The sequence below is a fragment of the Lygodium microphyllum genome, chromosome 6, assembly GCF_053477565.2.
Source record: "Lygodium microphyllum isolate KBCC chromosome 6, Lygodium_microphyllum_v1.1.10, whole genome shotgun sequence".
NCBI lineage: Eukaryota > Viridiplantae > Streptophyta > Polypodiopsida > Schizaeales > Lygodiaceae > Lygodium > Lygodium microphyllum.
Genome location: NC_141140.1, coordinates 16,829,434 through 16,901,522, shown reverse-complemented (window position 1 = coordinate 16,901,522; position 72,089 = coordinate 16,829,434). Strand labels below are relative to the sequence as shown.

Below are 72,089 nucleotides of genomic sequence, written 5' to 3'. Positions count from 1 at the left end.
CAATCCCAAAAACATTGCAACCGAGGATTGGGATAAATTGGATGGGCTATGCAAGTCCATGATCATTTTATCACTCTTTGTTCATTACAATGTTGTAACTAGAAATGAAAATGCATATGAGCTTTGGACATAGATTAAGAATCTTTATAACAAGCAGAATCCTACATCTCAAATGTATTGGCTAAAATAGTTGATGGACCTTCACATGAAGGAAGGGACTTCTATGTCTACAAACTTGAATGAGTTTCACTCCATTATCAACCATTTAGCTTTGCAAGGGATTGAGTTCAAGGATACTTTGCATCCTTTATTTTTGCTTAATACTCTACCTAAGTCATGGGATACTTTTCGTATGGCTCTGTGTGCTAAGGATGGGTTGAAATTGCATTATGTTGAGAGTGCCCTCTTGATAGAAGAGGTGAAAAAAAAGAATATGGATGATTCCCTATGTCACATGCATTAAGTATGAGAGGCCAGCAGGATGGAAATGGCAATGATATAGACTCTAATAGGACTAAGTCTAGGACACTTGGATAGTCTCATAGTTAGTCCCATAGCTGTAAGTTTGATCTTACTTATCATTATTGTAAAAAAGAAGCTCATATTCGACCACGGTGCTATAAAATGTGTGAACACAAGGAAAAGGAAAAGGGTAAAGTGTAGGCAAGAGTAATGATCGCAACATTGTGCCTAGCAAGTCTAGTGTCAAGATTGGGAAGATTAAGGTGGTGCAATCTCATGTATCTAATGTTCTTATCTTGAAATCTTTTTCCTTGGATGCTTCATAGCTAATGGATGCTTTTTCATTATATATTCAATGTTGGTTGATAAATTCATGGGCTTCCTTTCATGTGACCCCTCATAGAGAGTGGTTTCACTCCTATCTTAGTATGACTAGATCTATCCATTTGGATTATGACCTAGGGTAATGACCTAGCATTGGAGATCATTGGTATTATTGATGTCTAGTTGCATTTTGGTTCAAGTAATATGTTCACTCTTCATGATGTACATCATGTACGAGCTCTCACAAAGAGCCTTATCTCTGCTTGGCACCATGGATGATAGAGAATATGTTCTCTTTTTGTGATCCCTCATGGAAGATTTCTCATGGGAATCTTGTTATTTCATGTGATGCTAAGTTTACTACCCTCTATCCTTTGCTTATATTTGGGCCAATTGACTATGCTTTGGATGTGCCTACAGTGGCTACAGTTCCACATGTATCTCTTTGGCATCATCGACTTGGGCACATGTCTTTGAAAGAAATGAAAATGCGTACGAGTTTGCAGTATCTTTTTTCCCTAGACTATAAGTGTTTTGATCTTGTGATCATTGTTTATATGGTAGGCAAACACGTGATACACATAAGAAGCTTTGGGTCTTGTTCATTCAAATGTATGTGGTCCCATGCCCTATCAGTCCACTAGGTGGTGTAAAGTAATTTTCCACATTCATCGATGATTACTCACATAAGCTCTAGGCTTACTCTATTAAGTAGAAATCAAATGTCTTGTCTACCTTTCAGCATTGGCTTGCTCTTGTTGAGAACTAGTCTGGATATAGGCTGAAATTCTTAAGGTCAAATAATGGGAGTGAGTATGTCTCAAAAGCTATTGAGCAGTTTTGCAATGAGCGGGGTACTAAGCGTCTACTATAGGCTTGAAGCTCCATCACACTTGGACTCTCATTTGAAATGGAGGTTACAAGCATCCAGCTAAATAGTTTCCTTGTTGTCAATGTAAATTATTAGTTTTGAGTCATATTATATTCTAATTGGCAATGAGCACTTCTTCACAGGTCATTGATTTGACTATTTGATTGTCCTATTGAGAAGGGGTCTCCATTTCCATGTATGATTATAAGGAGGGAGAGAAAGCTAGGCACCCTATGACATGAAGCTTCCTCCTAGAGGCAAATAAATTTGAGCATACAGGGGTGGATGGAGTCCTTTGTAGGGGTTAGGTAGAATGGGAGTAGAGCATGCACTAGATTTCTTTAAGTGTCTTGCCTAAATTTTTTTGAGTGAATGTATTCTATCATTTTACAAATGGCTCCTTAGACCAATCCCAAAAGCACAATAGTGCTACTTAATTTTTATTAAATAGCTTATTTTTTGCAAAAGGTCAAATATCAAAACCTCTACAAATAGAAGTCTATGTGAATGCATCCACAATATATTTTTCTATCCAACCATCTGTTGAGAGTAGAAAAAGACTGAATTTTTGACTGATTTTTTGTTGTTTTTGAGGTCTGAATGATTGATTTTGGATGGATTTAGAGTGATGTATGGTTGTTAATGGAAGTTTTTGAGAGTGTTTTGGATGATATTGGTTATGTTTTGGAAGCTCATGATGATTTTTAGTAGAAATATGAAGCTGTGTGATGTTCTGATAGGTTCTGTTGAGGTTCTGATTGCTTCTGATACCTTCTGTATAGCCTTTGTTTTGTTCTGATTTTCTTCTATATGAAGCATGGATTGATGATTGACGAATGTTGAAATCTTTTGGAAGCTTAATGAATAGTTTTTGATAATTTGGAATGGTTTTAGTATGAGTTATGAGGATTTGATGTTCTCTTATGACCTTCTGTAGAGCCTCTGTCTCTGTTCTGTTCATGTTCTGTTCTGTTCTGTAGATCTTCTATAAGTGTTCTGTAGAAAGTATGTGTAATTTTGGAAAAGTTTTCTAACTTTTGGAAAGGATGAATCTAAGTTCAAAAGAGCTTAAACAAATGGAAGAAGCAATTGTTGAAGACTGAAGTGAAGACTAAAGAGAAGACTGAAGTGACAATGACAGTAGTGAGCTATGAAGAGACACTGTAGTGGCTCTGGTGCCTCTTCACATCATACATACCTCTTGGGAGGTACATCCACGACCTAAGAAGGATTATTGAGAGTCATTATTGAGTATTGTAGTGAGAAGATGATGTACTATTGAGAGAGAGAGAGAGATAGCCAATTCTATCAAAACAATGTAACTGTATACGAGAGATTTGAAAGATGAGAAGGATCGAAGCTTGCACTCGAGAGCTATGGTGGGAGAGCAAGAGCAAGAAAGAGAGAGACAAGAAATGGGAACTCCAACAGTCACAATGTGTGACCGGGCCTTCCTTTATTCAAATTGTCACTAAAAGAATAAAGAATAAAGTGACGGTGATGCTGACGGTGACGAGCGCCCATCGCCACCTGCAGTGTGCAATGGCGGTGATTGTCAGAGCACTCATAGAATCCGAATGCAGTGTAGGGGTAGCATCAATACCAAGGTCAGCAACCAAACAACCCAACCAAATGGCCTCCTTGAGCCTCATTGGCTGCAACATATTCAGCCTCTGTAGTAGAAAGTGTCGTGCATTTCTGCACCCTGGACATCCAAGAAACAGCACCTCCCGCATAGGTCAATACATAGCTAGAAGTGGACTTCCTACTATCTCCATGTCTTGTTGCATAATCAGAGTCACTGTACCCCATGACTCCTGTATCCTGGCTGCCATAGCATATGCACATATCTACAGTGTCCTTCAGGTACCTCATGATACCCTTCACGTCATCCCAATTCTTCTTGCCAGGTGTAGCCATATAGCGTGCCACAACACCAACTACAAAGGCAATATCTGGATGAGTGGCGATCATGGCATACATAAGACTTCCCACTACGGATGCATAGGGAATCTTGACCATCTCGGCCCTCTGCTCATCTGTTTGCGGGCAAATGACCATAGATAACAATGAATGACAACCAATTTCAAGATTCAAAGCTCCAATCTCAGCTCAAGAGCATGTAAAGATCATAACCAAGCATGTAATATCAATGGTATACCCTAGTGTAGTATCCAAAGTACTCAAGAAGCATCCAATTACAATAGGCATACAAGATCCCTGATAAAATAGTATTCAACCTTGCTTATTACAATTGTAAAAAACCTCTATAAAATTGAGAAAATGAGTGCTCTAATCAATCCAATAGCATCTCACATCAATGCCATATCATCCCCCAAGTATCTAGTATCAATACATAAGCATATGGGCATCCCAATAAGCATATACAAGCCCCAATGTCTAAGAAAACTCTATTAAAACCTATATAACAATAGGTTTGATGTACATCATAGCAAGGAGTGGAGGTTGGGAGCTCCAAAACTCAAGTGACCAATGCCGAGGAGTGTTAAAGATGTTTGCCCAAGTGTCCAATGACCATACGAGAGCTAGAGGAGTGATGGATTGAGCAGATATTTAGGCCAACAAACTGGAAAAATCATGCTTATTTGCTAGTATTATTGGTTGCCTTACTACCTGCAGTAAGGCCCCAAAACAATTTTGAATATGTCCAAGAGAAGGCTTGGAACAAGCCTCAGCAATCCTTTGATTATCAAGTTTAAATAATTAAGAAATGACTTGTTACACAAGTGCTCATTACTATCGGTTGAACCTTCATTTAAAAGAAAACGTAAAATCATCTTCATCTTATATCTCTCCTTCCCCATTGTCATTAAAGGTGCACCCCATCTCAACATCTACCATGATGCGCACACACACAGGAAGTCTGCTCTAGGAAGCTCACTATCCCCAAGGTGGGTCGGCGGACTGAGTGTGAGGACGATGATGTTGTAGAAGTTCGAGGGAGAGGAGTAGCGGAGACAGTTCAGAGAGGAGGAATCAACTCCCAAAAGCTCTAGTATCATCATAAGTGCATTAGTTTTGGTAACACCCCTCTCTAATTCTCAGCTTTCTCTTGATGTCAATGAGCCCACAACTCCGCCATGGTTGTTGCATGTCAGATTGTTTGATTATACCATGCTACAATGGGATCAATGGTCGTCAAATGTACATGCCACAGTGTAGCTTAGCATTATGAGGCAATGAAACCCATGTATTTTGATTTCCATTAAATGAGAGCTCTATAATATGGAAATGATCGAAGGGTCAGATGCAAGCCGCCGCATTTGGAGACCCTTGTGGATTGAGAAATGTATATGTTTTGAACCAACTAGACTCAAACAAGAAAATGCATTTGAGATGGTTTATGGAGATTTATGCTTTTAATCAAGATGCATAGTATTGGCATGGACACCTGTAGAATTATGTGGTTTATTGAGAACATTTGAGTGTCAAATTGGACCGATTTATTGCTTGAAAGGTTAATGGTTGAGATTCGGGTTGCTAATGCTCATAAGTTGTTCTGAAAATCATGACTTGGACATTTATTGGCAGCCCTTTATGATTTTGTACAAGTACTTCACCCTGAGATTACTATGGAGTACCTATTGAAGGCTAATTACAAGGATATGCAAGCTAAATTACAACTTGGTTTTCTCCACTAAAAGTCAAGGAGAAGTCAGATCCAACCATGCATGATGATGAGGTCTTATTTGGGGGAGATGAAAAAAATGGCTATTTATGGAGATTTAGCGTAGCTTAGATATGATGATGATTATGCAAAACATGTGACTAATGAATCATCTTTGAATAAGGTCATATCTTCTTTGAAGGAATGTAAAGTGGAAATGTGCAAGTCTAATGAAGATAGTGTGCATGTTAAGAAGATGATGAAGATAGGGAAGCTTTGCTTGAATGCAAGTAGCATGTATTCTAATGGACAATAGTCCTCTCTTGGAGAGGTAAACAGTGATGTCATGGAGTCAAAGCTGGAGAATGTGACTTCGCCTTCTACTAAGCATACCATAAAATGCTCTTGGGAAGACTCCAACCACTACTACAAGTGGAGGAGCAGATTTTGCAAATTTGGAAATGGATGTTGATGCAATAGTAGTGATGCAACTTGAATTTGATAATATGAGAGATGCTTTAGTCAAGGAAGTGCATGCAACATGGGAGCTCATATCTTCAAGGATGGATGCAATGATTACAAAACCCCATGCAGTACTTGAGGGGTCATTCATGTCACATGCTCAAGACTCAATTTTACAAGAAAATAATGTGCTCACTTAAAGATTTGAAGAGCTTGAGGATCAATATCATTCTTTCACTGGGATTGGAGAGTTCCATAGAGGATAAAAGACATAATGAAGAGTATGTGATGTGGTTACTTAAGGAAAGAGATTGTGGTAAAGATGGTGGAAAAGAGGATGTAGTGAAAGAAGTTCTTATGGCTATTGATGAGAATGAATTTTTTTATACAAGGGGTGAAGATTGTGGTATGGCAAAGCTTTCAAGTGATCTGTGCTTTTGACCAAGAGCTTAGAGATCATCTCTATTAAGTGTGCAACAACAAACAATTGATTGTCATGGTTCTTTTTTATCTACTATAGATCAATTGTAGTCTACTTCAATTTCCTACATGGCCATAGTTGCATATGCACCATTTCAACTTATGTGATCATCAAATTCTCTCTTATACTTTTTTATTTCACTTCATGCATAGCATCATAGTTTTGGTTACTTGATCTTTTTCATGTACATTGACTTATAGAGCTTATTATGCAACTACGTCAAAAGGTCACAAACATCCTAGATGAAATTTTGTTTATGATTGCTTAGTGTGCCTTGTCATGGGATGCAAGGCCTCTAGCAAGGTATAATAGTGTTCTTAACTTAGTTCGTATCAAGTCATGTTTAGCTAGCTGTATCTTGTGGAGTCGAGTATTGACTATCCCAATAATCCATTGGGATGTGCCAAGTGTTGAGTCTTTAATTACACACTTTAGGACCTTAGTATTTTTTCTTATGTATGATCTCATGTAAAATATCCCTTTACATTTAGCAAAAAGGTGGTTTCCCAATTGTAACCCATCATGATTCATGCCTTTTGAGTTCTCACATTATGAAATATTCAAGACAATGCCTTATTTTGAGCTATGGATGCTATGACCTAAAATCCTATGCCAATTTCCTAAAATTTCATTGTTGTTTTTTGTTGCTTTCTAACTCTGAAAGTATATAGGCTAAAATGTAGATATTCATATATATTCAAGTTGTGGATCTATTTTGGTATATTTCTGATCTAAGATGTTTGATAAGTTAGGCTATTACAAGGAGTTAACCTTGTCTTGCCTTGTCATGTCCATTATCATAGTGTGTTGTTGATGGGGAATAATGAAGATGTTGCTACTTTTCCTTACCTTATTCTTGGTTTCCATTTTTAGTGTATTTCTTATTCTTTTATCCTTGTAATACTATCCAAATTTAGGAATAACAAAATTTAAAAGAGCTTTCTCTCATTGAAATTATAGCCCTAGGGAAAAGTACACTTTTAAATGCTTGTTAATTCAAAAATGGCAAAGGTTGCAAGATCAAAGAAAAGGAAGTTGGTCAAGGTCAAAGGAGTAAACACTAAAAAGAGCCTATCTAGTCAAGAAAAGCAAACTTGAAGCTACAGAAATCAAATTGGAAGTCTAGCAAGGTGTCAAAAAATGCTACAACAAGTTTTTGGAGGCTTTGGAATTTACTTTAGGAATTGGAATCCTAAAGCAAGACGCCTCCATTACACTTTATCATATCTAGCTACATTAACTTTTGTGAAATAGTAAGAGGCGATCTTACTTCCTTCCAAATTGTAGTATCTCTTGGCATCACATTCTATTAGTTCTATTCATGTACGCATAAAGGACCTACAAGCAATGGAGATCTGCAAGGAAGTAAATTAGCCTATGTAAAGGTTCATGCCATGACACTTGTCTATCATGGGCAATTACAAAGGCCAAAGGGCATGTAATAGCCTAGATGATTTGACTTGGGAGAGAAGAAAGGTTGAGGCCACCTACTTGTTAAACCCTATGTATGCAATATGTAAATGAATCGAACCTCTCTTGAGTCCTTTTCCTAAGATCCTTTTTATTCCCCTAGGCTGGACTGATCTGGATGGTTTGGCAAAAGTAAGTGATGGAAGGACCAGTCTTATGCCTCTAGGCATGACTGATCTAGATAGTTTGGCAGCTAGAGTTCTTGTGCTTTTGTAAGAGAGAGGTCAGGGCTCTCCTTGGATCTGAAAATATATATGAGAGGTATTCTAGGGTTTTGGCATATCTCCATCATTTGGAAAGAAAATCAATTAAAACCATATCTATATCCTAAATAATTATTGGCTTAATGAGAGGTGTCTCATGAACATTTTATATTGTAGAATTAGACATAACATAAGGATCAATATGCTTCTCTTTCCCTATGCATTGCTAGCCTTGAAACATTAGAAACTTTTTACATTCCCACACTCGAAGCATTTGAGGAAAGCTTTTAGGTTCTTGCAATCTTGAACTCTACCATCTTGGAAATTCACACAATCCCACTCTCAAAATATTCATGAATCTAAAAACTGTTAGATATTTTTAAGGTTTATCACACACACCCTAGGATAGTGTTTGGGATGCTAAAAGTATGATTATCTTGAAAATTTTCAACCATTTTGACTACAACTTGAATTTTAGGGATATGCACTCATTGCACTTGTATAGTTCCATTTGCTACAATTGCAACATATGTGCTGAACAAATACATCAAAAACTTAATCATTTGAAGCATATAAGCCTTCAAGAATAGCATCTTGACTGAGATCATGAGAGAATGCTCACGTATATCCAAAGTTCTATAGAAAATTTGGCTTGAGAAGTAAGAAATTTCCTAATCACTGAAAACAACAATACGATTAGAAATCCTAATGAGCGAATGATAAACTATCTACCTAGAAGATTTCAACCAATGTTGTTGTTAGAAGATGCGGGATCTAGAGCATGGCTATGGCGGATGGAACACAAAGAGAATGTTCATGATGGCATAGACTGAAGAGACCAACTGTTACTCAAGTGAATTAGTTTCCAAGATGGAAACTTGGACTCATAAACACAATCTTGAGTATGATACTGACAATGACCAAGACACTAACTGAAATGGTAAATCATCATGATATTGTATTCATCATATATGAAAGTGACATCCAAGTAAAATGTTATATAGAGATGGGTAGGTGCCAATCTTCCTCTCTATGCATATGGGATCCTTGCAGCCTACATGTCTTCAGCCCATTTGCTCTTACAAAGAGGCTACATGGATGTGATTGCAAATCTCAACACCCCTCCTCAATCACAACCAAAAGTACCAAGTGTGTAGAGGCTTTAGTGAAAGCAACACCTGCAAAGTGTGGGCACACCATAAACATGGCAAAACACTAGAGGTTGTCGAACCATCATGATATTGCATTCATCATATATGAAAGTGGCATCCAAGTACAATGTTATATAGAGATGGGTAGGTGCTAGTCTTTCTCTCTATGTATATGGGATTCCTGCAGCCTGCATGTCTTCACCCCATCTGCTTGTGAAGAATCGCGTGATGGGGGGATTTGCTTGAGCTGCTGCACCAAACACACACTGTATACACAAGAGGAAGGTCACTCAAGAACACAAGAAGAGAGATGGAGGCCAAACGTTTTCTTGCTGATTTTTCTTATTCTTCCACACACTATACAATGTACACAAAGTATAGATAAGATACAACATAATGGAAAGTGGCCTACTAAGTCAAACAGTGCATAACCGACTACACTAATTGACTAGCACTATATCTTTGCCAGTTGTAGGTAGGTGTAACAAACTAAATATAATAAGTGATAAGTTAGTGGCCATGTGAGTATCATAATGACCACCAACATGCTAAGTGTAGATGTGCAAACTCATCTAGCCAGGCGGTCCATCATCAATGTCTACACGTGTTGAGCTTGCCACCTCAATACTCCCCCTCAAGCTCAACTCTATCTCTACAACTCCAAGTAAGCTTGAGAACTTTCAAAGCTTCTCTGCACCCAATGCCTTTGTGAAAATGTCAGCTATCTGATCCTATGTGTTGATATATACCAAGTCCATCTCTCCTACAAGTACCTTCTCTCTGACAAAGTGATAGTGCACCTCAATATGTTTTGTCCTAGCATGGAACACTGGATTCCTAGCTAGCTATATGCTGCTCATGTTGTCACAATGAATGACAACTGGACCATCTCCCTGCATGTTCAAATCACCTAATAACGTTTGCAGTCATACCACCTCACATGCTGCCATAGCAGCACCTCTGTACTCAGCCTCTATACTCGATAAAGCAACGGTAGGTTGCTTTTTGCTGCTCCATGTAACTGCTACACTACTAGGGGAAAATGTGAATCCACTTCTAGATCTTCTGTCTGACATGCTACTAGCCCAATCTGCATCTGTATATCCAAAGACCTGTACGTCCTTACATGCCTCATACAAAAGTTCATAATGTAAAGTGGACTTCACATACCTCAATATACGTCTAACTGCATCCAAATGAGGCTTTCTAGGCATCTACATAAACTGACTAACAAGACCAACAACATAGCTCAAGGTCTGGCCTTGTGATAGTCATGTAAATCAAACTCCCTACTATCCTCCTAAACATAGTAGGGTCTTCTATCTCATCTCCAACATCAGCACTCAGCTTCACATTTTGCTCCAATGGTACTGAAAGAGGCTTACATGTTGTCATACCATACTTGGATAACATATCCAAGCCATATTGCCTTTGGGATAGCCATATACCATCATCGCATCTGATCACCTCAATACTAGGAAAGTATCTTAGCTCACCCAAATCCTTCATCTCAAACTTCTTCTTCAAGAAGTCCTTAACTTCAGCAATCCCATTGTCACTATCACCTGTAATAATCAATTCATTCACATAGATGACTATGATGGCCAACCCTACATCTCCCTTTCTCACATAAAGTGAGTGATCAGCATCAAAAATACAAATTCCAATATTAACAAGATACTCTCCAATCTTGTCAGGCCATGCTCTAGGTGCTTGCTTCAGCCCATAGAGCACCCTCTTTACCCTCCATACATATGTGGGATGCTCTAAATCCTCATAACCTACTAGCTGCTCCATATACACTTCTTCTTGCAATTCACCATGCAAGAAGGCATTCTTAACATCCATTTGCTACAAACTCCAACCTTTGGCTGCTGCCAAGGTAATCACACATCTAACAATTGCCATCCTAGCAACTTGACTAAATGTCTCTTCATAATCTATGCCATATGTTTGAGCATAGCCTTTTGCAACCAGCCTAGCTTTATACCTGCTAACTCATCATCCAAACTCTTTGAACCACTAGAATCTCCATCAAATCCCAAATGACTGGTAGATGCATCATTACCATCCAGTTCTTTCTTCTTTTATTTGTCCTTCCCTGCAACACTTATAGATCCACTTGAAGATGTGGGGCTACTCCTTAGTCTCCTAGACCAAGGGCTCACTGTAGGTATAGTACCAAATGATGTTTCTGATCCACTAAGACTCCATGATTCTTGTTTTTCTTTTTGCACATAGTTTTCATGATCATTATCATCATCTAATACATCACCATCAATGTATACCAGCTGCCCATCTCATCAAAGATAACATCCCTGCTCACTCTGAACTCACCTGTGACGACAGGGTTAGTGATACCCTTTCTTCTCTAAAGAGTATCCAATAAACTGCAACCCCTACTCTTCCATTTGGCCAACAGACACTAGATTCTTTGTGATTAATGGCACATGTAATACATCTGTCAGCCTCTTTGTCTGGCCATCATACAAGGACAAGGGAACCTTTTCAATGTGTGAAATTGGGTGGCATGAATCATCACCCGTTTGCACATAACCTAAATTTTGTAAGTCTTGCATCTCTCCAAACCATTCAACATGATTGGTCATATGATTAGATGCACCTGAATCAACATACCATGCATCATCATGTGTCCCCTTTCCTATAAGTGCATTCATTATATATTGCATAACAAACAAACGCTCATTTTTGTCTTCATTCTGTTGTGAAGACGATGCATAGTTTCCTTGCTGCAATTTACCACTACGAATATCATACTTCTTAGCATAGCAATGGGTTGTAATATCGCATGTTTTGCCACAATAATGGCAAACAATAGCAGAATTTCCAAAACCTTTATTCTACCATCCACCTCTTTCTCTAGAGCACTCTCTGCCTCTAAATTTTCCTCGGCCTCTTGAAACCTGCATTTCACCAAATTGCTGATTGAACTTGTTTTGCTGGTTATTGCCAGCACGTCCCATACCACGCCCTCTCGAAGAGGATCTACCACATCCCCTTCCTAAACTTGAGTAAAATGCTTGAACATGTTCACCATTTTTTTCAGATGAGTCACCCTGCATATTGATCTCTTCGGTAATCATGAGAGAGATCAACTCATCAAAATCTGGAAATGACTTCCGTACATATACTGAAGTAACAAATGATTTCCATGCCTTCTCATTGTTAAGGCCACTCAAAGTGGATGAAACCAAATCATCATCATCAGGCATTGCATCAATCGTTGCTAAAGCATCTGCAATGCTCCTCACCTTCAACACATACTTATTGACAGACATTTTCCCTTTCTTCAAGGCATTCAACTCTTGCTTGAGTTGAATTTTTCATGCCTTTGTATTTACTGAAAACATATTCTCAAAATTTGTCCAAGCTGCATGTGAAGTTTCTGCATTCCTGATATGTCCCAACATCGTATTATCAATGACTACAGATAACCAGTACATCACCTTTTTGACTTTTGCATTCCATTCTTTCCGTGCTTTTAATTCATCTGCAGTCAGAGGGATACCCAGCTTTGGCTCCTTTTCTTCACCTGAAACAAACTCATAAAGGCCCTTTCCAATGAGGAAGTTCGTCACACGAAACTTCCATAAAGGATAGTTGTTCTTGTCAAGCTTCTCAATAATGGGATTTCCGCTCTTCCCACCCATTATCACAAACAAGGATACAACACAGCAAGCTAGTCTTTTGCAATCTTTCACAACACGTGCACAATAATACACCAAGCAATCTTTTTCACTAATTGCTCAATAGTACATGTAATCTACAACCTGTTTGCAGTTAAACCTCATGTTTTCTTTCTGCAAACACCTCAAAAATTACAAATTCGAAATCTGTAACCTGTGCATCCACTTTCGGTCAATACAGTCGAAATCACAGTGTATCCTGAAACTATTGTTCGCAACCTTGCGGCTCTAAAACGGGGCCTAAAACGGCCTTAGACGCCCAAAATTTGTAGTCCATGCTCTCAATCACCACAATTTGTAATCCCTCTTTTAGTTACTTTTTTCATTTTTAAACATAAAACAAGGCCAAAGATTGGCTACACTCCCACTATAAATTAGAGAAATAAGGATATATGAATCCCATGTAGAGATGAATACCATGTGGAGGAGCTATGATCTTAGCTTACCAAGAACGATCTTAAGTTGCTTCGTTGTTAGGTTTCAGACCTTTATGATTCAAACTTTTAAAAAAAGTTAAAAATTGGAATCACTTACACTTACCATTTCTTCATCACATAAAGTCAAGTGATGTGGTAATGCAAAAAGGATACCATATTTGGTAAGTTTTTGTTTTTGTTGGGGGTAAAGGCGCCTCTGCCTAGCCGCCCGTGTATTACTACACTGACAGTCACCGCCACTGCACATTACAGGTGGCGGGCGCCCGTCAGCATCACTTTATTCTTTATTCTTTTAGTAAAAGTTTAAATAAAGGAAGGCCCGGTCACACATTCTAACTATTGGAGTTCCCATTTCTAGTCTCTCCCTTTCTTGCTCTTGCTCTCTCGTCATAACTCTCGAGTCCAACCTTCGATCCGTCGCTCCCTTTCAACTGGTATTAGAGCTTTGGTTTCCAACTCTTGAGCTTGGTTCCTGGTATTCTCAGCATCCCATCGACTCCCTACTTGCATTGGGTCTCCTTCCCGACAGCCATATCCAACTCCTTCGAGCTCCTGTCACTCCCTGGCTTCCCGAGCACCTTCCCGGCATTATTGGGCACCTTCAGGGCATTACATCAGAGGTATTTGATCATTTTCTTCAGGGTTTACTTCAGTTCTCAGGTCTCACAGGCTGTAAACAAGATTGGGGCAACCACCATTGAAGCTTCCTTGCTTCATATCTTACTTGCCTTTGAACAAGACTTGCTAGAGCTTGTTTGAGGCCTTCCTTGGCTTTAACCGAACCCCTCCAAAGCTTGGCCCCCATTTTTTGCAGCCCTAGGACCAGCATTTACAGTTGGCGGAATCACGCAGCCCTCCCATATGTATCTTCAGCATTGACAATCACAACAATAGCTCTCCCCCTCCATTGCCACTTGGAAAGGCTCGATTTCGGGCATATGAACATGCTTTGATGCTTGGTTTTGATGATTGATGTGTTGGCATAGCATTTGAACTGATTTAACACTATTTTGAGACTGTCATAATAGTCCATATGCAGTTTATGACAGTGTTACACTGACATTTGATGCTACAACTTGTTTGGCATTGTCATTCGATGCCCGGTTGGTCCCGTTTGATGCCCGGATGTTAGGGGAATGTATGCCTATTGTTTGGCAACCTTTTGGAGTTGATTTTTGTGCTAAAATTCTTAGTTTTAAATAGTAAATCACCACTATACACAATTGGGCTGAAGTCATTTTACTCATGTATACTTATGCCTATGCTTTTCGAGCTATGTTTCGGGCATATATGGTGATGTATTGACACTTGGGGCTCAACATAGAGCTTGGTTTTGATTCGGGATCATTGGTTGAGCTTGAGCTCGCTTTGCAAATCATTTGGATGCTCCATCTTGGATGTACTTATGGCATGTATGTTGCTTATGTCTAACCAGTCTTGACATGCTTAGCCTATGCCATTACTACATGCTAGTTACATTGTTTGGAGTCTATTGCTACTGGAGCTCAGTCTTGGCTTGACCTTGGATTCTTGGAGCTTACTTGAGCTATTTATTGGCTTGCCAGAGTTGTATCTTGGGATATACTTGATGTCTTACATGCTTATGGATGCTACATACGGATGCTCTACCACCTACATGTTCAGGATGTACTATTGATGTATTGTCTTGGACTTATGTCATTGGCACTGTGTCGTGCCTTGGCTTGAGCTCTTGAGCTCGTACATATGGCTTTTGTGCTAGTGGGAGCAATCTTGAATGCTTATTAGACATTGAGCAGGTGGTACTTTTATGCATTGAGTCGTTACATACTATTGAGCAATTAGACGCTTGAGACGTTGGGACTTCTTACCTTTTGGGATGATACATCATATGACTTGGTTCATTGTATGCTTATGAGCTAACTCTCAGTTTTGGATCCACTGACACCTACTTGTATCAAGTTTTGGTAGTGGCAGAAACACTTTGCCCCGTTGCCTAGGGGTGTGCCTACTCACTGGCAGATGTTTGTATGACATACTTGGGTGTTGGATTCATGCTTATCGACCGTCATATGCTTATGCTATGCCCGCATGATGCCGACTTTGGTCTTGGTAGTATCTGATTGCCTCCCTTGGGATTTATTAAAATTATTAAAAAAGACTTCCAAAAGATGCTTTGAATTCCTTATATACATATAAACATGTGACAAAGGGGATCCATGCTTGTAAGCTTTTGTGTAAGATCCAAATGATACCATGATGTAGACATTGACTTGTGTACAAGGGTGAGGTGTCCTCTAATGATGGTGATAGATCCCAAAACTTGGTGATGCAAGTGAAACTTAAGTATAGTTGGAGGTTAGTCCTTTGAAAAAATCTATGCACTTACTCAACCCCTAGGTGTAATCTTTTTTTACCTAAGATAATCTGTCCCTTTTACCCTTTACATTGACATCCCTCCTAAGAACTTGTTTTCCTAATTGCTAAAGTTATCTTAACCGAAAAGCAATGTAGCATACATAGTGCTTGAAGAGTAAACCCAAAGTGATAAGATGTAGGGTTTAAGCTATGGGTAAGGCTCTTGATAGGGGTTTTGGCCAAATTTTGTGGTAGAAATCGGATTTGTAAAAAACCCGAATCAGTATGATAACAATAAAACCACGTATTTGTTTCTCTCTTTGTTCGCAACGCATAGTTGATATTTCATTCCCATCATGTTTGCTCTGTTTTGGTAGCATGCAAGGATGAGAATAGTGCTTGACAAAGCTATTGTTACTTATATTTATTTTATAGATGTATCGTTCTTTTGCAAGATGACAACATGATGTTGCATTGTGACTAAACCACAAGATGCGCACATTGTTAGAGTTTCAATTATGCTTTCACATTATGTTGCCCAAGATTATTTGAATTTATCTATGTCCTACTAAGTTGCAGCAAAGGATTTTAATTAGGTTTTTCTACAAGCCATAGTTTTCCTTTTTCGAGAAGTCTTGAAGAATGCCTTGTGACTTTGTTTTTGCAGAGCATCCATCGATGCTAATGAGAACAATACATTTCTATCATTCAACTACACTACACTTGTTCATGAAAACAACATGCTATACTTCCTAATTACATATTTTAAGAAAAATAAAAAAGCTAGGTTATCTCTTTTACATGCGAGAATGATGATTTTTAATTTTTTGCTTAATAGTAATTCATATAGATAAATAAATTTAATAAACATTAGCAATATTTCAAAAACTAAATAAAATAAAAAAATGTACTATATAACATGTTGAAAAGTTGATACGGATCTATTTATATTTAAATGATTATGGAAAAATATGTCATTCGCCATCCATTCAAAATATATCGTTTATTCAAAAAATCAATTTTATTTTTTTCAGTACATTTGAAGGATCGTTCTGCTTTTGTTTTTTCTACATGTTTAAAAGATGGTTTTCTTTTCCTTTCGTTTCACTACTAATTCGCTATTAACTACTACTGCTACTACATAAGTCTTACTAATTAACTAATAATACTACTTATAAGTTTAATTGACATAAGTCTAACTACTAATACTGCAATCAATAATTAACCATTAACTACTACTAATAAGTCTAACTAATCAACTAATACCAGCAATACTACGTAAGTCTAACTAATTAACTAAAAATAGTACATACTAATACTACTTAAAACTACTAATAAACTAATAAGTCTAACTAATTAAGTAACACTACTAACTAACTAAATTAACTAACATAAAACTAACAAACCTGACACAAAACTAACCTCTCTCTCTCTCTCTCTCTCTCTCTCTTATTGATGAATAACACAAGCTCAAAGCAAAACGATTCTTAAGTTGAAAGCTAAAAGCTATAAACATGACAAAACACAACAAAAGCAGCGAATTTTTTTTCTTTAGAAAATCCGAAAGCTATGCTCAACGTTGAAAAAACGAGAGAAAAGATGAGTAGAAAAACGCCGTCTTGCTGAAACGTGTAACAAGTCTGCTTATTTCCACTTCCTTCGATGGAGATAGCTTTGAGAAGACCAGCCCTACACCAGCAGAAGGCAACACTGCACTGACTTCCCCATTGGATGCATGACGATTTCGGGAACATGTTGTCGCCTTTGAAGTTCTTCATGACACTCTTGGTGTCCGGGTGTTTCTTGTGATTACAGTTGTTCCATACAGCATTCTAAAGCAACCAGCTCATATCTCTCATTATCCAAGGGAAGAAGCAACGTTTGTTTTGTCAAAAAACGAAGCATGCTCTTCCTCTTACTTAACCTTAAGCAGAAGCTAGTTGAATGCTTGGCATGAGCCAGGGATAGTCGTGATTGCATGAATCGCAACAGATAGATGCTTCGTTCTTGCAACACAGGTAAGGACAAAGAGCAACGCCTGACATAAGGAGAATCATCCGGATACTGAGACAATAATTACTTTGGCTCCATGAAGGGCATTCAGTGCCACTGTCTTGCCTGTATGACAGGACCAAAAATACCCATTCTCACACCATCGATACTCTTTCATTCAGTCAGTTCCTCTCATGTGTATGTGAGTGTCGAAAAATTTATCAGCTTTCCCTGTATGTATGTGAGTTGATAGCAGTAATAGAATCATTATGAGACCAGTGATAGAATCACTACGCATTTTTTAGCATTACAAATAACATGTTACACCATAGAGACTTCTCAGGAAGGATTCCAAGAATGACTGCGGATAGAATGGATTGATTGCAATGACAGAAGAAGGCAGGCGAACGAAGAGAATAATTAGTCATTCATGTTCTACTTTCTCGGCAAAGATGAAGCAGTGCACCTCTACAATTGATATATCTCAATGGTGTTTTCTATGTCACAGGATCTTCACGAACAGAAAATTTAGGTGCTACAGGAGACACACTTCGGGCAATAAATCTCTAAGTTGCCTGAATTGAGGCTTAGTCCCCAAAAGCCCAGATGCCAGAAACATGTTGAAATAAAGAATAACATCAAAACAAATCTTGTGCACAATAAGTTGGATTACAATGTTGACTCTTCCAGATATCTGGAGGCAATATCTCGAACCTGCAGCATGCCACACAAACAGCATAGGTGAACATTGACCCCTCCAATTTGACATCAAGGACCACTGCATTTGACGAAGTATGATCAGCCATGCACATAGAACTCAGCCTTACCCACATTGTCTCAACTAATTAGTAGCCTGCATTTGGCCTCTTCCCATACACTATGCGGGAGATCTGAAGCCCTCTACTGAAAGCTTCGTTAAACAGAATGCGGGTCTGCATATTTTGGAATCCCGGTAACCATGACAACAGTGCCACAGGAATCATGACTATCATCCCAATGCCCAACTCATAGAGACGAGCTACGGACACTACAAGGGGCCACACTTTGGTGAACTGTAGGAATCCCCTGCAAACTAGTGCAATTGATAGCAAGCCCCAACCAGAAGGTACAAAAGCCAACAGGCTCTTCACTGCATCCAGTATCTCGAAATTTGTGAACTGAACCAGTAATACAATCACAAGCGTGAGAAAGAGTGCCACCAGCCCTTGGATGGAACGATAATAGATGTGATTTTTCGCTGAATATCTCACCGCAGCTAAGCCAAGTATCAGATAGATCACCACCACAAACACAATATAGACCCATGAGAGAAGGTAGACAAGGATGCTTTTGCTGTTACCAGCTATTTGCAACTGGTATACAATACCATACTGCACGAATAAGAAACGCAAGCTTAGCACCACCTCCAAGACCTTCCCCCAGAATCCAGTGCTCTGCAAGTGATCCTGTTCCTCATACCACCACACTTCCCAGCTTTCTTCTGAACTTGTTGAGATGCCCTTCTTGCACCAAATCCAATCCAAGAAATCATCAAAGTCTTCCACTGCTTTCAGCCAATCAAAGCCTGATGGGTTGAACAAAAACGGAGCCATAATCCAAGAAAGTGCCAGAAACCAGCTAGAAAATGTAATGAGGATGTAAGCTGTGTTGGAACCCACAGCACCAAAAGACTGGTATATAATGAGGAGGATGATAAGCTCTACACCTTTCACAAAATGACTTCTTGCAAACAATCTGTAATTGTGAGCAAACTTCTCGTGCTTAACAACAAAACCACGGCCAGTAGCTCGATATTTTGCGCCTCCATGGAGTATGGTCCTGCCAAAAAAGTGAGCACGTGTGCCAAGAGAAAATGTGAAGAAGACAGATGATAGCTGCAGCATCATTGTGAGAAACTCCCAAAGTGCCCTTGTGAAGCCATGCTCGATAGAGCTCTCCACAACCATCGGAAGTGTTGTAAACAAACCAAGTTGCACAATAAATTGCTGATTAAGTGAAGCAGTAAGGGCACTGTTGGTGAGAGCACCTGCACCTGCAATCGCTTTTTCAAGCCCACTCAGAGAAAGATAGACTCGGCCCCATAAAAAGGCGTAAACTGTAAACACCACCATTAAGTTGCTGATGAAAAAGCCAACAGTTGTGTAATAAAAAGACAGCATGCGGAAAAAATCAAGTCGGTGGCCAAGGCGGTAAACATCTCTGCTCAGGACCTGTTCACCGTTCCCACTTGCAACCTTGGCCTCGAAAAGTGCAATCTGATTCAGTCCAACATCTCTACCTTTACCAGCCTGGATATACTCATGGTGAGTCACATTGCCACCTCTGAGTGTGCAGTTAAACCCAGCATAGATGTCTTCACTGATATTGATGACCCTAGATGCCTTGCTCATACCTCCTCTGGTCAAAAACCATAAACGATCAAATACATCAGGGTGGCCATAATGCATCCGTATCTTCAAAGGATTTGCAAGAACACGCTGGCCAAGAGTCACAAAACTCGTCTCCTGAGCAGACATGAACCATGCTAGTGATGAAACTGACCCTGTGAACACATGCTCTCTGACACCTAGAATCTGGGGTCGCCGCAGCCCATAATGCTTCGTGAATTCCTGCAGCAAGTTGCGAGCTTTCAGCGCCTCCTCAAAATAGTTGTCCTGGTTCATGTCAATAGTCTGTACAGCATCTCCTCTTGTGAATATCAGAGCATGATTTTGATTCTCCGGCTTTCCTTCTCCCAATTTCAAAGGCCCGGGGAGCTGAATTCGGTAAATCTCAACCTCCTCCTCCAACACATGGTCATATTTAACAAGGACAGAGAAGTACTCTTTCGAGTTATTGTCTAGAACTACTTCATCCACATAGGCAATCCTGAGTGCTTCATGCATTTTCATGAGGAAAAAGATGTCATCAGCTTGGACTGCTTTCTTTGCCTTCTGGGCTCCATAGATCTGGCATGTGACGACATATGTAAATTTCATGCTCGCAGTGGCGCGTCTCTGTGCTTCCTTGAAAAGTCCATCGATGCCACTACTTGTGCGGCTGAAACCCCAATGACGGCTTGAGCTAGATGAGATATCAGAAGCAATAGAAGAAGAGAGGGTAGCTGCTCTCTCAGCTTCACTAGATGTAGCAGCCAGAAGCTCCCTGCCATGCTGCATCTCCACTTCTGATGCCCCATCCAGGTATGCAAGCATTTGAAGCGCCTTATGATAGTACATCATTCCTCGAACCGTACGAACAAGAGTTTGACCTCTGTATGATGCCCACAGTCTTAATTGTAACACCTTGTCCTGAGCCCACAGCTCCTGGACATTGTTGATGCCCTCAACCCTGCGCATCCGCTCCAGGAAGTTCTCCCACTCATCTGGAAAGATCTTCTGGAGATAATACAAAATTGAGATGCCATCTTCGTTTTTTTCCAGCAGTTTTTCTCTGTTGTACATGACATCCTCACTGTAGTAGGGGGTCAAAACACTGAATGCAAGCATCTTCTCAACAGAAGGGGCGCGAGGCATCTTCATGAACAAAGAATTACTGAAGAATGCCAGTCGCCGCCTGGCTTCCAGATTCTTAGGCACATTCACAAATGATTCTTTCACGCTAAGTGTTGTCTTGAATCGTCTCAGCTGACGGAAAAAGGCAGTGTCTTTGGGATTTGGCAGCTCAACAGCATCTACAAACAGAAGCTCAGATGACAAACCACTGTCCTGCACTGACTCCTGGAGCTGCTCTTCTGACCGGAAGTCTCGAACCACTACCTCATACAAGTTTTGCAGTGCACGCACTACAGCAGTCTGATCATCAGGCCCTGGCTTCTTCTCTAGAACAGTGACAAGAGCCAAGACCCTCGAATGGACTTCTGGCAGCGTCCTGACCACATACCTCTGAGAAAATATGTCAGAACTTAAAGAGTATCTGATATCTGACAAGATCCTGTCGATCAGATCGTGTTCCTTGCTCCCCTCTTTGACAATCCTGTTAAGAACATGCACCACACTGTCATAGCACTCAATCACCGCACCCCTCCTGTACTCGGTCTTACAAACCTTTCTCCACAGTCGTTTGTCATCTTTTCCATCCCATTGCTTGGCCTGCTCCAGCGCAAAGAGCAATTCATTGGATAAGAGCACTGATGGCCACTGCACGACACTTATGTTCCAGGCCGGTGCAGGTATCTCCAGAAGCTCCACCTCCCTGTCACTCAGGAGGTCCTCCTCCCTGAGCACATTGATGATCGAGTTCCATAGGAATGAAAATCGACCAGCTTCCACCAAGTTAGACCCGAGCTTTTCATAGGTAGTGCTCAACCCATATCTGAGTTTGAAGCGTTGCCAGAAGTTCTTGATCGAGGAATACCAGCTGCCCCAGGTTTTTACAGGCAAAAGTGATTCCTCTGGAACAAGATTGAAAGACACTGCACTGGCAAAGTAAGGAAATCTCAGTTTCAGCTGCTGCATGTTCCTTAGCTCACCAAGGTGAGCAAAGAGTCCAACAAGTCCACCCACAACTGACGAGAATATTGAATACCAGATCTGTATGTCCATGAAGTAAATGATCATTACGGGCACCCACAACACAAAAACAGCAAATCTGTTGCCTTTCCCCCAAAATTCGTGCCAGGCATACTCAATGTTGGTCAGATCCAATAACTCCCTGGTGGGAGTAACCAGTGGCTTGATCTGCAAGAAGTAGCTGAAAGCAAATTTTACAAGCAGCACTCCCAACCAGAAGAGGGTGTACTTGATATTGTCATATATCCCTTCCCGTAGGCCACGGCCCACAAACCAGCGGGATTGGAACCACCATGTCAGTAAATGGAAGACCCTCCATTCTGATTTCTCCACAAAGTTCCTGATCCAGGGGAGAATAAACAGAGTTAGTGCCAGAATTTCTGGAAAGATGAATACAACTCCCGCCTCCAAGAAGGTGACAAGTGCACGGTTAGCCCCAGCTGACCACGCTTTGGCAGTGTTCCTCGCATTCCACATTCTGATGTAAAGCACCACAAAGATGAGAGTCCAGCCAGCAGCCACAATGATTTTCAGAACCATGCGCAAGCCAATAAGCAGTGTTTCCCTCGATATGAGGCGGAACTGCATGAAAAGATCCAGTAATGACTGGAGGACTCTCAGCCCAGCCCATGTAATGAAAATGCTTAAAACCTTAGCTTGCACATCACGATGCTTCAGCTGATTCCAAGGATTGCTGTCACTGTTAAATGCCAAAATGATCATGGCCTGCAGCAAGAGAATCTGGCCTGTCCATAGGTGATCAAAACTACGGAAAATATTCCAAAATGAGCGCTGCTCCACAAATCCTGTCTTTCCAACTTTGCGCTGAATAAATGCATCCCCATCCTTTTTGGGCTTCACCATAAAAGTGGAGGCAAGATTCAAAGGCCATCTTAGCTGAGAAAAGCACCTCTTCGACCAGAAGTATTCATTTATGTCATCATAATTCCTCCATGCAGAGTGAGGAGCTTTCCCTTCCCTAGAAGCCTCTGCCTCTGCCTTTACAACTTCATACAGAGGAGTAACCACATTCTTCAAGAAAGCATTCTTTCCTGAATAAGCAGGCCGTGCCAGTTGGTGGGCTGCATCATCCATGTAGTGCTCTAGGACCCTGTTCATCTCCCCTGCCATGTGGTGAAAGATGAAGGAAAGGCATTCCGGCATGAAGCGCAGATTGGCTGCCTCTCCCCAGATAAGGAGATACAGTGAGATGTAGAGAAGCTCCCGCTGCTCATTTACTTCGTTTGCATTTTTAGGAAGCCAGAGATTGTGTTTCTTGCTCAAGAAGGAGCACCAGCTCACATAATTCTTGAGCACCTTCTTCCTGAGCTTACGAACCACCTTGCCATCCATCCGATCTGCAGGATCAGGGGGCGGCTGAAGCCTCATCTGGTCATTGGCAAGCAGCATCACTATGTGCTCGCGCTGGTTCTTCACATTGTCTGCTTGGAAACCATAAAACAAACCTAGCCAATCAAGAAGATCCATGCCACGGCGCCATCCGGTGGGCCGTGACAGTTCGCCTACCGAGAGCAGAGCAGCATGTGCAGCACGGACCTCAGGGAAGCGCAGAGCGTCGTGATCTGCAAGCATGTCGTGCAGAGGCAAGATGTTGAAGACATGTTCACCGATGCCCGCTTCCTCATCTTGGGTGCCCTGCGATGATCGGAATGAAGCCCTTGGATCCATGGAAGGAGAGGATCCCCGATGATTGGAATGGATTGGTCAGGAGACAGAAGTCGCAACTCTCATTTGGGGCAGATGAGTTTGGCTGAAGAGACGTGCGGGGTTGCCCTATTGAAGGCTCTGTATACCCACCGATATGGGATTCACCTGTGGTTCTTCTTCTTCTCTGTCTGTCTGCTGCTGCTGCTGCTGCTGCTGCTGTTTCTTCTTCTTCTTCTTCTTCTTCTTCTTCTTCTTCTTCGTCTTCTTCTTCTGTTACTGGGCTGCTCAGAGAGAAAAATGTATGTTTTGAGCTGAATAGCATAGCCCTGTGAGTGATGCTCCAAGTGTGGACGAGGGGCAATGAAGCATGGATAGCTAAACTTACTTGGGAGTTGGGAAAGCCCTGTAAGGCTTAAGCGTCCCCTAAGACGGAAACACGCAGAGAGAGAGAGAGAGAGAGAGAGAGAGAGAGAGTCACTGCAAAACAGCGTCAACTCTTGATGTTTGTCCCGATGTGAGAGAAAGAAAGCGGGAGATCGGCCGTGGCGAGAAAAAGGAAGAGGGTGACTTTGGAAATTAACAGTGTTTGTTTTGAGACGCGTGAAACACAGAGAGAGAGAGAGAGAGAGAGAGCGCGTGTTCGTGTTCCTGGAGGTGAAACGATCGATCGGAGAATCAAAAGTTCCGCAGGCGCACCTCGTTAAAATATAGTTTGGCTCTTGAGTCTTTGGTTTTGCTCCTCTTTCCCGATTCTTCCCAAGCGCGAGAGGATAGCGAGTCGGGAGGGTACCTAGCCTGCTTCGGATGGGGTACGCGTACCTTGATTGTTGTTTGTTGCCTCGTGATGATTCACGATTCGCAAGAACTTTTCCACTCAAATTTTAGGAATAAAATATTTTTCTTTCTTGCTTTTTGTCGGTTGTGTTTTTTAAGGAAAAACAAAAAGAAAAGGCTGGTGAGCTTCGGATTTCGCAAGTGCATTTATCGATAGAATCGTTCTTCGCTTCAAATGCACGTCAAAAGCTTTTGCAGACCGCCGCGAGTCGCGACCCCACACCTCCCACGAAATGCACGGGAGTAACTTCACAGTCTCTCCAGACTCCCCCCCACACTTGGCATCTCACAGAGCCATATGCCACACGTACGCACCATCCAATCCACTTGCAACCGACATCCTACTAATTCCTCACCGCACCCATCTCCACTCTAGTCTCTCCCTTAGTATTATTTGTTATGGTAATGAAGGTAATAATACGTAGGCACAGGTCCTTGAACCATTGTTATAAGTGGGGCCGAAAACAAGTCCACCATCTCTTGTCATTTGAAGTTCCACTTTGTTATCATAAAAAGAGAAGGTGCATATGCTGATGGGTTCAACTAGGAGTTGTCATAAGTTGCAATTCACTTCATCGACCTTAAGCTTATCATGAGGTATTGATCATGCAAAACAAGTAGAGGTAGGCATGCGAAACCATCCATGATACCCTCGACATCCCACTTGGTATTCCTGGCATGTGGTCTACCACATATATTATTTTCATGTTAACACAACGATAAAGATTAAGTGTTGTTTTCCTTTTTCCACCCACCACAAAGAGATCAATTTCAAGTAAAACTAGAAACCATTGAGCTATCAATCTTACTATGGATGGCTTGTTTATTAAATAAAGCAAAGCTTGACCATTTATAAAAGAAAGTCAATAGAGTGGCCGAAAGTTAATACATAAACTTCTTCATAGCATCCCAATCCTTGCCTTTCTACAACTGAATAATATCAATGACCTACTTACTTGTGAAGCTCATGGGGACATCCATGTTATATTCACTAGGTTGGTATAATTTTGCTCCTATAACAATCATTTGAAGCACCGATATATTAATAGAATGTAATTGTTTGGTGTAAGGCTTGTAAAATTGGTGTTGATACAATGAGTTTTATATATGCACATTGGTATTTCTTAGTCCATTTAAAGATTATAAGCTGATTCTACAAAGATCTTGCAATATAGCATAGCTTAGAACAAACTACATGTAATAGGCAGCCTTCTTCACGACTTTTATGGAGCTCTTTCCTTTGATACCTTCTAGGGACCACGCCATCCCAATAGCCAATTTGATTGTGTCTTGCACTGTTTGTACCTTTACATCTAGCGTGGCCATGGAAAACTGGAGTGCTTTGGATTAAGACCTTAACCAAAAATGAATTAAGCACTTCCCCTTTCAATTTGGCTCCCGTATATTGACCCTCTACAATAGTGTGTGGAACCATGCATCGTAGGTATTCACATTGTGATCTCCTTGCTTGAGACTACGCAAATGTTCTACCTTTGGTGCATTTGTTTTGTCTTTGCAAAATCTTTCCAGAAATGCTTTGTTAACATTCACCAATGCCATGTGTCATACTCCACCAACCACATTGATGTTGCATTTCATAAAGTAGATTTGAAAATAGCCTCCTACCATGCCCAATCCACCTATCCGAGGTAGTTAATCCTAGAAATCTTCTCAAATTCGTGGATGTGAGCATTCAGATCCTCACCATCTACACTGAAAATTTTGGGAAACAAGGCACGAGTAGATGGTACTTGAGAAATGTTAGCCCCATCAGTACTTCCTCACAGAAAAAAGAGGGGATAGATAGAATGACCATAGGTGCACTTGACTAGAATAATAGATGGGATGGAATTAAAGGAACATCATGGTTAGGAGGTTGTGAATGTTGTGAATGTATTAATTGTGTGTGGCCAAAAGTCACCGTGACTCAAGTAAGAAGAGCTCAAGTACAAAGTCAAGAAATTTCAGAGAAGAAGAAGGTTTGAGACAACTGAAATCTAATATATGTAAGAAATCCAACTGTGTATTATGACTATGGCATAAAAGCTTGAGCCCAAATCATATACAACATATACATCAACATATAAACCAAGAACTAAGGCTATGGCTTAGTATAAACCCGAATATATTCAACCCATACGCATTATGTTCCACCATACATGAGTTTAGGCCTCAAACAATATATATGTGGCTCAAAAACAAGCCCATACATTCATATGAATAGATCGTAACGTATGGAGTCAATATAAATATGTAAATCCCTATTCTAGGTTCCCAAGATACTCTTCTTTTAGCCCAAAACATCAATATTGCATCCTATTATAGCAGTAGAACAAGATACATTAAACACAAAAGCTTCGTTTTGAGACATCCAAAAGCCTTCTTCGAGCATAGATCAAAGATAGATCACAAAGAAAAATCTATGAAGAGCAATACTACCATGTTTCTCTACATTTATGACAATGAATCTCATCATACATGAACCCTAAACATTAGTGTTACATCCCATGGTAGCAATGAAGTAAGAGGCATCAAAGCAATCCACTTTTTCCCTTTTTTAGGATACCCAAGAGTAATGTTCAAAGCATATATGAGAGAGAGAACTTTATGGACAGCAAGGGCTTACATAAAATACTATTTAAAAGAGTCTGTAACATCCCCTATTCAAATCTAAAAGATATATTCTTGCTCAACTTCATTGCCATGAATATCTGATAGAAGCTTTCAAGAATGCTTCTATACCCTATCTTCAGAAAGAGCAACCCCTATATATGAGATTTATCTCTGATCCCCCCTCCTTGCTACTAGAAAATCAGCACAGAACTCACAAATTGGCTACCCTCAACTCCTCTCCCACACAACTCTTACTTCCCACACAAAAGCATGCCCTAGGGTCAAGTAAAGTGACCCCTTTCTTCTCTAATTAGAGGCTCTACATGAATGTCCACCCACTAAGGCTCAAACATGTAAAAGACTTCATGATTATTTGGCATGTTGGACGCTTGTCCAAGACTCCCAGTCATGTCCCAATATGGGTTTTATCTCCTTATGAAGTCAACATGCAAATATTGTCCCATAGACATATAGTTAAAATCTTTGTGTAGATGGTCTTTCTTGATGTTAATCTTTACTAAACATGTGATCACACAACAACATTGTTGGGAGTTGGTAGAGATGGACACCTCAAACCTCTATAGGCATGCACCCATACAAGGGAGAAAAATTACACACGAATTGAAGCTTGAAATATACTAGAAACTTAGCTTTTTAATACAAGGGATTGGAATCTTGCTTTACAAACTCCTTATTTTATCATAGACAAATACATGGGAACTAGATAGGACGACCTTTTTACATCAAGATGTGGAGACGGCAACCTTTTTACATCAATATGAACTTATACGAAACTACTCAAATAGGACATTCTTATTTACACATAAGATTTGCTCCATGTACAACATTCGAAAGCTCCTCGAGGATTCTTGCATTTTCAACACAAGGAGATAATTCTAGAATCAACATCCACTCATCCTACAATGGCCATGAGATAACTTTTGTGCACGGGCAACCTTATGATCACGGTTGAAACTATGGGTGAGAAAAACAAGACTAAGAATAGTGTCATGAACCTAGTAGGTACAATGATCCAATGTAGATAGACTCTCAATAACGAAGGATATGACACCCCTTAGGAAAGTTACAAAGGGTTTCAATATGGATAAATGTGCATAATACAATGAACCTCTCAAAAAGGGTAGTACTTTCATACAAGAGCTCAATAAGTCCTTGGGCCTTATTGAGCTTTTGGACCTTATCATGTTCATGTCACTGACCAAATTGCCAATGTGGAATTAGAAACCTTATTGCAACCTTGGACCTTATCATGTCCATGTCATTAACAAATGTGGCAATTTGGAATTAGAAACCTTAGGAGGGGAGAGCATAAGACATTCCAATAGAAGGGAAATTAAGAAGTACTATTCCTAGGGTATTATAAACATGAACCCCTAATGGGAGTCTCTCATCCAAGTCAGAGAGCTATTGTAGTACATGAATAGACTTGGTATGAGCAAATAGAACAACAAGCTAAGCTCAATCGACTAAGTGACACACACAAGCCTTGAACTAGAAAATAGAACTTCCATGTCAATGCCATTATAATCTCTAATCTCTACTCCTAATAAACATATATCATTCCACTTGCATGTCTTAGAAGTCAAATTGACAATAAAAAGAGAGATTATTCCTAACACTCTCATAGATAAATGCCATGACTTTAATATGTTACCATTCTACATTTGGAATCAACTTGACCAACTAGGGTTAGTACTTGTGGATACAAAGATCAGTATCTATAGTGACACTCTTTATACCTTGCTAGGCAAATGTAAGGTCACGATCATTGTGGCGACGGAAAGTGTTCGCATGCTTTTCTACATTCTAGCAAAGTGAGAAGACTTTAGAAATGAAATCCTCTTGGAATAAACCTTCAAATATTAGGTGTTGTGCAATGTTGACTACATCAACAAATGCATTTACTTAACTCTTGTAGAAGAAAAAGTCGTATTTGCTTTCAGTTATAGGAAACTTGCTAAAGGGAAAAAGAAAGAAATCATCCCAGACCTAGCACCCATTGTTGGGCATCAAATGGGGGCATTAGATGGACCAGTTTTATCGATCAATCTAATGCCAAGGGTTTATCAAAAGTCAGGGATCACAATTATCATAGATCATTTGAAAGTCAAGGGTCACAAGTTAGATTGTTGGCCGTCAAATTGAGTGGGTTTAGTGGAAGTCTAGTGGAAGTCAATGGTTACAAGTCACAAATCAGTTGAAATGTCAATCTCAAATATCTACTTGGACTTGCATGTTTTTTGGTTGTCATCCTTGAAACTCTTGAGAGGTATTACTAGGTATTCATATAATCTACTAAGTCACATCAGAAGTTATTCAATGAAATTCTTGTTCTTCATATGCCATCAATTCTCTAAGTGTCTCTACGATATTCTTTTTGCTCTTTTTTATATGTTCACATAATGAATATCGTGATACTTTAGATTCGTGGTATTGTATGTTGGGTGTAGATATTTGTGTGTCTTTGCCTTGATGTTCATATCCAATTATATTTGATGACCATAATAATTGTGTCTTCATTAGTAGGGATGGGTGCCCATGCATTCACAAGGTTTGCCATCACTTCCACCCTCAATTCTTTGTGGGTGACAACACGGCAACAATATGAGCATGATTTGTAGTGCCCAAAATTCCTAGAGGCATCAATACCTTCTACATCAAATCATTATGTCTCGTTCACAAATGAAGAGTCTTGGTGGGGCAATACTAAAAGGTGGAGCTAGAGTGAGAGCACAAGCAGAAGCAAGAGGATACAAGAGCTATGAAGGTTCAAGCAAGAGAGAGAGCAAGACGGTATGTGGAAACTCTATTAGTCACAATGTGTAAGCTGCCTTCACTTATTCTATTGTCATTGAAAGAATAAAGAATAAAGTGATAATGATGAGCGGCTACCACCTGCAATATACATATGTGTGGATATAAGGACAATTAATTCTAGACAGTTAGGCATATGCAACCTTAACCCCAACAACCTTCCACATAAGTGTGAATGTGCCTAAGTGTGGAGAAAATAAGAGAAAAGTGACAAAGTACAAAGTGTACACATAAATCCAATAGGATGAGGAATAGATATCATCTTATCCTACACCCATCATCTTCCTAAGAAAGGCATAATGTTCTACTGGGAGACTTTTAGTGAGAAAATCTATAGGATTCTCATCATTCAAGATCTTGACAAGCTCTAGTTGCTTGTCCTCAATCACCCCTTTTTGATGAAGTGATAATGGACCTCAATGTGCTTAGTCTTCACATGAAAGATCAAATTACGTGCCAATTAAATGGCACTCATAGAGTTTGAATGCAATGTAGGAGTCATAGTCATATCAAGGTCTATAACCAAATGGCATGCTGACCATAGGGCCTCCTTGTAAGCTTCAATGGCTGCAATATCCTTAGTCTCGGTTGTAGACAATGTTGTGCATTTTTGCACCTCAACATCCAAAAAATAGCATCTCCAACAAGTTGAAGACATAGCCAGAGGTGGACATCCTACTATCTATGTGTCTTGCATAATCAAAGCTTGTATAGCCCACAACTCCAATATCTTGGCCACCATAACATATGTGTATATATGCATTGCCTTTAAGGTATCTCATGATACCCTTCACAACGTCCTAATGTCACGAGTTAGGTGTCATCGTATAATGAGCCACAAGTCCCGCTACAAATGTTATGTTAGGCCTATTGGCAAACTATCATGGTATACATTAAGCTACCCACTATACGGATGCATATGGAAACTTGGCTATTTCAACCTTCGCATCATCCGATCTTTCTAATAGACTTGCACATGAGAAGGTAACGAGTGGCCAATGGGCTTATCACCTTGCATCTAGAACCGCTCAAGTACTTTGTGTATGTACTCTTTCTAGAAAAAGTAGAGAAATCTCATAAATTGATTGTGCATGATGTGGATATCAAGTGTTAGTTATGGCTTGATGCAAGATCTTTACCCTTAGCATGGTTCATTACCTTAGTCTTAGTATCTTCATATATGAGTAGTCTTTAGATGCCTCATGAAGTATAGTTATATAGGCAGTTTTCAAGCGTGATTTGAAGAGGTTTCATTGGTGTCTTTCACGTTTTGGTTATTGCCCATGATCATGACTAGATGTATGATGGAGATTTCTATTTATTTATGAGATCTGACAGTTTGGTGCCATGTCTTTCTCTATGTTTTTAATCTATTTTCAGCATATTCTCTAATTTCTTGCTATGAGTATTGTAGGATGTATTCTCATGCTCCTATGTCATTATTTCTGGGTTTTTCTATTAGTTGCATGATACAATGTGGTGTATTTACTGCACCACTTACAATAGTGTGCTATGTTCTTATATGAGGTATTGCAATCCTATTGAGTATTTTGTATAGATTAGGGGGTTACAACACTTTGGTGATCCTCCCATTGCTTCCTTGTATCTCTAGTTTAAAACTCTAGCAAAGATGACAATGTTTGATGGTAGAAATCAGAATTTCTTGTATGAAGCAATAATATGTTTCCTAAAGCAAGATGATGCAATTCTGCCATTGCTGCCATGTATAATCTCTGATTTTATGCCTAACCAAAAATGCATTTGTTTGATGTCAAAAATTTGAATTTTTTGTCAAAATCTGAAGTAGTGACAATTGTCTGAATTAGTGACATATTATATGAAGTCGGATGATGCAGTTCACGAGGTTAATTTTGTTAGGGGTAAAATTGCCTATACATAGCCACAAGTGTATTACTACTTTAATAGTATTTCCACATCTATATATTGTAGGTGGCGAGTGCCCATCACTATCACTTCATTCTTTATTCTTTCAGTGACATTTAAATAAATGGAAAGCTGGTCACACATTGTGACTATTAGAGTTCCCACATCTTGTGTCTCTCTCTCTTGCTTTTGCTCCTTCCACCATAGCTCTTGCTTTTGCTCACGTGCTTCCACTCCGGGCTCACTCCCTTCAAACTGGTATTAGAGCCAACCATTTTAGAAGCTTCCCAAGGCTTAATGAGCCTTATTGAGTGCTTATTGAGTTGAGGAGTAGCCATTTTATCCATTTTTGAGTAGATAAAGAGAGCATGTTGTAGAAGTTGTGGACAACTATGGGAGCTTGATAGCACTGCTGTATTTTGGCCATAACTTTTGCATATGGTATCAGATTTAGGCTTTCTACAGCTAGAAATAAAGAGCATGATGAGATCTACCAATATGGGTACTCATAGAGTTGATCCTATGTATTTTTTGTTCTCTATTTCGCATAGAAAAAAACTCTATTGGTTTGGACAACAAATACAATAAACTCCATAATGCATGTTTGATGCTTCAACGATGCTATTTTGGTGCATGGATGGTATGGTTATACTTTTGGTTTGATTTGAGAATACATTTGGCTAAGCTTTCTCAAAGATTTAATTGTTGTAATAAATGGATTCAATGACATTTATCTAGGAAAAGTATATGCCTCTTGTCACTTGATGCTTTTGAGGCTTGGTATTGATGTTCGAATGTTTGCAGATGCTTGACACTTAGTGTTAGAATGCTTGACACATGTCTCAGAATGCTTTTGGGCTTCGATTGATCTTGCATTTACTTAGTCTTGACTATCATATCCCTGCTATTCATAGTGGACATCAAGCAGCTGTCTAATAAAGATTATGCTCATTATACTTTGAAGCTACTCAGATACCACATATTAGATGAACCAACACTTTGGTCATCATGTATGCCTATGGATATGTTTATGAGACATGCTCCTAAGTTGAAATTAAAGCTTGGATGCTTTGACATTGGTTGGCATTACTATCCTTGGATGCTACTTAGGATGCTACAGTCAAACTCTTGTAGATTACTTGGGTTCAATGCTTTCGACTGTATACTCTATGGATCTTAGATACTTGGATGTCATTCACATGATGTTTTGAGCTTTGCTTGCTCATTTGGAATTTGACTTGTGCTTTATTGGGAGTTATTTAGTTTTATGTACTGAGCCACATTGGCAATTGGATGTACTATAGAGCATTTGGTTTATGTAGTTGACATTGAGCTTATTACAGTGAGATAATGAGACTCATTTTGTGACATGTACATGCTCTCTTGATATTTATTGGATGTAGTTATCCTATCATGGATTGATTTAATCTCTTGGCTTGGACATGGTACTTATGTTTGTCAGGGTGTTGTTAGTGGTATTTATATGCTTTTGGGTTATATATTAAGCTTTTACTCAGTGGGTTATGCATCTAGAAATTCTCTTCATTTGCGCTGGAGACCTTCCCTAGGCATGATGGCTGCCTATTTTATGTATGTTTTTTGACACACTATAGTTGTGATAGTATTCACTTGCCAGCTGTTTCTGACTTCTGATAGTTGGTTGTTGACATATTGCTACAATTTATTACAACAACATGTCATTTTAGTTTTATGCATTCTATTTGAGGGCACTCACCTGGACTTGACAGTCTTTTGCTTACATGTTATGGATAGCTCATTACTTTGGTAGTATCTCCAATCTCCCACTTGATTTAGTAGTGATTTTGGGGCTGATTGGTAGGATATTATAGTAGCCCATCTTGCCCTTCTTTGTACTTTCTTGGCCTCATTATGGCTAGTGGTTCTTGTGAGTGCTATCTTCAATATTGAGAAATTGGGTGGGACCAATTATAGCTATTGGAATACCCAGATATGGCAGGTTTTAGTGCAAAAATTGTAGGTTAGACTACTCAGAAATGGAGGTGCCGAACCTAAAAATATTATGGCTGAGGATTGGGATGAATTGGATGAGCTATACAAGTCCACCATCATTTTATCACTCCCTAAGTAGGTTCACTACAATGTTGTAACTAGAAATCAAACTGCATATGGGCTTTGGACATAGATCAAGAATCTTTATGACAAGCAAAGTCCTACATCTCAAATGTATTGGCTAAAATAGGTGATGCCAAGGAACATATTCACTCTTCATGACATACATCATATACCAGCTCTCACGAAGAGCCTTATCTTTGCGTTGTGAACCTTGGATGATGCATGTTCTGTTGTCTCTTTTGTTGATTCCTCATGGAATATTACCCGCGGGAATCTTATTATTGCATGTGGTGCTAAGTTTAGTACCCTCTATCCTTTGCTTATATTTGGGTCAGTTGACCATATTTTGGTTGTGGCTATAGTTTGACATGTATCTCTTTGGCATTATCGCCTTGGGCACATGTCTTTGAAAGGAATGAAAATTCTTACCAATTTGCAGTATCTTCTACTTATAAAGGTTAGCATGAAATGCATGGGTGAGACTTTGGCTCTTGTTCATTTTGGATATATATAGTCCCATGCCCTATCAGTCGCTAAGTAGTGCGAAGTACTTTGTCACATTTATTGATGATTACTCACATTAGGTTTGGGCTTTACCTATTAAGCAGAGATCAAATGTCTTGTCTACCTTTTAGTGTTGGCGTGCTCTTGTTGAGAACCAGTTTGGGTATAGGTTGAAATGCCTAAGTTCAAATATTGGGGGTGAATATGTTTTAAAGGCTTTTGAGAACTTTTGCGATGAGCGAGGTATTAAGCATCAGTTGACCACCACCTACACCCCTTTGTAGAATGGTATAGCCAAACACATGAACATGATGATTTAGAAGAGCGTTTGCAGTATGCTTAGCCAGGTAGGCTTACCCTGGCACTTTTGGACTGAGGTAGTTACTACTGTTGCACACTTGATTAACAGGTCCCCTTGTAGTGCTATTGATTGCTAGGTTGCAGCGCAGGTATGGATGAGAAAACCTCCATCATATGCTCATTTGTGTTTATACAAACTGATGTTATCATGATGAATAATTCATTAGTCAAAACTATGTATGATCAGTGGGTTGCCATTGAAGGGAGAATATCTGAAGTGATATCTCAACCATATGGAGTTTTGTAGCATGCTTTTGTTTCAAAAAATTTGGAGGCCTTGATACATAAGAAGGATGCTATTAAAGGGAAGCTTGATAGATTGTAGAGGAAACATGATAAATTATTGGTTATGTTCTCTAGGCTATAGGGTATGAAGCAACATGATAAAGTAGAAATTCAATCATTGGATCATGATAGTTTGAAGGCTAATATTAATGAAGTGTTGTAGGATATCAACAAGTAAGTCAAGATAAGGGAACTCATATTTGATAAGATTCATGACATTGATATTATACCTTTCATATTACATGAGTAGCATGCACATGAATAGTCCATCATTGATTCTCATGATGCTCATGAGCCTCATAGTTCATAAAGTTATTTTGGTATCACTATTAGACTTTGCATTTTTCATCATACTTATAATATATATGCCTAGGTTTTGTGATAGTCTTCTGAGTGGATTATGCAACTGTAATAGAGGGCTATGAGTATCTTGCTAGAGAGGCTCTACTTATCATTTCTCTATATAGCTTACTTCATTATACAAGGCTTTGACTAATGCATAATTTATCTCATTAAGTATATCTATTTTTTATAAGGCATTTGACACCATGACATGGAAGGGTTCGAGTCATAGCTATTCCAGCCATCTACCAGGTTGTGCCAAGTGTTAGCCATAGCTTGATGCATGAACTTTACCCTTAGCATGGTTCATCACCTTAGTCTTAGTATTTTCATGTGTGAGTAGTCTTTAAATGCCTCATGAAGTGTAGTTATGTAGGCAGCTTTCAGAGGCGTGACCTAAAGAGGTATCATTGGTGCTTGTCACATTTTAGTAATTGTTCATGATCATTACTCGATGTGAGATTTGAGAGTTGGCACTATGTCTTTCTCTATGTTTTTAATCTATTTTTAGCATATTCTTTGATTTTTTATAGGATGTATTGTCATGCTCCTATGTCATTATTTTTGGGTTTTTCTATTGGTTGTCTAATACAATACGATGCATTTATTACACTACTTACAGTAGTATGCTGTGTTTCTATATGAGACATTGTAGTCCTATTATGCATTCTACATAGATTAGGGACAACACCAAGCATGCGAGAGTCATCCTCCATATCCTTCATCCAAAGCTCTTCTTGACTGGAGTCTTCAAAGTATGCAACTCAACATGAGTACAATTAGCATACCATCAACATATAGTACCAAAGTGATAAGGCTACCATTAGGGGCCTTCTTTGTGTAAAGACACATATCCATAACGATGTGAATTTAATCCTAGAATGCATAAAAGCATCAAACCTGTGATACCATTGCCTAAGTGCTTGCTTAAGTCCATATAGTAGACTCTTTCCCAACTTGCACACTAGGTGTTTCTCGCTATTTTTCACAAAGCCCTTAGGTTACTACATATAAGTGTCCTCATGCAGGTCCCCATGTAAGAAAGCTATTTTCACATCCATTTGATAAAGATCCAGCTCTAATTATGCAACCAACCCCAAAACCAAGTGAAGGGTTTCCATCTTAGCCATAGGGGAGAATATCTCATCAAAGTCAACTCCCTTTTTGTGATTTAAACCCTTTTCAATTAATCAAACTGACTATATGGCCCTCTCCTAAGAGTAACTATCACCTCTGTGTATAATCTCCTCATAAAGTAAGGGGTTCATCATAATGTGTCACCAAGACATAATGCATAGCGGGTCCAAAACAACCAAGAGGATGTGAGGCTCTAGCACATCACCTCAAAACTGGTTGTGGGGCCTATACAATGTGTCCTCTTTGTCTAACATTATGATCTTGCACAACATGTGAATCTTGGGCCACTATAACATCAATAATTGTTGGCTATCTAACTAGGGTTTTTGTATTGTTATAAGAGGCTCTTCCTGAAAGATTACCTTGTGGATCTCAACAAACACATGCTTTGGTCTCATATGCATATTATCCTCATGAAATAATACATTATGGTTGTAGACAACCTTTCAAGCTTGCTCACCTACATCACCATATTGTAAAAATATGCATTTGGCAAACTTCAAATCCAACTTGTTGCATTTGTCTTTGGGAATATGGTAGAAAGCCTCACATTTAAAGACTTACAAGTGTACATACGATGGAGGTTTACTTTCAAAATATATTCACCCCCATTCTCATATCTTAGGCATTTTAGCCTATGCCCAGATTGATTCTCAACCATAGTAAGAAAGAGCTAAAACACAGGCAAAACTTCTCATTTTTGCTTTATTAGATATGCCCAAAACTGATGCAAGTAATCATCAATGAACATAATGAAATACTTTGCACCACCTAATAACTGATAAGGCATGGGACCACACACATCTCAATGCACAAGAGCCAATAGCTTAACCATGCACATAGAACCAAACTTTTTATATGAGTACAAGTTTGCATGCTATATAAACAATGATAATTGAATCAAAACATGAGTAGTCAAGAGGTAGCAAATAATGAAAATGAATTAAGAACTTATTTCTTTAAGAAACATATGCCTAAGTTGGTGATGCCAAAGAGATACATATGGAAAATTGCTCATGGCCAAACATGATTAATAGATCCAAATATAAGCAAGGGATATAAGTTGCCAAAACCTTGGCACCTTTAGCACAAATGAGGTTGCATGAGTAATCTTCCATGCAAAATCACCAAAAAATACATGATACCAATCATCATCCAATTGTCCGACTGAGATAAGGATTTTACTCAAAGCCAGGACATGTTGTGCATCATGCAACAAAAATGGAGCACTAATACCAAATTATAGCCTCACATCACCTATGCTAACAATGTCACATACATGACCATCACCTAGTCTAACTAAACCCGTAATAGTGCGATAGGTATAAAATCAATTATGATGCGGGGTAGCATGGAAGGAAGCCCTCGAATCAAGAAGCCAACATTGAGAGTAAGCAGACTCGACATTAGGTAAATGAGTAGCATCAAGTGAAGAAGTAGCAATTATGTAATTATTTGAGATCTATTTCAAGGCATTTATCTCTTCTATCTTAGAAGTGGACTTAACAAAGCTACAATCATTAAAAGATTTGGCATTTTCTTGCAATTTTTCTTTGCTTTTTCCATGCATGTCATTGCACATCTTATGACATTGTGGCCTTATGTGACCTTCTTGCCCATCCAATGCTCAAGACTAAATTCAAAGCTCAACATAAGCATACCCATGAATAATAATCAAAGCTAAGCATCAATATATCCATGAAGCATCTCAAAAGTGCGTATAGGCATGCAATACATAAGCTTTCAACTTGTAAGCTTGCTATCCACAGGGTATAATAGCAAAGAGCCTTCCAAATACTAAGGTAAACAAGATCTAATTAATTCTAAATCCTTTCCTGAGCATCAATATGTCATCCAAGCATAATAAACTTGCCTCATAAGCAACAATACAACAATAACTAACCAAGAAAATACTTGCTATTAAGATAGTATACAAGAGGTTGGCCCTAAATAGTAATGAACAATAGGTCTATACTAAACTAAATGAATGGTAGGTTTGTCCTCAACACATTGAATAATAGGGTTGTCCACAACATAGTGAATAGTAGGTCTATCCTCTACATAGAGTGCCAACAAGTTTGAATAGTAGGTCTATCCTACACAAAGTGAATAGTAGGTCTAGTCTTGCACATAGTGAATAGCATGTCTAAACAATAGGTTTGCCCTGCGTAGAGTGAATAACAAGTTTGAATAGCAAGTTTATCTTGAATAGAATGAACAACAGGAGCTAAAAGAGGTGAAAATTTCCAAGAACATGGGGCTGCAAATTAGGTACAGATTAGTTAATGGCTACTAGTTGCTTGCTATAATGGCTAAGCTCAATGACCATGTGGAAAGGCTCAAAAGGTTTGGAGGAAGGCCCTGATCAATGCTAGAAAGGGTGGAAGTGATCGGGGAAGCAATAAGATTGATACATATGTTAGGGAGTTGCTCCCATGAAAGCTATGAATGAAGCTTTCCTTTGGGCTATTTGATTGTCAGTGAAGCTCTTCAAATGCCCGCTTTGAAATCACTTGAAAAGTGAAGCAGCAGTGAGAGCACAAGCAAAAGTAAGAGGATGCAAGAGCTATGAAGGAGAGAGAGAGAGAGAGAGAGAGAGAGAGAGAGAGAGAGAGAGAGAGAGAGAGAGAGAGAGAGAGAGAGAGAGAGAGAGAGAGAGAGAGAGAGATGGTATGTGGGAACTCTATCAGTCACAATGTGTGACCTACCTTCCCTTGTTCAATTGTCATAGAAAGAATAAGAATAAAGTGACATTGATGGGTAGCCACCGCCTACAATGTATAGGTGTGTAGGTGGTACATGCAAGTAAATGGAAGCAACTCGGCATAGGTAGTCTTTAATCCCCAACAAACACCCCTCATCCTCTATAGTCATATTGTCACAACTTTGTTCAAGAAGAAGAAAGTCTTTTGAATATATTGTATAGGTTTTGGGGATTTCATAATGTTTGGGAAGATCCTGAGGAAGATGATTGTGTGAAAATAAGTTGGTTGTGATATCTATTTGTACAAGGTACCAATTTGTATGTTAAATTGGTCTACCATATATGAGTTGAAGGTGAAAAAGTTTGAAGGGAATTCTTAAAATTTTGACTTTTTGTGGGTTTCCATGTATGTATCTTTGAAGGAAGTGTCTCCAACAAAAGTGTGGGTTGTATAGTGGCCAAAAAAGTGGTGTGTGGCCTTATCTTAAGGGGTACTTGTTAATACTATTAATGACTTTTGATTACCCTCAGAAGAAGGGTTATGAGGTATAATGGAGCTGCCTAGTTACATGTCCTTCTAAGAAGCTCTCAATGGAATGATTCATCATTGATGTGGTCCAAAATAGTAAGACAGAGATATTTGTAAGCTAGAGATGGCAAAAGACAAGGGATCGATATATTTGATGATAGCAAGGGATTTTGCATGGATGCCATGGGGCGTGAGCTTGAGAGAACATCAAAAACCTTTGATTAAAATGAACCATAAAGGCTCATTCCTATGATCCATTGGTCCCACTCAATCTTTCTTCTTCTTACCTTTCAAACCATACAAATAACACCACGAAGAAATTCCTTTTGAAGGCCCATCACTTGTTATGCAAGCCTTGATTCAAGCCTACTTAGAAATGGAGTATCACATGAGGTGCAAAGGCTAAAGTCCATATGGTTTTCTTGGTGTTCATATGTCACATGGCTCTTGGTCTCTAACTTGTTTTTTTAAAAGGTAAAAAATTAAGGAGATCTCAAAATTTTGAAGATGTATTCAAGAAATGGCTCATTGCACCACCGCAAGAATGAACAAAACTTCCATAGTTGTAGTTCATGTTATGACCCCTCAAGAATATTTTACGAGTAGGAAATCAGATGTATCGCACTTGAAAGTGCTTGGTTGTATTGTATATGCTCACATGTATGATGAGTTGAAAAAGAAATTGGACCCGAAGGTTGAAAAATGTATCTTCATTGGATACTCTACTAAGCAACAAGGGCATCACTATTATGTAATGAAGGAGACCTAGCTAGCCTAACTAAGGGAGAGAAGAGAGAGAAATACTGTAGGAGAAGAAGAAGAGAAGAGAGAGAGAGAGAGAGAGAGAGAGAGAGAGAGAGAGAGAGAGAGAGAGAGAGAGAGAGAGAGAGAGAGAGAGAGAGAGAGAGAGAGAGAGAGAGAGAGAGAGAGAGAGAGAGAGAGAGAGAGAGAGAGAGAGAGAGAGAGAGAGAGAGAGAGAGAGAGAGAGAGAGAGAGAGAGAGAGAGAGAGAGAGAGAGAGAGAGAGAGAGAGAGAGAGAGAGAGAGAAGGAGGAAGAAGGAGAAGCCATGAGAGTTGAAGAGAGGTGGAGGAGAGATTTATTGATAATTCTATGATGCCTAAGGAAACCCTCTTACACCTTTTATACCGTCAGTGTGACTGGTATTTTCCCATATGCCCGGTTCATTACAAACCATTCTGTCTCATGAAGTTTTTGTCCTCAAAAACAAGGGAGGAACAGGGAGGGGAGGCTATAGAGTACTACTCTGCACATGATGCAAGGGCAATAAGCAAGGGCGTCCATGTCATGAAAATAAGGCCCTAGATGGAGTGGACAATGTGCAGTTAGTCCAAGATGGGCATGATGTAGGAAGTCAGCCATAACTTTGGGTGGAAGACTTCGAACTGGATGAGTGAGGTGTCATTGTGGATCCCACAAGATATAATTTCAGCCCATGTGGGTAAGGTGGGGCTGAAAATAATTCAGGACCAAAACTGTTGCAAAACAGATGGTTGTCTAGAAGCAGACAAATATGCTGTCCAAGACAGGGCTGTGGTAGGAGAATAGCCATAACTTCTCATAGGAAACTCCGATCGGGACAAGTGAGGTGTCATTGCAGAGCCCTTAAGGTGTAATTTCAGCCCGTGTAGGTAAGGTGGGGCTGAGAATAGTTCGCGACCAAAACTGGTGCAAAAAAGATGGCTATCCAAAAGCAGGCTATAATCCAAACAAGGGCCAAGTGTGGTCAAGATCCAGCCAATGCAGCCTCCTTGAGGTGGGAAAACTCATCCAAAATAGAGGTCAGGCGCCAAGAAGCTTCCTCTAGAGGTAGGCCTTGCCATTTGATCAAGTACTCATGAATGGATCGAGTATGAAGTTGCTTTTCACGTTGTCTTATGACAATTTTGGGCACATACTGAATAAGGCCCTCTTCATCCATGGGGGCAGTTCCTCCACATAATCTTTGGGGGTGCCTATGAATGGCTTCAATTGGCTCACATGGAATACATTATGAATCTTAGTGTTAGGGAGGAGTTGGAAGCGGTAGGCCAAGTCTCCGACTTTCTTAAGAATTGTGTAGGCCCCATAGTAACGATGTGCCAACTTGTTGCAAGAGCCATCTTTAAGTGTAGCATAACGGGACTTGGGGACCTTGAGGAGTACCAATTTGCCTTCTTGGAAGCCAAGAGGGTGCCTCTTTACATCCACATGGAGCTTCATGTGCTCTTGAGCCTTTTTGAGATTGACCTTGCATTGCTGAAGCAAGGCTTGCATGCGGTCCAACTCTTTTTTCCAAGGGGGTTAAGCTTCTCACTAAAGACCATGGTGGGGAGGGGCACTTGATAACCATACAATGCCTCAAAGGGGGATATTCCAATACTTGAATGAGTGGAGTTGTTGTAAGCAAACTCAGCCAAATGCAGCCACATATCCCAAGCATTCTGCACATCATGACAAAAATGTCTCAAGTAGGTCTCAAGCCACTTGTTAACCCACTCAGTCTACCCGTTCGTTTGGGGATGATAGACTGTAGATGGTGGTCCCCATGGAGTTGAAAATTGTTTGCCAAAATTGACTCATAAATTCAGTATCCCGGTCATGCACTATAACATGTGGCAATCCATGCAACCTAAATACATGTTCCATAAATTGAGCAGCAACTTGAGATGGGTCAACTACCACATAGATGCTATTCCAGCCCTTCTTGGTTGTAGGCAACCCGGTGATGAAATCCATCGTAATAATGTGGGTCCATTTTCCCTCGGGTATAGGCAAAGGTTGCAGTAATCACCTGGTTTAAGAGTGATGTCCTTATTTTGCTGACAAGGCATACATCTAGACACGAAGTCTTTAACATCCCACCATAGGCCTTTCCAACGGAAGCTTCTTGCAATGCGGTCATACGTCTTAAACACCCCTAAGTGACTAGCAATCGGAGAAGAATGCATCTCTTCAAGTATCCGCTTAGTAAAAGGGGAGGCATGGGGAATCACAATACGGCCATGTGTCCAAATAAGACCATTGTGGAGCTGACATTGGGAGTTGGCATCCGTAACACCTTGCTGTAATTTTTGAAAAAGAGGGTTGAATTTAGCATCAAGCAAGTAAGCCTCCTAGAGTTCTATCCAATCATGATGGAGTTTAGTGATAGATAAGACCTTACATGCCCACATGCGAGAGAGTGCATCATCCACTACATTATCCTTGCCACGGGTGTGAGTAATCTCAAAGTCATAGTTTTGTAAGGTGGCTACCCATCTGCATTGCTTGGGAGTTAAGTTGGATTGAGTCAAGAAGTGTTTGAGCACATGGTGGTCACTTTTCACTTTAAATTTACTACTATATAAGTAGTGATGCAACTTTTTGATAGCATGAATGACTGCCAACATCTCCTAACCATAGACATGCAACTGTCTCTCTTTATCATCCAATTTGCGGCTCTTAAGGGCTATCACACCATGTTCTTGCAGCAAGACAACACCCACTAGCATCACACTGAATGGTAAATTCTTTCGAGAAGTTAGGGCACACAAGAATGGGGGCTGAGGTAAGTAATTCCTTCAGTTGAAAACTGCAGTCAGCCAAGGCATCCCAAAAGAAGGCTTCTTTTTTCAGCCTGTCAATGGTGCTGCAATTGTAGCATAATGGTGGATAAATCTCTGATAAAAGGAGGAGAGACCAAGAAAACCACGCAATGAGGTGGTGATAGTGAGGGTGGGCTAGTCCCAAACACACTGCACTTTCTTAGGGTTAGCTTGGATGCCTTTCTCACCAACGATGTGTCCCAAGTACTCAACCTTAGTTTGCCTAAAAATGCACTTGCTTTCCTTGGCAAACAATTGATGCTCTCTTACTACATCAAAAACTTGCTTGACATGGTGTAAATGCTCATGTAGTGACTTGCTGTAAATGAGTATATAATCAAAGAATACCAACACAAAGTGGAAAATCCATGGCTGCAATATCTTATTCATGAGGCTCTAAAATGTGGCGGGGGCATTAATGAGCCCAAATGGCATGACAAGGAAGTGGTACAAGCCGGATTAGTCCAGAAAGCTGTCTTAACTTCATCACCCTCTCTCATTCGTATTTGGTGGTAGTCGGATCTCAAATCAATCTTGGTGAAGTAGCGGGCTCCCTTGAGCTCATCAAGCAAGTCATCAATTCTAGGGATAGGATATCTATTTTTGATAGTGATCTTATTGAGATCACGACAGTCAATGCACATTCGAAAGGACCCATCCTTTTTCTTGACCAATAGAACCAGGGAGGCATAAGGGGAAGAGCTAGGATCGATGAATCCCATCTCAATGAGCTCCCTGACTTGCTTGGCTACTTCCTCTCACTCACATTTAGAGAGTCGATATGGGGGTTTATTGACTGGTTTGGCATGGGGCTCCAAGTCAATTGGGTGGTCTACTTGCCTCTTAGGTGGGAGGGTGGTGGGGGGTTGAAAGAGATCTTGATATTTAGTCAAGAGTGCCTTTAATGCTGCATCTTTCTTCTAAGAATTTTATTGGTCATCAACATCCTTATTCAAATGCAAAACAAAGATCTGGGAGCGCTTCTTAAATTCCTTTTTCAATTGTCTTGCTGTTATAAGCAAAAAATCTGCATTTTCTTTGATGCCTTCCAAATGTACAAGCTGCCCATGCACCACAAACTCCGTGTACAACTGAGAGAAGTCCATAGAAATCTTCCCCAACTGCTTTAGCCAATCACAACCTAAGACAACATCCACGGGGCCCATATCAAGTGTAATTAGGTCCATCACTGCTGCATAATTTCTAGCCAACCTGAGAGGCACTTGTATGCAGACATGGGTGTTTATCTCTTCACTCTTGTTAGCCACTTGGACTTTTAGAGGTTGCTATAATTTAGCAGGAATACATGTGAGATGGGTAAGGATGGCTTTGTTCACAAAACTATGTGTGATGCCACTATCTATGAGGATATATACATTCTTGCCATTAATGTTTCCATGTACCTAGAGAGTGCTTGGGCTCTTAGAACCCGTCCATGCATCCATGGAGATTGAGCAAACTGATGTGGGGGTAAGTGGGGGGGGGGGGGGGGGGGGGGTAAAGTATCAATTCTTTCCAACCAAGCCAAATGTGGGGCAGTCACCGGGGTCAAAAGGGAACCCATCCGAATAATCATAAAACTAATCGAGGTCAAATTTTGCATTTTCAGCATGTGTCATCATTTTGGTGGTGTGTCATGTGGGTCCTCATCCACTCTATCACAATCTTCCAACACATATATGCTATTAAACTTAACAATGGCATTCTTAAATGGGCATTGGGATGCATGATCGGGTGTGTATTTATCCCCACACTTAAAGCATAAACCCTTAGCCTTTTGGTCCTTGACAACATCAGGGGAAATGAATCTTTGGCCATTCAAACCTAAGGCATTTCAAGTCTTACTTTCAGCATACTTTGTGTCATCTTTGGGTGGAGGTGCTATCCCAAAACTGCCATGTTTTCTCTCAGCATTAAAAGCAGGATAAGTCGGTAACTTGGGACTGCCATTCAATGCACTGTTGTTGTGATAATTTCCAGCATATGGGGGCTGTCTAGTGGGGTATCTTTGCTATCTTGAAATGGGCTGCATGCCCTCATTGCGATAGTATTTCTTGCCATACCGTTCAGCCAACTCTATGGCATCAAACAAGGTGGCTGGCTTTTGAGCCATTACATTAGCTGAGAGATTCAAATCCATCCCATAAATGTATTTATGCAGTTTGTCCTCATCACTAATAGCTTCCACATACATGTATAGGTTCATAAACTGGTTAGTATACTCCCGCATGGTGAGATTACGCTGGTCAAAATGATACCATTGCCTTGCCAAACATTCCTTCTTTACTGGGGAGATAAAAACTTGAACCATGTGCTTCTTGAAATCTTCCCAATCACGAAACCGTTGGTTTTCCCTTTGAATGTACCTCCACTATGTGTGGGCAAAGACCTTAAGTGAAGGGAGGCGAAGACAATTTTGGCCTCATCAGTATGGGGGTAAATGAGGAAGCAGGCTTCGAGTTTAGAGGTCCATTCCTCTAACTTAGTCGAGGATGAGGATTGCCCATTAAATTTAGTAAAGACAATCTTGTTACATAAATCATTTGGTCCCTGCTGTCCATACATGTCATGTGCTATATGCTGCCCATATATACCTTGCTGCCCATACATGCCTTGTTGACCAAAATGTCTCTGGGTGCCATGATACCCATGCATTACATGTGGGCCAAACTGATTATTAGGGCCTTGCTGCCCAAAATTTTCATGCTACCCATGTGCACCTGCATTAGGGCCTTGTTGCCCAAAATTTCCATGCTGCCCATGCAGTACATGTGAACCAAACTAAACATTGGGGCCTTGCTGCCCAAAACTGCCATGTGCACGCTGCTCATGTGCACCCTACATACTATATTGCCCAAAATTTGCATTTTACCCTTACATATAGCTTCCACTATGGGGGAGCTGCTGTCCCAAGGATGGGATGGAAGGGTTCGTCATGGGTGAGGGGGGGATGGGCTCATCATGTTGCATAGAGGGCTCGCCCAACTCATAGGTGCTATGGGGAAAACCATGGGTGCTACCAAAGCCTTGCTGGCCATGTCCCGTCTCCAAGGGGGGAGGGTGGTTGGTCTTACGGGGAGGACCATGCTCCTTGGGCTGAGTCAAGGAGGGTGAAAGGGTGGAGATGAGGGTGCCCATGCGCTCTGTGAGCAAGTCCATTTTAGCCATCATCTCGCTATGACGCTAATCTTGGCGGTTTTCCATCTCCCTATGGCGATGTTCCAACTCTCGATGCTGCTCAGCATGATGGGTCTCATGTTGGCATAGTGTGTTGTTAAGCATAGCAAAACAGTCCGTCTCAGGGGCACCTTCTTCAAGCATGTCTTCACAATCCTCTTATGCGGAGCTAGGATCACTCATAGATGCATGGGAATCTTTGATCTTGCGGTGGAAGTCCTCATGGGCCTTGGCTTTACCCTTATGACCTACCATACTAGGTGCACTCCATTGGGCTGCCTGTCACAAAAACTGCAATATATTGAGCTAGGGAGCTCCGATTGCCAAGCTTCTTGATTTGAAATGGAGCCTTGATCCCCTCTACGAGGGCATGCAAAAATATTTCTCACCGTAAATATGAAGGATTTATTGTAATTGACTTTTCAGAGCTGAGACATGGTACACCTATCTCCCACTGCATACATCTACCATACGTCCATCAAGTCATACATGTTCTCTGCCAATACATGTGCATTTAGCCATCATACATCCACCAAGTCATACATTTTCTCTACCAATACATGTATATACATCCATCATACATCCATCAAGTCATACATTTGCTATCCATATATGTGCAAGCTGCTTGGATGTTAATGATTGGGGTTCGGGCCACCAATTTAGAGTACCTACACCTACAAACAAATTTTGGGCTTTGGATCACCGGGAGGTGGGAAAAGTTCCACCTGGGCCAGGTTGTGCACCCCCTTCAGGGTCTTTGATGGCAAGGGGGGGTCACCCCTCTTTTATCTTGCCACCTCACATGGCATCAGGATTTTCCTCACTCGGAATATACATGGTAGACATTTATTATTAAGCAATCAATAGGATATGCATTTACAAATTGAGGATTGGACCTTTCATGATATGCATGATCAATAAGGAAAATGGGAGGGGGAAAGGGGTTATCTATGCAGATTGGTGACTTATTGATTACATCACTTACCCTTTCTTACAAATTTTGGCTTAATGATCAAGAATCAAGACCAAGCACGGTTATGAGTTAGGAGTTAAATTCTCATCCAATAGGAAAGAAATTTAAAGTGTGCTCAGTCATGCATGCATTTCAAGAAGTGCATAATGGAAGAAGGCAATCAATAGGTGATCCATAGCTTTAGCCTAGGCAAGAAATCATGTAAATCAGGAGTGTACTCAGTCATGCATGCATTTCATGAGGTGTATAATGGAAGAAGGCAATCAATTGGTAATCCCTAGCTTCAGTCTAAACAAGAATTTTTATGTAATTCTTTAATCTCTCCAAGCAAGAGGTTGGGCTCACAAGTGGTTGGAGAAGAGAGACCAAGAACCATGAGACATATCTTGCTTAAGCTTGGGGAACAAGTAGTGGCTGCCCACTCCAAGAAATTCATGGTTGTTCTTCTTCTTGCAGCCCATGGTCCTACGAAGCCTTCAATGTCTTGTGTCTTGCACTTGTTGAAGCTTGCAGCTGCTCCCAAGGCTCCCAGGACAAGAATTTGAAGGGTCTTAAATGTACCTTGAGCTCCCTTGAAGGTTTCATAGCTGCCATGGCTGCTGCTCACAATAGGGTTTTGGAAAGTGCCGAAAAGATGAAATGTCATCCAAGGAGGTCAAGAGTGGGACCAAATGAGTGCTTGGAGCTGGGGTTTAATGCTGAAGACCATGGATGCGAGCTGGGGGGCAAGAAGAGCAGCAAATCAGTCCCTTAAAAACGTGCTGCAAATTAGCCTTGGGGGCTTCAGCAGGGTATGAGGTGGCACTCAGGTACTCCAAGGTGACTTGAGCCCAAGGTCTCAAGAAAGTGGCTGGAGGTGCCATGCAAGCCCTGGAAGAAGGGGAAGAGGGATCTTGCAAGATTTTGGGCTGGAAATTCCATGGCAGCTTGAGGACCTGAGAGAAAGAAGGGAGAAAACTCACTTTTGTAAAAGATAGTCACGGTTAGTCTTTTCCCCAAGTCCAAAGGGGTCTTCTTGGAAAAAGCACCCCTAAAATTGCTCTATAAAGTAAAAACGAGCTACCATTCTTGCCATTTTGCCTCCAAATGCGGTCAAGTGAGTTCCCCCAAGAAAGGCTACCATAGTCTTCAAGAAGGCTGATAGCTTGTCTGAGTACTCCCTATGCACCTGAGGGAACTATATAACTAGGATTTTCTAACTGTGAAGAATTGTAATGAACCTAAATCTAAGGGAAGAAGAAGCATCAAGGACAAGGCTCTGATACCAACTATAATGAAGGAGACCTAGCTAACCTAACTAAGGGAGAGAAGAGAGAGAAAGACTGCAGGAGAAGAAGAGGAGAGAGAAAGATATGGAGAGAGAGAGAGAGAGAAAGAAAGAAAGAAAGAAAGAAAGAAAGTTATATTAACGTCTTCTAAAGACCAAAACTGGCCTATGAGACAAACTGTGATACAACTGATGAGGTCCAGCTATCCAAAATAAAAGTGCTGAATGAAAAGCTAAAAACTGAAAACTGAAAATACGGTGTTGTGAATGTGATACGTGTATGTGTATGTGCGTATGTAGCTCTGGTACTCCAGATAATGGCTACAAAAGGGGAACAAATGTCGACTGTGATAGGGGAACAACTGTCGGCTGTGATAAAGTGGTGCGATGTGTATATGTAACAGATGCAGGGAGATATACTATCCTGGGATGTAGTAGCAGTCATCAAAGTCGCTAATAGCAGGTGATCCCTCCTGGATGCAGGATGTGGTACATTGGCAGTGGAGAAAGAGCAAACTGGAGATCTGAGATCCAATGTGTCGAGTGTCGTCGGATCTCAGTCTGCTGTCGATGTAGATCAAGAATCCTCCGGATCTCCTATCGGTGTGGCTGTGGGGTCCGAAACCCACGGATCCTCGTGCGGCGTCGGGTACGCTGTTCCTCAACCTACTGTAGTGTGAGCCCGGAGGTCTGGCTGGAGGCTGGTACAGTAGCTCTCACTCTGTCTGTCTGAAAGAACTGTGTAATAGTCGTCTCGGTGGGCCCCTCTCTGACTGGGACCCGCTGTGTGCTCTGCTCTCTGATGTGCCATGCCTCTCCCAGAAAATGGCCAAATGATCTCTGATCCATATTAGTCATATATCCCTGAAGTGAGCTGCTCAATGTGTATCTAGATCTCAACTCTGAGTATGCCGGGCATCTAAGAACAAAATGCTCCTCACTCTCCACCTCTGATCTGCAAAGGGGGCATATCCTCTCCTCCCGCGGGATGCCACTGGCTTTGCCACTCTCAATCATAAGCTGATGTGATGATACACTGAGTTGTCCAATAAGAACTCTCAATCGATGTGGCATATAGATCTGCATATATCTTGGAATCTCTATGAATCCCTGCTCTGATATCCTCAAGAACTGTGTATAATAATGTGCCATCTTCGATGGCAGTGGCTGTGCAGGGCTGATCCATGTCCTCTGTATATAAATATGCCATATTTCCTGTCTGATGACTCTGTTCCTCTCAGAGAGAGAGAGGGTGTAAGTGGGAGCCTGAGTATCATATAGAAGAGGTGGGAGTCTATCAATGTCCAGCCCATGTCTGTCAAACCAAGCTCTAGTCTGTGCATACCATGATGTGGTATCCCCCGCTCGAGCCATCACCTGAGATGCCATATATGCTCTATATGCAATGCGATCTCTGTCCATATCCTGAAATCTGTGTAGGAAGCAGACTGTCTGAAATAATGCCTTGACTAGTATGGGTGGTGTGGCAAGCTCTGCTCGCACAATGTCATGTGGGACTGAGGCCTTGCTGCGAATCAATCTAGATATCATGATCACTTGAGGTCTCTCCATCAATGTCCATACATAATCGGCAAGGCCCGGCCCCCATATAGCTGCTCCATACATCAGTGTTGGAGTGACTAGAGTGTCAAAGAGCCACCCCTTGGTGCGGGGCTCTTGGAAATGTGCCTGATGACACTGTCGCTCCATAAGAGTCAATGCTGAGTATCCTCTAGTGAGGCGGTCACGAGCTGCCTGTGTCATCGAGAAAGTCCTTGAAGCTGCTGTAAAGGTGACTCCCAAATATACATATGATCCAGTGACCTCAATACTTCCTCTTGCTGCCATGAAAATACTCTGTCTGCGTATTTGAGCTGATGTATGGAATATAAGAACCTTGGTTTTACCAAGGTTCACTGTCATGCCTCTCTGTGTGCAAAAATCATCCTATGCTAATAAATGCTGCTGTAATCCCTGAGCTGAGTCCGAGACCAACACAATGTCATCTGCATATAGTAAGATATGAACTGTGGCTCCACTGAGATCTATACCTCCACCAGCTCGCTGTTGAATAAACTCTGCTATCTCATCAATGTATAGCCCAAATAGAGTCGGTGAGAGTGGGCATCCTTGCTTCACACCAATGGTGCTCACAAGGGGATCTGATATACCTCCCAGACATCTGACTCTGCCAGTAACCCGCTCATATAGTGCATAAATACCCCACATCATGTCATCATCCACCTCCAGATCAAGTAGGCGTCTGAAAAGCCTCTCTCTTGGAACCGTGTCAAAGGCTTTGCGGAAATCCACAAAGCAACAGTACAATCTCTGTTTCTTCACTCGTGTCTGGTCGATCAGACAACGGAGAGTGAAGATGTGGTCTATGGTAGAAAATGCCCGTCTGAACCCTGCCTGTCCGGGTGTGCGCATGCACTCTCTCTCTACCAGCTTGCTGAGCTCCTCCTCCATCATCGTGCCATAAAGTTTGGACAAAACTGGCCCAATCATGATGGTCCTATATGTGTTAGGATCCATAGGATCCCCTGACTTGTGGATAGGTACAATGGTGTGCTCTGTCCACGAGTTAGGGAACCCCTCAGACAATGCACGGTTGAAGAGGTGAGCAATAAGTGGAGCCAATGTGTCTCTGCCATATATAATATGCTCTGCCTGAAGATCAAACTGGTCTCGAGCGCGGCCATGCTGTAACCGTGAGATAGCATGTTTCACCATACTAGTGGTGAAAAAGGATGAAATACCTGGTCTCGGTGTACATGGTGTGGGTATCAGCGGCTGTGCGGGTACATGATATAAACTCTGTGCGTATCCATGCCATACTGCAGGGTCATGTATCGGTGTGGGTGAGCGTGGTTCTCTGATCTGCCTCCACGCCTTTGCACAATCTCTACTCATAAGAAGGTGGTATATATCCCAATATCTCTCCTCCTCCCATTCCCGCTTTTTACGGCGGGTCAAGCGGTGCATGTGTCTCTGTGCCTGTCTATGTGTGATCTCTCCTCTGGCCTCCAAATCGCGTAGCTGTCGACGTAGATATCTGCACTCATCATCATACCACCTGTTCTGTGGCATGGTACCGGTCCGAGGGGGGTGCGTGTATGTGTGATGTGGAAAAATGAGTGTAGCAGAATCATGCAGAATGCGTGTGATATCAGTGGTCAGAGAGAGAGAGAGAGAGAGAGAGAGAGAGAGAGAGAGAGAGAGAGAGAGAGAGAGAGAGAGAGAGAGAGAGAGAGAGAGAGAGAGAGAGAGGGGGGAGGCAGAAGGAGAAGCCATGAGAGCTGAAGAGAGGTGGAGGAGAGATTTCTTAAAAATTCTGTGATGCCTGAGGAAACCCTCTTACACCTTTTATATCATCATTATGACTGGTATTTTCATGTATTCCCGGTTCATTACATATTATAACCCTATCAATGTTGCATTTAGAGTGAGCATGAATGTTATTTTTATGAGATGGTTAGTTAGTTATGGATTCATTTGATGATACAATGGTCATGATAGTCATGTGCAGACATAAAAGTAGGATTGACAAATCCTTAGTGGGACAAAGATATCATCTAATAGGAGATCTATAGTTAGTCTTTGGTTTGAGAGACTAAGGAGTAGCTCTACATCTTCAAATGCATCTACTAGTGTGTAACATGCCTAGGTCGCAACATGTTTTAGTAGTCCATTGGAGTCTGATCTAAAAGATGCCGCCAAGCACTCCCACGGAATGTCATAGGGTTTGTTGGTTAGCGACTCTCAAGTCTACTCCGCAATGAAACGTAGTGGCCAACCTTGTTAGGATCGATCTAAATCTTCCTGTGTTTCTAATGGTCAAGTCATTCTACAACCTTCTAGCATCGGTCTTCAGACAACTTTGCACAGAACATCTAAACCGAGGCGGACTCATATCACTTTTGGTTCAAAGAGAATGGGAAATGAGAGGGATGCATCACTCAATCTCTCTGCCCATAGGACAAAGTCCCATTTTGGTCCCCTAAAATGATATGAGCCAGGGTTCTACCCTACAATATCTAAGGTCAATATGTCATCGTGATTTGAATGCTGAGAAGCCTCCTAGTTCTCTAGGACCACCCTACAGACCCATGGGGGGTTCCACCCACCCACTTCCCTTGATAGCTTTAGTTTCCTACTTATCTAAGGGCACATTAGTGGTAACTGATACAAGCGGCTTCCTTAATTAACCCATTAGTCACATGTTCCTTTACGTAATTTTATGCATTGATACGAAAATAGATCAGACAAATTCCTTGAAAGTAAACTTTACATTAAAATATCAACTGAGATACAAATCCCGTCCATGGGACGATTCCCGCAATCCATAAGGATGTGTCTTATTTTCCTCCAAGTTTGCATCCTTGCACTAGTAATAGGGCCTCGAGATTCCTTCCTGAGTTATGTAGACCATTTGAGTAGGACTCGAAGGCAGGGGATTTATGACTAGAGCCCCCTTGGCACTTGAGCATTCTCCTACAAACAGACGTTTCTACGGAGAGACCTCTCACGATGGGTTTGGTCCACATTCCTGACGATGTGACTATCAAAAACCCCCTTGGATAGGGTTGGTGGCTAGCTGGGGATGCTCAACACGCCTTTTCCAGGTGTTTCAACCTGAATCCAATTTGAAAGAATTTCTTCTTATCAATTCCTTTGTTAGATGACTCCTTTCCCAAATAGGTGTTCCTAAGTACAAACACAAGTAGAAGTGTACAATATGTACTAGAGAATTCTTTGTTTTCTTTGCCGAAGGAAATTCCGATTTGATGCAATAGCATCTAGTCTCAGCTTTATCCCTGTTATCGTATGAAATTTCCAGAGATAACCTAATTTAATTTCCTCATTCTTTTGAATGAAGGAGTATCCTTGCAATGTTGATTGCAAATTGGGACATTGATTTCTCTACAATGAAACCCTATGTATTCATTTGAACTAGGGTTTGTTGTGTAATTCATAAAGTTAAGGACTTTGAATTCCTTTCAGCTTTAAGCAAGATGGGCCTTGAGAAGGATCCATTCAACTTCTAACACGTTAGGGTTTGAAATTCTTTCAACTTCCTAGGAACCCTATGTATTCTATCACAAGTTCAATCTATATTTTGTGAGATGTAATAGGATTTTCTATTACTTCAACCAAGCAAACTGATACGGATGCATAAAATTTATCTGGCTTAATTGCACTTTACCTTTTCACATATATATTAGCATTAAATTTCCATGAAATTTATTTGCACTTTAACGGCTTCTAAGTGCAATTTTAATCGATCACCTAAGATGAATATGATGAACAAGATTTTCCTAGTATGCTCATTATCTCGAAACATGCTCAATTAAGTAAACGTTCTTTTCTCCCAATTCCTTTTTCCTAATACAACGGGGTGCACCTGATTCATAAGAGATGCGTTTCTCGTAGTCGCGGTTCCTTGGTTTGTTGTCCCATTGGTTGTGGTGGGAGTTTCAGCGTTTGGAGAGATCTTTTGCTTGGGGGCCATCGTCCGCAAGTGGATTTGAGAGATAAGAAAGAGGAATGAATTTGAGATGGAAGAGCATAAGAGAAGATGGCTTAATCGAAGATTGAGATATGGGAATTGAGATAATTCTCTCCCTCGCAGCCTCTCGAGGTAACTCCTCTCTCTCTCTCTCTCTCTCTCTCTCAAGCTCATTCTTGTAATCTCTTGGAGGAGTATCCTTCTACCTCCCTCTCTCTACCTCTCTCTCGCAACCTCTCGGGGTCTCCTTATGCTTCTCTAGTTGCTCCCCATGCCTCATATTTATAGCTAAACAAGATAAAAGGGTTGTGGCTAAGAAGAAGAGCTCTTTTTGGAGGGGATCTTGGAAAAATCAGCAATTTGATGCTCACATAACAATTCTGATAGTTTTGTTGGCTCCGAAAAGGAGGTAAAACTCCAAGACACCAAGACACTTGGTTAGAAATCTTCGAGATCACTCCTTCTTCTCCCTATTCAAAGTGTTGTTTACTACTTGTAAAACTGCTTGTAAACTGTGATCGTGACGCACACGATTTTGCCAATCCTTCTTTTTTTGTATTAAATCTCCAAAACAAGCTGAAAAAACCATGCTTTTTTTACACGACATCCTGTTCTAAAAATCTCCATAGCTTTTTAGGATATTTACAATAAGTAATATCTAAAATATGCAAGTTTTTTTCAAAAATCTAATATTTTTGGACCATACTATACACATTAGCACCAGTGATTAATATGGCTCATAACTCTCGTTCACGTTGTAACTTCCATGGAGGGTGGCTACAGTCCTTGTCAATCCGGGAAAAATATCGGATTACGACTCTCAATTTTTTTAATATTTTTAATTAAATAAATATTTTTAGTTATTAATATTAGTTATTTTTTACTTTAGTTAATCTTTAGTTAGTAACCTTACTAACTTATTAATTGACTAACTAACTTTTAAACTAACTAACTAAATTTTAATTGTGTGGGAGTATTACATAATGTTGCAAGTAATGATAAAGGGAAGAAGAAATTGTTAGATGGTAATGATGCATCTATTAGTCATTCAATTCTTGATGGAGACTCTAGCGGGTCAAGAGTTTGGAATATGAATTTGGTATTGATATTCCTTTAGTTAGGACACTAGGTGCACAAAGAGCACATGGTAATGTAAAGGCCCCATTGAGTGATCTAGTGGTATGTAGGTCTATCTAGGTGAGATACCATGTTAGAAGATTTGATTTTGAGGGGTTACATAACTCACCATTATGGTTATATACTAAAGGTAGTTCAGGATGTTGAGCCCACTTATTTTGAGGAGGCTTTTGGTCATACTCATTGGGATACAAGAATGGATGAGGAGATGGCTATATTAGAGGCAAACAAGACTTGGAATCTAGTAACATTGCCCAAGGGCAACAAAGCTATTGGATATAAATGGGTCTATAAAATAAAGTATAATGTAGAAGGTGCTATTAGCAAGTATAAGGTTAGGTTGTTGCGAAAGGCACAAACATATGGCATATACTATGAAGAGACATTCACTGTAGTTGCTAGGATGATAACTGTCAAATATGTAATTTCTTTAGCAGCAACCAAAGGTTGGATTTTCTAGCAAATAGATATAAAGAATGCATTCTTACATGTTTTGTAAATATAGGTGTATATGGAGTAGCTAGTAGGTTATGAGGATTTAGAGCATTCCAAATATGTGTGCAAGTTAAAGGTACTGTATGGGTTGAAGGAAGCACCTAGAGCATGGTTTGACAAGATTAGAGAGTACCTTGTCAACATTATAATATTTTTGATATAGATTACTCACTTTATTTGAGGAAGGGTGATGTGGATTTGGTCGCCATAGTCATCTATATCGATGACTTGGTTATTACAAGTGATAATAACAATCAGATTGCTAATGTCAAGGGCTTGTTGAAGCAAACATTTGGGATGAAGGATTTAGGTGAGTTGAGGTACTTTCTTGGTATTGAGGTGATTGGAGAAAAATGTAAAGTTGAGTGCTGATGTTGGGGATGAGATAGAAGACCCTACTATGTTCAAAGGATAGTAGGGAGGTTGATTTATACGACTATTATAAGGCAACACTTTAGCTATGCTATTGGACTTGTGAGTCAATTTATGTAGGTACCTAGGAAGTCTCATTTGGATGCAGTTAGACACATATTGAGGTATGTGAAGTCCACCTTGCATTAGGGACTTTTGTACGAGGCAAGTAAGGGTGTGCATGTGTTTAGGCTCATAGATGCAAATTGGACTAGTAGCGTGTTTGATAGAAGATCTACTAGTGGATTCATGTTTTCTCTTAGTAGTATAATGGTTAGTTGTTGTTGGTGCAAGAAAAAGTGACAATTGTTGTGTTATCGAGTATATAGGTGTTGCTATGGTAGCATGTGAGGTGATATGGCTACAAAAGTTATTAGGTGATTTGGATGTCTAAATATATGGTCTAGTTGCTATTCATTGTGACAACATGAGCAATATATAGTTAGCTAGGAATCATGTGTACCATACTAGGATAAAATACGTTGAAGATTAACATTTTGTGAGAGAGGTGTAATCTTTCAACAAGTCATTGAGCTTGTTCTTGTCTTTTATAGTAATATCTATGAATATAGTTTTGGGTGTTTCTCCCATCTCCTACAAGGTTCATATCCTTTATTTGGGCGAGATCTTTAACTGGTTCACAAGAATTGGTAGTCAAAAAATGCAACACCGTCCATTTCCAAGCTAGATTCTTCATTAATTTTTTGAAGATCTATAAGTTTGCTTTATCTAGTCATTTAAGCACAAATACCATTGGACAATGACTTTTTGAAGCTTCAACTTATTAGAGGGGGTCTTAAATCCTTTCATTCAATGGTTTTAGAGATTCAAGGTTCATCATGAGTATAGTGAATCCATATAAGTTTTGAGTAAGTGCACATTTGGCTCTTTGGCTAGTTCTTTGGTAGGCCTCCTAGTATTCTCTCTCTTTTTTGAATGGAAAATCTAGGGTTATAAATATATGCATCCAAACTTGTACATCCTCGGGGCAAGGATGGTACTTCTTAAATGGTTGAGGCATAGGTGGGTAGTTTGTGTTTCCTCTAAGAATACTAGAAATAACATCTAGGTCAAATCGATTTTTTGTCCAATTCTCAATTGGATTTGTATTGACTCCTTCTTGTTGCCTAGGAAGCTTAGCCCATTATGCAAATCCTCCATTAATCTTGTGTTCCACATCCATGGACATCCAAGGAATAGGTCATAGTTGAATCCCTTCATTACCACAAAATTAACTGAGAATGTAACACCAAAAATCTTGATAGGCCAATCTCTTAATACACCCAATAAAAGCAAACTTTGAATTTGTTGGCTACTATTAGATTGAACTGAATACTCTCAATAGAAGCATTTTCCCAAGCTTCAATAAATTTTTGGTTTATGATGCTAACTCCTTCTCCTACATTTGAGTCACCTAGAGCTTTAATTAGAAGGATGTTAACCCCAACACGAAGAAAGCAAAAGGAAATAAAAAAGACGCAGGGCAAAGGCGAAAAAAAGGTAGCTTGACTAAAGAAAAAAGAGGAGAAAAGGCCAGAAGCGCAAGGGCAACCTTAAAGTCCAAGGCAAATGCAAAAGTGGAAAGGTGCATTTTAAAATACAAAGGCGCTCCCTGAGATCTTGTAAAAGAGTGCCAGGCGGTGGAAAATCCGGAAAGCCAAAACAGAAGATAAAGACAAAGGCCAAGGCAAAGAGAAACGGAAGACAAAGGGGCACGAGGAAAAGCGCAAGTCAAACTATTGTAAAAGAGTGCAAGCGCATCATGGTTTAATTCAAGGAGCGCCGGGCTCTCACCCATGCAATTTGTAAATGTAGACGGGCGGTGGAAAGGAAGCTAGGAAGATAGAAGGACAATGGAAAAAAGGGCCTAGGTTACGGCCGGCCATGTAAAAAGGGGATGACTGCCTAAAAGGGATTTAGGGTTTTGTATATAAAGTTGAAAAGTGAATGAGAAGCTCATTCTCGTGTGTGGCAAAAAGGAGCTTTCTTCTTCTTCTCCTTCTTCTTCTTGTTCTTGCTTGCTTGAGCTTGTGCTTGAGAGAGGGAGTGTGAGGGAGTGAGTGTGTGAGGGTGAGGGACCGAGGAGGAGAAGCTCTCCATCTTCTCCTCTCTTTTTCTCTTCTCTTCTCTTCTCTTGTCTTGTTCGCGGCAATGGATCTTGGAGCGTGGAGCTTGAGGATGGAGCTTGCTTGAAGCTTGCACTTGGATCGTGGAGCTACCAGAGTGCGCGGGAGAGGAGGTAACTCGAACGGCATGGAGGTAAGCTCACTACACCCGTAGATATGGATGGGGCGTTGGCTATGTGAGAGGTAGCCATTAGTGCTCGGCTTGGAATGCTTGAAACAATAAGCGGTCCGTGGGTCTTGGCGGTTGAGTGAAGGCTCCCACATTTTGGTTCCGTTGCCGGGACCAACGGATTCAAGCCTTGAGCACTTGCACGCTTCGAATCGAGCATTGGAGTAGGGTTTCCCCCCCGAACCGGTGCTTGAGATAGGTAGGAAGCGAGGGGGTTGAAGATGGTATTCGATCTCCTTGGCAAGTAGGTTTGTTGTTTTTCTTGAGATTTATGTTGTGAGATGGAGTAGTGTAGGTATTTACTTTGTGATTTGGAAGCATTAGAGTAGGAGAAAACAAAGAAAACCAAAGAAAATAAGCATTAGGGTTACTGTTGTAAAACAGGGCAGAAATAGGGCAAGAATCGTGCAAAATTGGTAAAAAACTTGTGATGCCTAAGGTCAGTGAATGAGTTATTGGGGGTGCCAATACCATACCTGGAAGAGGGTATAAGGGCCAGAAGTGGCAAGAAAGGCCACATTGTGCATTGCAGAGTTTCAGGGGAGCAGGAGAGAAGAGGAAAGCTTGGCGAGGAAATCGGCTTCGATCTTGGCATCAGGGAGATCTTCGGCTAGCCCAAGTAAGTCTACGCCTCCTCCTATAGTAGTAGGACCAATCTGGAGTTGCACGACAAGGGGGAAGACCCCCAGCGCCCTGCACGATGAATTTTCCGAGCTTTGGTGAAAAAACACGCGGCGTTCGGCGCGTTCGAGTCACGTCGACTCTGGTCCGAGGCCCAGACTCGGCCCTCGGACCACCCGGCCCACTCGGCCAACCCTAGTCGGCCTCAGACCATCCGAGTCGACCCATCCGAGACTCAAACTTTGGCCCTCGGCCACGTCCTACATTCAGCCCTCGGCCCAAGCGCCTCTGCCCGGCCGAGTGACCTCGTCCGAATTTGTCCAAATCGTCCGAACTTAGCCCTCGGCCCATGCGCCTTGGCCTGTCCGAGTGACCCACTCGGACCCTGTAATTTGGACCTGTTAGGCCGAATTTAGATTTTCTCAAATTTTAACCTGAAGACAGTGAAATTAACAGAGGAACCATATAGAGCCGAAACCATATCATAGATCCATTGCCAGGCTAAAACTTAGAGTAAGCGGTTCAAATTCGGCTATAAACGGTCCTCCAAATTGTGCATGGCTTTTACCGTAACGGCCCTGCGGGCCAGGGGGGACTGCCCCCCCGGATCCCCGCAGAGGGGGCTCTGCCCCCTCTGCACCTCCCCCGAGTAGGTTGGAGAGAAAACGCGCGCTGTGACAGGTCCTTCAAGCTGGACCCTAGTGTAGCAATGGCTCTACATGAGCATGGAGTCTCACTTGCAATAGAGCAACCAAAAGCCCATACACAAACAGAGAGAAACAGAAACCCTAGAACATCAATGGGCCAATCTAGCTATCAAGGGCAAAAAGGCCACACCACGAGAACACAAAGACATTGTGTTCAAACCGTGTCTAGTCTGAGCAAAATGCAACTTCAGTAAGCTACAAATGCAAGGATGACTAGACACAACACTCTTGACGAGGGATACCTTGAATAGCACTGCACTGACGATCCAAGATAGCAGTGGAGAATCCACATCTGGTCGTGCAGTCGAGAACTCAAGGGCATCTGTTAGAAGGCTTAAATTTACAGGCCAAGACCTGGAAGATGAAGACATAGTACCACCTGCTTATCTTAGGGTCAAACTCGCCACGAAAAGAGAGCACTATTGATGCTCTAATTGATGAAGGAGCAGATCTTAATATCTTGACCTATGAATCATGGACCCTACTAGGCCAACTAGAGCTCACACCGGACTGATGCAACTCTTAATCCTTACGGGGAATACCCACAAGCACTTCTAGGGAAGTGCAAAATCCTTGTAACAATTGAAACAGAAAGCTTGCCACTCCTGTTCTATGTTCCTCCCAATAGCGAGAATGGTGGAAAGGAAATCCTCCTAGGAAGGCCCTTCAAAAAGGCTACCAAGTGTGAGGTGGACTACATAGCTCAGAGGAAACACTTGACATTACCAGGTGTGAGGATAGTCACGACCTTTGGCAAGGGTGACCTCAGGAAACCTCGTGGGAAAGGCAAGGAAGGTGCTGACGTAACAGTCAAGCCCCTTAACGAGAGCAAGGACTTGTTGGAAGAGTTAATACAAGCACAGGTCGAACAATGAGAGCTAGTGAGTGAGGCCATACATGAACCAAGAAGGTCAAGAGACAATGCCAAGGACAGGCTTTGGACTTACAAATATCGTAGAAGACCCCAAAAGAAGCCCAAGCCTTATAGACGCAAGCATCGATGGAGAGCTAGCACAACGCCACGATGGATATCCAAGGCGTGGCTCCGGGCTCAAGGGTATTATGCAGACAACCGATGGATTTGGGTGCCAAAACCCCTTGCTAAACCTCCGTGGTTGACTGACGGCTAGATCGTATCAAGAGCAAAGAAGCGTGGGAGGAGATCTAAGCAAAAAACCAAGTCTCGAGTCAACAACAGTGGAGTGACCAAGCCGCTCATGGTCGAAATCAAGAAACCAAATGGAACCAATCGGAGGGTAGATCCTCGGCCTAGCGTGCTTGACAAGCAGATGCCAGATGTAATCGTTGAGGATACGCAGAAGCCGCTAGTGCCCAAGGAGCTTTTAATTCCCCAAGAGGATAGCAAGCATCATAGGCACAACATTGCTCAGGGCAAGGTTAAATGCTCAACAAAGCAAATAGCACAATCATCTAACAGCCACGAGCAAATCTCCAAGCCAGTGTCAAAGCCACTTAGGAGTCCTAGATCTCCTACATCCTCTTTTTCCAAATTGACACATGAAGCATAACAGGCGTCGTCGATGGCGGCTGCTCACTCCCAACCTATGTCTACATCAAAGCTTCCAAATGTCCAAGAGGCAGGACACGACACCACCCGTGGCTCTCAGCCCAAGGTTATGCCTATGTAACCTAAGGTGGCTAGCTCAACTGATACTTGGCCTACACAAGGGAATGCTCTAAGAGCAATGACCACTTCTAATTGCCCTAAGGACTTGACACCGAAACCCACCAAGGGTAGCCAGTCCACTAAACTAGCTGCTACTACTTCCAATCAGGAATCATAGCAGTCACAGCCCTTAGCCGTGATAAGACCCCTTGCGGACAGTGTCAGTAGTTTACCTATGGAAGAGGTGTCGCAACCAACTTCCTCAAAAACTCCAGCACTTTCAGAGTGCCTAAAGCCTAGGCTGGAGGAGTTAGACTCAAGGGAGTTGGCTGAAGAGCTAGATCCTCCGAAAAGGGAGGTAATTGTGCTCTCACAACCTAGCAAGGCTATTTAGCAGGCCACGGCCATGTCCCGTAAGGATACACTAGAGGAAGAGAATGCTGAGGCCCAACCAAGTGCATCAACGGTTGATCTAGTTCAGGGTCCTGAGTTGTTGAGTGATGCACCTTCATTGACCAAGAAAAAGAGGAGAAAACACAAAAGGCAACAACAATCATAGGTGGTTGTGGGGCCCCAGAGCATTGAGATCAAGAGCGATGGGGAACTGGGGAATAAAGCATCAAGTCCATCCACCAAAGAATCCGTTAATGCCTCTCCTAATAGCGATGAGCCCTCAGATGCACCCGGGTGCTCTGAAAAACCAAAGCAACCATTGCCATCAACAATTGCTTTCAACACTCTATCCATTGACAACAGAACTCGCATTGACCAATCAAGAGTGGATACAACGTCATCACAACAGGGTGACAAATCCATACCAGTCACATCCAAGAAGAACCATGACAAAATAGCAGCAAAACCTCAGGAGAAACGTGAGAACCCCAAGAGCATAAGAGATCCTAGCGTTGACCAATATTGCTCATCTAGGCTTGAGCCCCCAGCCATGCTAAAGTCTAAGGAAACTCTTAGAACTTTGCATGAGATAGCAACCGAGCAAGCCCTCGTTGAACATAGAAGTGTCACAGAATGCTTAATTGAGTTGGATGCTAAGCTCAAAGTGGTCGCACGTGTCTACGTCCTGGCGGACATGGGCACAATCCCCAAGGAGTAGCTTGGAGAGTACTTGACCTTTCCTCTATCATGGGAAGAGCAAGAACATCTTAACGAGCACTACGATAGGCTCCTGCATGAACGCATGCGACTCATCTTTGACGAGGAGGCTGACCAACTACACTTAACCGTCACGTTCAATGAAATGCTCTGCCGATCAAATCTCATAGACATAGAGCAACTAAAGCGACTGTCAGCAGGCCAGAGTCAATTTGAGCAGCGTTGGTGCGAAAGCCGCGTTGTAATGGCAGAATTAGGAGCTCAGATCATGACAGTCTCAGAAGAGCGATTGGCCAAATGGCGGTCTCAAAAGGACCCAACCTATCTAGCACCAACTTCCCTTCGAGTGCTAGCTGACATTCGGGGTACGGACTTAGCTGGAACTAGGCTATAGGGCCCTTTGATTGATAAGGTTCTCACTGAGGAGGAGTTACATATTGCCAGTAGACTCGGTCAAGGTTCCATGCTACTCGACGTGGCAAAATATCTATCAGTATTAAGTAAGCTGCCGTGAATACTAGATGCATGTGCCACGCTATGGTACAACCCCGAGTTCTACACTTGGTTCTTATCCTCGTGAAGTGACATGGATTCATAAATATATATATAAATAAACACTGCTTTTTGTGTCACCATGTATAAACAATGTCAACACACACAAGCAATGATAGTCAAGTGCAGGGAGAAGAGTGGGGTCAGATAAACTAAGCTCCTTAAGTCCTCCTCTCATCACGCATTTAAAAGCCGTGTGACCGGCCCCACCTCCAAGTGAAGGGCATGCAACCCACATTGCAGCCATAAGAAGCCTTGACCAACAACTCTGATGGTGTAGACGGGGCGTAGTCCCTTTCGATACACCTGCTTCCCTTTTTGGTCTATCCTTTCGAGGATGTGCCCTGTCCCACCCCACGACAACCAGTCCACGCGACTTAGCATAAACTAATATCAGCTAAAGAATGGAGGCAACGTGAACATCAGCATGGGGGCCATTCCTCTACAATAAACACCGCATGCCTCACCCCTCCCCTTCCTGACATATGCGCTTGATAAACCACACTAAATCCCTTCCATGCAAACAGTTGTATCCTATATCCAGGTGTAACCCCTGGATTGCATCGTGCAGGCTTCCTTTTTTGACGGAACGCATGGAGAATCATGGAGATCTTGCATGCAAAGACGCTCTTCGCAAAAGACGGGAGCATGTGGCATGTGCCCCTCCACCGGAGCGCTATGTGCCCACCATCAAGAGGTATGCCAAGAAGCGAGGCCCTAAGCGACACTGTCCAGGGCGAAGGCCAAAGAATCCTCGAGTCAAGAAAGTCGAGACTCAAAACACGCAATAGGTGGCAGCACTAGTGGCACGAACCCCCAGCTTACGCTCGGGTCCCAGATGCTCAAGGGCAGAAAGGGCAGCTTGGGAAAGAGAAGAATTTAATGAATTGTTTAAAGACATTCTGGAAATGGTAGCGGGCCGGGACTACACCATTCATGTCTCGGTAGACATGTTCCCTACCCAACCCGACAAGAGCCCCACACCAGCAGAGCCCCAATTACCCGGCCAACCAGACTCGCCCTGCCTCGTACAAATAGAGTAGCCCCATGTTGTATAAAGGGCTTATCAAATGCTACCTGGCCATAACTTTTTGTCTTTAAATGGTTAAGTGTTGACATGTTCCCAAATTGTACGAACTTTTCATATCTGCGTTTAATATATTTCACGTCTTTAGCAAAATAAAAAGCTAATCAAGCGCAGGTGATAAATGTCTAAGTCAACACCATAGAATTCAGATAAGTGATGTCTCCTTGCATTGCACTAGTTCATTATAGTTGCGGCATATACCATGCATGTACTCTCATGAAGCGACAAGTGGATACAGGATGAGACAGGTCTTTGGGCGAAAGTGCTCAATGCCCGATCACCGCAAGACCATCGACCCCACAAGGAGCCGCGGCAAAGCCACGCTGCTGAAAGCACGAATCACCCTTGCCAACCGCCCACATCACATGGCCCAAACCACATTCATGGGCCACGCTCCCTTTCTGGGTCAAGCTCTATAGTTGGCTCACGGCAGTCGTTACCTCAATCGTATCAATATCGCGTGTGTCGCAAGGAGGTTTGCAATATCTCAAGTATATCTCCCCATCTCGACAACTGCTTCTCTAACAACGAGGCTAGGGTACAATCATCACTATAATACCATTTCTTGAGCCTTCGAAGCTTGACATTTTTCAAACCACTGAAAGGCTGATAACCTCAACATATTGCAATGGTTGTACTCAGGCAAGTCAAAGAAAAAAAAAAGAGAGAAACAGAAAAACAAAGCAAAAACAAAGAAAAGAAATGAACGAAAAGAAGTACCCAAAATCACAAGCACAGTACCTAGGGGTCCTCAAATTAGGTACGTCCAGTGACCTTGATCGATTGGCTCCGTCCCTAGTCCCCTAGCCCTTTAGCATCACCCACAATTGTTCAGGGCACATCAAGGGTAGGACATACCTAGGGAGCTTGTCTCGCCTATGGTTAGACCTGTCACCCTGATCCACTTGCACAATTCTCTCTTGCACTCTGACTTAGTACCGTTGCAATCACTGGTGGTAAGCACCGCACGATTGGCCATGAAAAATACACCGTTCTCATCAACTGAGTCCAATAGCTTCCTGCTACCAAAAGTGCAGTGTCCCTGATACGCCGTGCAGTCACAATGCAAAGGATGTCTCATATACCTTCTTGTACTTCTTCTCAACATGGACAACTTTGCTTCATCCACGCATTGTTACGAGAAACTAGCCCGCGGTCTTCTAACTATGTAATATCTAAGTATGCACGAGCACTCACATAATATATGCACCGAAGAATCTACACAGTTTGGGTTCTCAAGTGCAGAACAATACTCTCTGCTAATGTGTCTCCCAAATTAATCAAACTATGTCTTGTGCACAATAAGAAGACTAGTACTACCCCTTAGGGAGAGACCACATGAGAGGTTTTCAACTGCAGGTATTGAAGACTCCCACGAAGGTGTCGTTCACTCTTCATCAACACTCAACTCTGAATTCCTATCCTTATCAACTTGTAAGCTTGCCAACAATCAGCATGTACAGAAGCCCCAACACACTGCCACTTGTACTCCATCAGTGCAACCCCCCAAAGAACAACCCTACCACCAACTCCCATTGCCCTACCACCTACCACTCAACCCACAAATGTGCCCCCAAAGACCTTCCTCCCCACCACTACCAACACTCCGCCAAGGTAACCATAGACGTCCTTGCCATCCATGTCTTTGGTGCATGCTAAACACTTGCTACCTATGACTGTGAGTGCCATGGGACTGGCACTCGTCTAGGAGGGGGGTAATGTTAACCCCAACACGAAGAAAGCAAAAGGAAATAAAAAAGACGCAGGGCAAAGGCAGAAAAAAGGTAGCCTGACTAAAGAAAGAAGAGGAGAAAAGGGTAGAAGCGCAAGGGCAACCTTAAAAGTCCAAGGCAAATGCAAAAGGGGAAAGGTGCATTTTAAAATACAAAGGCGTTCCTTGAGATCTTGTAAAAGAGTGCCAGGCGGTGGAAAATCCGGAAAGCCAAAACAGAAGATAAAGACAAAGGCCAAGGCAAAGAGAAACGGAAGACAAAGGCGCACGAGGAAAAGCGCAAGTCAAACTATTGTAAAAGAGCGCAAGCGCATCATGGTTTAATTCAAGGAGTGTCGGGCTCTCACCCGTGCAATTTGTAAATGTAGACGGGCGGTGGAAAGGAAGCTAGGAAGATAGAAGGACAATGGGAAAAAGGGCCTAGGCTACGGCCGGCCATGTAAAAAGGGGAAAAGGGGATGACCGCCCAAAAGGGATTTAGGGTTTTGTATATAAAGTTGATAAGTGAATGAGAAGCTCATTCTCGTGTGTGGCAAAAAGGAGCTTTCTTCTTCTTCTCCTTCTTCTTCTTGTTCTTGCTTGCTTGAGCTTGTGCTTGAGAGAGGGAGTGTGAGAGTGTGAGGGAGTGAGTGTGTGAGGGTGAGGGACCGAGGAGGAGAAGCTCTCCATCTTCTCCTCTCTTCTTCTCTTCTCTTCTCTTCTCTTGTCTTGTTCGCGGCAATGGAGCTTGGAGCGTGGAGCTTGAGGATGGAGCTTGCTTGAAGCTTGCACTTGGATCGTGGAGCTACCGGAGTGCGCGGGAGAGGAGGTAACTCGAATGGCATGGAGGTAAGCTCACTACACACGTAGATATGGATGGCGCGTTGGCTATGTGAGAGGTAGCCATTAGTGCTCGGTAGAGACTAGGGATGCGATAATGCTCGATTCCACTTCCTCAAATTGAAAATTCTTGGTCCCCATGTAATGGATAGGTGCTATGGAGGCATGCCTTATTATTTCTCTTGATTAGGAATATCTTAGGTGAGTCTCTTCCAAAGATATTGGGGCCAATGGTGGTGGACAATGCTGTTGTGCTAAACAAGCTAGTGCACTCATGCCTTCCACTACATGCTATTCATTTTATTTAGCTTATGCTTATTGAATCCATTGTTTAATCTTGTCAATCATTTCTATTTGATGATTTGGAAGAGGGTCGTCATGTACTTTGGGATTTAGTTGCTTTGTCAAATTTGGGTGTAGTACCAACTGCTTTAGTCTTTGATCAAATAGACCTATATATTGTGATTGATATCCAATGTTTGCATGTTGATTAGGATAGGAAAGTATCCTTGGTCTTTGTGGTAACTTGGCTCATAACCATAGCAACTGCAATTGGTGCATATCCAATTGGGCCTAAAATACTCTAATGATATAGCTAGTCCCCACCACAATGGATGCACTAGATGTTTTTTCTATGTCCTCTTGGCCACTTAATTGTATCGATGAGTTTTGAGAGCTCTTGCTACTGCTACTTGAAGGTTGTCTAGAAGTCTTGCTGAGCTCTACCATGCTACTTCTATAAAAAAGTACACGCCGCAACAAACAGAATCTGAGAAAGAGATAGAGAGTACACAACAGATAAGAGGAGAATCAGTAAATCTTTAGCTCCAAACAACTGATACAAAGATGGCTCTGTCCACCCATGCGCTTCCACTGTGTGAAGCTTAGATGGTGATCAAGATAGAAGATAGGTGAAGAGCTTAAGGCTAGCTGGAACAACAACTCTGATTAGGTGAAAGATGAATGATAGATGGCTGTGAAGGGGTTTAGTTTTTATAGCCCGCGAAGGCCGTTAGGTCGGCTTGACCGACCTACCATATGAGCCTCCACTAGTTGGTCAGGGAATATTCCCTTTACCATCGGGCCGGGGGAAATAGGGGTCCCTTTTAACTCCCTTACCCCGCAACTCGATGCAATGCGCCTCGAGTTCCTACCAGCTTAACCACTCCATCTAACCCAAAGATTAGTCCCACAACAGTCACTTTTTGCCATCCGGTCACATAGACCTCATCTGATATACAAGTCAGGACTCAACCAATGTCTGGGCTCACATTTGGCTTCTCCTCATAATGGGGGCCTTACAACTTTGAGCACCATGGATCATTGGTGGCACCTAATGAGGGTGAGGCATTGATCATATCTAACACCCCCCCTCAATGTCCACCCATAGGTGAACTATCACCTCGGCCCAATGCCGAGTCTCTGAAGATGAACTTGAAGTAGATCCTTCGTAAGTGTTTTGGTGAAGATATCTGCTCCATTCTCCTCTGTTGGATAGCAGACCAGTTCCACTATCCCATCCTCCATCAAATCATGCACATAGTGATACTGGATCTCTATATGCTTGGTGCGTGCATGAAACACTGGATTTTTGGCAATGGCGATGCAACTCTGATTGTCACATCTTAGCACAGTTGGTTCTTCATCCTGCACTCCCATATGCCATAGAATCCTTCTCAACCATACTGCTTCACATGCAGCAAAACAAGCTGCCTTGTACTCTGCTTCGGTAGAAGACAATGCCACTATTGGCTGCTTCTTACTAATCCAAGAGAAAATTCCTGAACCCAAAGAGAAACAATAACCAGAAACTCACTTCCTGGAATCACTGTCTCCTGCCCAATCTGAGTCACAGTTCCCCACAAGAGAAGTTCTGAAACTGTATGTGATACCATAGTCAAGAGTTTCCTTCAAGTATCTGAGCACCTGCATCCCAGCCTTCCAATGACTCTCATGAGGTTTATTTGAGAACCTGCTCAAAATACCAACAGCAAAACTGATATCTGGTCTAGTGTTACACAAGTAGATCAGCCGACCAACCTCCTATACCTCCCAATGTCTGCTAGTGCTGATGTATCCTCGACGGATAACTTTTCATTCACCTCCATAGGTGTAGCTATCTCCTTGCACTTGGTCATGCCAAATGCCTTCAAGATCTCCCATGCATACTTCTTCTGAGAGATGAAGATCTTTCCTGGCTCTTGCCAGACTTCAATCCCCAAACAATAGTGCAGCAAGCCCAAGTCTGTCATTTCAAACTCAGAACTCAAAGCCTTTCGAGTTTGGTTGATCATATCTTCATAGTCAACCGAATAAGAAGGTTGTCCACATATAGGACAATCACTGCAGACTTTTTACCATCCCTGTAAACATACAAGTTAGCATCTGAGGCACATCTTTTGAAGTTTAGGTTTAAAAAGAACTTATCTATCTGCTGGTACCATGCTCTGGGGGCTTGTTTCATCCCATACAATGCCTTCTTCAGCTTACACACTTTGTTCTCAGAATGGGGGACCTCAAACCCTGGTGGCTGAGCCACGTACCCCTCCTCCTTGAGGTCACCATTTAAGAACACTGACTTAACATCCATTTGGTACACTGGCCACTTCTTGTGGGCAGCCACTGCAAGTACCGTGCGAATAGTGGTCATTCTGGCAGTTGGGGAAAATGACTCTTGAAAATCAAACCCTTCAACTTGTGAAAATCCTTGGGCAACCAGTCTAGCTTTGTACTTTTCTAAGGTACCATCAAGACTGGATATGATCTGCGATGCTATGGTGGGAATTAGATGAAGAATTCAAAAAACTTTCAATTTAAAGGGCTTATTAAGGTTTAAAATCCTTTTCCTTGGGCTTATTCACATGTGTAAAAAATGAGTTGTGGAGATATTACAATGGTAGAAGATTGAAAATATAGAGAGAGAAAATGTGAAAAGGCAAGGGAAATGTTTGTCTTAGAGAAAGTACGTGATAGAACTTGCTAGCAGTCATGTTTCTCATACCTTCTCATCTCCTGCCCTTGTGAACCTCAGTCTGAGTTAGACAAAGATTTTAGAAGCTTTGACGTGTATATAACTTGTTTTGATAGAGGAGGTAGGTCATTCTAGAGCACTTAGTTTATTGCCTTTTAGTGCATTTTCTCCTCCAGTCGGGATTTTGTGTGCATTTCTCGGGTAGTTACTACTTTCCACAGTTTATTACCTACACCTGCCAGACATTGTCCACCCTTTTGGGGATTTTTTATGAGCATTTTTGGTATTTTACCCAATGTTACTTAGTCATATTTTTGGCCCTAGATTTTAGGTTGGCCAAATTTGGGGATATTTGGCTATTTATAGCCTTCCCTACTCAATTGATAGATCATTAATTCATCTTTATCCTTCCCTGACAGGTGCACACTCTGACTCTGTCATCTTCCTTTGTCTCCAGTGCTATTGTCATCATCGACCTGATTTGGTGCCTTCATGCTATAGGCTGCATGCAGGGACTGATTAGTCTTCTTCTGCTTTCTTGTTTGTATCATCATTATTTCTTGTTCAATGCATATTTCATTATTCTTACCTTATAGTATCTTTATGTTCCTTTGTCTCTATGTTTGCATTCCTTTTTGTTGCGCACTCTCACAGAGACAAAGGAATAGAGAGAGATTGTAAGAAAAAAAGAATGAAATCTACACTAAACAAGAAAGAATGATGATACAAATGAGAAAGTGAAAAGAGACTGGTTAGTTCTTTTTGCATGCAGCTCATTACGTCAGTGAGGGCACCAGATTAGACTAATGATAATGGCAACAACAGAGATGGAGGAAGATGATGGAGTCAGAGTATGCACCTAGCCCACGGAAGGAGGAAGATGAATGAATGAATTGCCAAATGAGTGGGGGAGGCTATAAACAACCAAATATCCCCAAATTTGGCGGACCTAAATCTAGGGCCATAAATATGGCTAACCAACATTTGGTAAAAATGCTAGAAATGTTCAAAACAATCTTGAAAAGGGTGGACAATGTCTAGTAAGTGTAGGTGAATTGTGGAAAGTAGTAATTGCTTGAGAAATGCACATAATATATTGAATGGGGGAGAAAATGCACTCAAAGACAATAAACTGTGCTCTAAAATGAGCTACCTCCTCAGTCAAAACAAGTGACAAACAAGTTAGAGCTCCTAAAGTCCTTGTTTGCTCAGATTGAGCATGACAAACATGACTACTAATACACTCTCTCAAATCCTAGATTTGGTGGAAGGCCAAGAAATAGATCATGAGGTAGTGAGAGGAATGCCAATGCCAATGAAGTTTGTCGATGAAAAAGCTCCTTGCAATCCTAGGAAACCCCCTCTAAAATAGTAGGGACTAGGAAATCCACAACATCATCACCGAGATCATCCCCCTCTAAAAGGGATGGGGGGTATGAAGGAACCATTAGAAGAGGGGGTGGGGGATGGACATGTAGAATAGGTGATGCACAAGTGAGAATAGGTGTAGCAATAGACAACTGCCTTGGAGGACCTTGCATAAGAGAAGGGGAATGGAGCTTGTAAAGCCCACTCTCCTACCAACTTGTCGTTGATAATAGCCCCTATAGAAGATTGCTCAATACAAACAGCCTACTCAGTGATGAAGACAACCTGAGTATCAAGCCTAGTAAGGCCATAAATTGAGAATAGTGGAAATCCAAAGTACAGAACATAAAGGGCCTGTGAAAAGGAGCTCGAAGTGTGGTTGAGAAACAAAGACATAATACCAATACCACTAATAGGCACTGATACAATGTCACCCAATAGTGACTGAACCCTTAGAAGGGCATAGATCTTGCAATAAATCACATTGTGGAGTCATATGACTAGAAGCTCCACTATTAACCAACCAAGACCTCTCAAAAGACAGGCAACCACTGAAGAAGGCTCTTCCAACTCAACAATATAAAGGAACATTGACTCATGGATGACCGCTATAGTAGAGGTAGAAGGCTCGGATGTTTTAGATCCATCCTTCACTCCTAGACGAAGGTGAGGGTACTTCTTCCAACATTTCTCCTTTGGATATGTCCCCTTTCCATAGTATGAGCATTTAGGCTTATCTGATTTGGAGTTAGAGCCTGAAGAACACTCTTGTCTTTTAGCCTTTGACTTCACTTTCTTCTTCTTCCCCCTCTTGAATG

At 41.4% G+C, this 72,089-nt stretch overlaps 1 protein-coding gene and 1 non-coding gene across 2 annotated transcripts; both read right to left on the bottom strand.

Moving 5' to 3' along the window:
* Window positions 1-17,938: 17,938 nt before the first annotated feature.
* Window positions 17,939-24,340, bottom strand: LOC148034329 (callose synthase 12-like). The gene has a single exon (XM_087679284.1). The coding sequence runs from the start codon at window positions 23,723-23,725 to the stop codon at window positions 18,371-18,373; it is 5,355 nt and encodes a 1,784-aa protein (XP_087535410.1). The 5' UTR covers window positions 23,726-24,340; the 3' UTR covers window positions 17,939-18,370.
* On the bottom strand, window positions 20,678-20,757 carry LOC148034330 (small nucleolar RNA J33). The gene has a single exon (XR_015691257.1). It is a non-coding gene; the product is annotated as a small nucleolar RNA J33 (small nucleolar RNA).
* Window positions 24,341-72,089: the final 47,749 nt, after the last annotated feature.

What these genes read in the sequence shown, in the direction of transcription:
- LOC148034329 (XM_087679284.1), bottom strand. Translation starts at nt 23,725, where the DNA reads ATGGATCCAAGGGCTTCATTCCGATCATCGCAGGGCACCCAAGATGAG.